Below are 72,089 nucleotides of genomic sequence, written 5' to 3' on the forward strand. Positions count from 1 at the left end.
TAGTGCTTTTTATCAACTGTTTACAACCCTTTTAATTCATCTTGCTTGTTTACTTTCATTGCTATTTAGTTTAGTGACCTTCTACATCAACCCCAATTGTGACACCCCTAAGACACCACTAGTTGCAATAGAAATCTCATCTCAATTCCCGTCCCTAGGGATCCGACCTTTACTTACCTCTTTACTAATTGTAGAGTTGTTCGTGAAGCTATAAATTGTGTTTTGGTCTAGGTGCTCCTAACGACAAGTTACCGAAAAGATATAGTCCCGACCAAAAATGGCGCCGTTGCCGGGGACGGTGTTAACTTGATTTAGATTTTCTTATATTGTTATTAGTTGTGTCTTTCTTTGCCTTGAGGAAGTAAAACTCCTCAAGGTTTGTTCTAATTGTTTTCGAGTTGTTTGATATTTTGCATGTCTAGAAGGTCACAAGGTGATTTGTTATCTTTTGATCGTGAAATTGAAAGAACTTTGACAACCAATAGAAGACTTGCTAGGAGAAATTTGAGAGGTATTGGTGAGGTTGTAGATATTCAACCAACTATTGAGTTCATCAACCCTTTTGCAAGAGAAGGTGAGGAGAACCCAACACAAAATACAACACAAAATCAACCCACAATGCCTAAGTTTTCATCACATTCCGTACCCACCGAGGAGAACCTACCCAATGGTACTCCCACACCACAACATCTAACCGGAAATTTTATTGCCAAATCCGCATTTATCCAATTAGTCGAAAGAAGCCAATTCGGGGGGATGCCTAGTGAAGACCCTCATTCTCATATGGAGACCTTTTGTGACTATTGTGATGCGATTTCTCAAACTGGTGTAACTCAAGACCAAATTCGATGGGTCTTATTTCCTTTTTCTCTAATTGGCACCGCGAAATAATGGTTGAAAGGCCTTGATAAGGCTACTCTCGGAATTGATTCTTGGAGGAAGTTGGCTCTAGCTTTCTACAAAAAGTTATACCCACCGGAAAAGACTAACATGCTAAGAGCTAAAATTACGGGCTTTAAGCAAAGGGATGAAGAATCTTTGTATGAAGCTTGGGAGCGGTTCAAAGGAATTTGTCGCTCATGTCCTCACCATGGACTTAGCGAGTGGTTCTTGGTACAACAATTTTGGAACGGTCTATATGAAGATTCAAGGAACATTCTCAACATGGGATCAAATGGAATGTTCACCGAAGTTGATGACAATCAAACTTGGAACAAAATTGAGGAAATGGCGGTCCATAACTCACAATATAGTAGACCTCGCAAGGCTACTAGAGGAGGAAAGCATGAAGTGGACTCCGTTACTCAATTGGGTGCTCAACGTAGTGCTCACATAGATACCATCAATTTGAAGTTTGAAAAGGCTATGGCTAGAATTGAAGAAGCCTCAAAATCACCAAAGCATCATGTTAATGCCATGACGGCATCTTCATCAATCCCAAGTGGGATATGTGAGAATTGTGGAACTTTGGGACATGACCAAACTGAATGTAGGGGAACAAATGAACAAGTGAATGCTTTCCAAGCATACAAGAGTGGTACCTCTTATTCCAACTATTACAATGAAAACACCAACTTCCATCCAAATCTCTCATACAAAAGCCAAAATGTTCAAAACCGTCAACCATTATACACCCCACCTCCCATGAGAAACCAAAATCAAAGACCCTTTTACAACCAAAACCAAGGTTACAAAAATCAAACTCCTTACAATCAACAAAATGACCAAGGTTTTGATGTTCAAAAAGCGGTCCTTCAAATGCAAAAGAATCAACAAGAGTTTTTCACTCAAATGCAAAAAGATAGTCAAGCAAAGGAAACCACCATCAACAACATCCTAGCTCACACCAAAATGTTGGAAACCCAATTGACTCAACTAGCATCTTCAAGCTCACAAAGACAAAAGGGGCAATTACCACCTCAAAGTAATCCCCCAAGACATGAAACGGTTAGTGCCATTCACTTGAGAAGTGGTACAAGTTATGAAGCACCGAAGAAGCAAGTTGAGGATGAAGTTGTGGAAGCTAGTGACAAGGAAGAAATTGTGCAAAACTCCAAGGATGGAGAACCATCAAAAGAAGAAATTTCAAAGAAAAATGAAGACAAGGTCAAGGAGAAGGAGCCCATTCGGATTAGACTTCCTTTTCCAAGTCGTCAAGCCAAGCCCAACTTTGATGACCAACTTGGAAAATTTATGGAAATTGTGAAGAATTTGGAAGTCTCAATTCATTTCACGGAATTAATCAATCACGTGCCGGCCTATGCGAAATACATGAAAGACATCCTCACAAAGAAGAAGTCGATCCGGAAGCTTGAGACTATCGCCTTCACTAAGGTGAGTAGTGCAATACTTCAAGGGAGTTCACCTCCAAAACTCAAGGATCCGGGAAGCTTCTCAATACCGTGTACCATTGGCGACACCACGATCAACAAAGCCTTATGTGATCTAGGGGCTAGTTTGAGTGTTATGCTATACTCGGTGAGTAAAAGGTTGGGGATGGGAGAGCTTAAATGCACCAATATCACACTCCAAATGGCCGATAGATCGACGAAGACACCATGAGGGATATGGGAAGATGTTCCCGTGAGAATTAGGAAATTTTTCATCCCGATGGACTTTGTCATTGTTGATATGGAAGAAGATTCCAACATTCCAATCATTCTAGGAAGACCTTTCTTACAAACCGCGGGTGCGGTGATTGATGTAAAACATGGAGAGCTCACTCTAGAAGTGGGAGATGAGAGCATAACTTTCAATCTTGACAAGACCATGAGAGCTCCCCGTTTGCATGAACCATGTCTTATGATTGATCATTATAGCCGGAAGGATGATAGGAAGAAGTCGGAACTCCAATGGAAGAAGAAAATTGAAGATGCTCCATTCAAAGAGCAAGTGAATTGTAACAAAGAGAGCTTGAAAAGCTCACCAAAGTCTGTGGACAGCGGGGGGCCCACGGGGGCGCTTGGGAGGAAGAGAACAAGCGTTTGCATTTTTGTTGGAGTCGCCACCAATTTTTATGGGAAATTGGAACCGTTCGAATACCTCGTGTCATGTCAAGACACAAAGTAGAGACATGAACACTAAGCAATCGTTACCCTTAGCATTCTATGTCTAGAATGACTATCGTGGATGCCAATGAACACGGGTGCTCACGGAGATCTGGAGTAAGGGGTGAGGGTACGTATTAGGAAGCTCTTTTGATCGAACACCTAATCCCGCCCGCCTCGATAGCGGCCTCTACTAATGATTAGGGACATCATTCGCACTCGATATATCGTCGGCTATATGCATGCAATGCAACATCCAAGTTTTAATCCTAACATATGAGAATTAGGCTAAGTCGGTTGAACACGTAATTTAGCATACAATTGGATCGAAGTAGGATTTAATGTTCAATTACATGTGAAAACATACAAATGAATCATACAAATGCGATAAATAATACAACGAAAATTACAATAATGAAAATTACAATAACTACTTCCTGCATAGTAGCATTTTGAGAGAAGATTAATGGCATATGTTCTTTGGGTGTTGCGTTGGGATCGCGTAAATTTGTCACCATGTTTCGTAATTCCCAAACTTGCCTATCCACACTCCTTGCCCATGTGATGAAGTCGGAAATGGTAGGGGAGATAGTAGAATAGAACCCTTCATTTTCGATTGTATGGATTTCATCTTCAATTGGAGAAATGAGGTGTGAGCAATCTAAGGTAGATTCGTCACTTGTGATCACTAGAACTCCAAGAGGATTCTGAGTGTTGTTAGGTTTACATCCCGGCGGTATTGGCAATTGACCATCTTCAATCATATCTTGAAGCACATTTTTCAACTTGTAGCATTTTTCTGTGTCGTGCCCCTTGCCCCTATGGTATTCACAGTACGAGTTCTCGTCCCAGAATTTGGATTTCCTTTCGGGTTCGGGAGTAGGTCCAATGGGTTGGAGTTTGCCTTGCTTCATTAACCTTTTTAGAGCGTTGGAGTAAGTGTCCCCAAGATTTGTGAATTTCCTTGGTGGGGTAGTTTTCTTGGATGGCTCGAGAAGGTTAACTTCATCGGCCTTGCTAGTGGAGCCGCATGAACGACTTGTTGAACCTTGATATCCTCGACCTACCGTTTTGGACAAGAGTCTTTTACGGATGTCATCTTCGATCCTTGTCCCTAGTACGGTTAAGTCCTTGAACGTTTTGATATTTTAGTATCTCAAATGATTGGCATAGATGGGTTTGAGATTGTCCACAAACTTCTCCACAAGGGTAGCCTCATCCAGGCGTTCAACTAGTTGGGTACTAGACTTCCTCCACCTACTTAGGAAGTCGGTGAATCCTTCTTTGTCATTTTGGGTAAGAACCTCTAGAGTGCGCATATTAACTTGGATCTCGGCATTATCCGCATATTGCTTGGAAAACTCGATCGCGACATCTTCCCAAGTAGCGACCTTGTTGTGTTCTAAGGAGTAGAACCATTGCTTCGGGATGGTGTCAAGAGATGAAGGAAAGATCCTTAAGAACATCTCGGGTTTGATTCCTTTGATAGACATGTAATCCTTGAAGGCACGGATGTGGTTCAAAGGGTTCTCGTGCCCCTTGAATTTAGGGATATCCGTCATATTGAAGTTGGTTGGTAAATTGGAATTGACGGCTTCATACTTGCGATTGTTCTCCCTATAAATGTCATCCCCTTTAAGGTACATCAATTGCTCCTCTAAGTATTGGAGTCTTTTCTCGGCTACAGTTAGTCCCATGGGAGGATTTTCATCCCTGGATTCATCCGCGGAGTCACCTATTACTTCACTTTCCTGGGGAGGCAACCTTCCCTCTACGGCATAGATCCGTCCCTTGATGATCTCAAGGCGATCATGGACTTGATCTTGGGTATCTTGGATACGGGCTAGCGTGGCTAGGATTCGATCATTACCATCTTGAAGTTGGTGGAGGTTTGTTTCGCTGGATCCAGGCATCTTGAAAACTGGATAAGAGATCGATGACGAATCAAAACACGATCGACCATTCTAACACACTTGCTAAAAGAATAAATGTTTTGACTCGTGAAGTGGGTGTGTGCCACTTGTGTTGAGTGAGTTTTGAAGAAAAGACAAGGTTTTTGAAAATGTGTATCCTAGTCAACTATAGTGTAGTTGTAGGAGTGGACTCAAAGTGAGGTTTTGAAATGGGCTTGTGACCCGGATTTTGGCTCGACAAACGGACAGAGTTTTTTTGCGCTAATCAAAGGCCTCTTTTTTTTCGAAATTTTGAAAGGATTTTGACTTTTTTACAAAAATCGTCATGGTTTTGTTTAGAAATGGTGATCACGTAAGGTACAAACATTCATACAAGCATTATAACGGGATGCTGAGTGCATTTAAAAGGGTTTTGGTTTAAAGGGTGGGTTGCCATACCGAACCATCAAACCCGAAGTCTGTGGAGAGGCTCGTACCAAACAAGAGTAAGGCCGATTCCTAGTCCATTTCCTCAAGTAGTGAAGGCCCTTGATACAAATAAGAGTAAGCATCATGGTATGGATGACGTCAATCGCTATCCATCCTTGGGCCCAAATAAGAATTAGGACCGTTTAGACGGGACAATTGGTCGAATGGGTTGGGTTGGGCCTGGGAAGGCCGAATAAAACGGTCTAGGAAGACCGAGTTATGAAAACCGACAATTGTCTTGTACAAACTATTCCCTAACCTTGTTCAAGTTTCACCCTTTTGGCTACACGTAAGTGTATTATCCCCAGCGGGGTCGCCAAACTGTGGACAGCGGGGGGCCCACGGGGGCGCTTGGGAGGAAGAGAACAAGCGTTTGCATTTTTGTTGGAGTCGCCACCAATTTTTATGGGAAATTGGAACCGTTCGAATACCTCGTGTCATGTCAAGACACAAAGTAGAGACATGAACACTAAGAAATCGTTACCCTTAGCATTCTATGTCTAGAATGACTCTCGTGGATGCCAATGAACACGGGTGCTCACGGAGATCTGGAGTAAGGGGTTAGGGTACGTATTAGGAAGCTCTTTTGATCGAACACCTAATCCCGCCCGCCTCGATAGCGGCCTCTACTAATGATTAGGGACATCATTCGCACTCGATATATCGTCGGCTATATGCATGCAATGCAACATCCAAGTTTTAATCCTAACATATGAGAATTAGGCTAAGTCGGTTGAACACGTAATTTAGCATACAATTGGATCGAAGTAGGATTTAATGTTCAATTACATGTGAAAACATACAAATGAATCATACAAATGCGATAAATAATACAACGAAAATTACAATAATGAAAATTACAATAATTACATTGGGTTTAGCGATTTATGTCGAAAATACCTTTAAAACGGATAATTTGAGAAAACGAATAAAGGAAGAATTAACGAACAAAACAGAAGGTGATAATACGATTAATAGTTAATTAAACGTAAACTAATTAAACTAGGTCAAGCAACAACGGAATTGGGGATGTAATTCAACTGAATAAAGCAAGAGAAAGCTGCGTCTTTTGGAATAAGCGCGGCGATTCTTTCTGTTTCGACCTTTAATTCTAGCCGTGAAGTTTTAATTGCGTGTTGTTAATACTCGTTGGTGAATTTAATGATTGATTAAATTATTTACTCAGATGAAAGTGATTAATAGGTTATTTACATGTGAATGAGGGTCATAAAACAATAAAACATGGATAAGACGGATTAAAGACGGATTATTTACATGATTAATGAGAATTATCAACAAGTTAACAAACTAAATCAATTAATTAGGTTAAATTCAATGGATTAATGACGAATATATGATAGATATGACAAATAACAGATACAAATATGTCAATGATGAATTCCAGAAACCCAATATTGATGAATTGAATCTCTAAAACCCGAATTGAGTTTAATGACGAAAACCCGCAAATATGAGATTATTAGGGATTTAAGTCGGATTTAATGATGGATAAAACATGTTAACGATGATAAATAATATACATGTGAATTATTGTACTATTATAACGAAGGAATTGAAGAACAAGTGAAAACAAACAAATATTTGACGAACTACAGAGGACGAAGGAAGAAGAAAGGAAGCGAGAGGCTCGCTTGACCTCACGAAGAGGCGCAGCAGGAACTGCGCTCCTTCGAAGAGGCGCAGCAGTTGCTGCGTCCTTTCTCGACGGTCTGTCTTCTGAAAATCCGTAAAAAAAGAGTTTTAAAGCATGGTTTTAGAAATCGGTTTTAAGAGATGTTTTCGACATAAACCTTACAATTGATACAAAAAGATAAATACAATAAATAAAGAGAGATTTACACCCTCGGACTTACATGTTTGACGAAACGAGAAGGACTAAGATATCGATTAGCGATGCTCGACGCGGATGTAACGTAAGTGCCCTCGTAAGAAGAAAACGATTAGATTAATTAAGTTGATTGATTGTGGAGTTGGTCAAATTGGTCGGTCATACAAACGAGGCTGGTACTCAAAAGGATCCGAGCTTACGTGGTCGAATGTTCAAGCAAGTAGACGCCAAAAAGTAAGAACAAAGGTCTAGAATGCAAAGGGAGAAGAGAAGGGCGGACACTCGCGTGAGAAATATGAAGAGCGAAGGCTCCTATTTATACTAATCACGTGAAGGAATTAGGGTTTCGGAGACTCTTTGGAAGTGAATCTCGGAAAGATATAAAAAAAGATACGAAAATTACGCAGAAAAGGATCTGGGAAGAGGCGCAGCAGCCACTGCGTCTCTCGGAAGAGGCGCAGCACCTGCTGCGTCTGTTCCCAAGTGGTTTCCTCCTGCGGAAGAAATATTTCCGTGTTTAAGTTATGGTAGGACGGAATAATTCGGTTTTCCTTAATATTTTATGTGAATATTACGGGAAATTGTTTACCAAATGATAAAGATTATGAAATATTTATAAAATATGGAATAGAAATATCCGGAACATTCCAGAACATTCTGACTCGGGATTTAACGGTTATCAGAAAATGAAGACGGTTTTAGGCCCGGACTCCAAATGTACTCTAATTACTGTCAAAACGACCGTATCGGCACGTAGATGACAACTAAGAGGTAGACATTAATGTTTGAGCAATCACTTGACGATAAACTTACGAACTGTCACAAATCATTCCGCGTAGCAAACATGCGGCCCAATCATCACCGGGTGGTTTGCGGGAGGTGCAGAAATGAGGTATCTACAGAGCCCCCACTTTGACTGAGGCTTGGACAAGGCGAAAGTCAAAGTATAGCCATCAGGTCAATCGAAGATTACAACCTGACGACTATGGCGACGCGAGGCGGCTCAAGGGGTCTGAGCCAAGGACCTGTCATCGGGAACATTTTAGAGTCTGTCGACTATCGGGGAGGGTCGTTTAAAGTCCATTAGACTACGTAAGGAGGCTCGCCAGCCATAAGAAGGAACCATACCTGAGGCTTCCTCTCAAGATACTTCCGGAGGTACATGGGAGCTATCGAGCTAATGGGTGAGTAGCAGGACACAGGCGGGAACTGTTGAGAGAAGACTTCTTGGGTAGTCTATTGCGAAATAATTGCGAATAGCAGGACACAGGCGGGAACTGCTGAGAGAAAACTGCTTGGGTAGTCTATTGCGAATAGCAGGACACAGGCGGGAACTGCTGAGAGAAAACAATGTTGATCTCCACGTCTTGAGAGGGAAAGTGTATCCGCTTACTCTCGTTGGGGAATATGATCAGGAATTAATCTCCATGTCTCGAGAGGGAAAGTGTATCCGCTTACTCTCGTTATAATGAAGGCGTGTCAAATTCTGTGAAGGGATAAATGCTCGTTGCGACAAGCAAAGGTCTTGGAAGAAATAAATAATATGCAACCGTCTGCTGCCGGCTTGGAAAATGCGGGCCGGAACGAAAGAAAATCGTCAAACGGGCCAAAAGGATAAAATAGCATCGGGGAAGAGGCGCACCAAGGATGGGCCCACAAGTAACGAACTCATAACGAATTTTTGAAAATTCGTATGGAGGGAACACAAGGAAGAGGCGCAGCAAGAGCTGCGTCTCTTGAAAGAGGCGCAGCGCTTGCTGCGTCTATTCCCCAAAGTGTATTTTCTGCGTAAAAACGCGATAATCAGAGGAGTTGTGTTCATTATTTCGAAACATAAATCCCCTCTTTCTCTCTCAAATCTTCACCATTTCCGCCAAGGTTTGATCCAAAAGCTTGCATTAATCATGGCTAATCGAGGTATGCGTCTCATTCTTGCATTAATCTTCGGTATTGGCTTAATTTTGGATCGAAAAATTAGGGTTTATGACCCAATTTGATCGAAAATTTGGGGCTTTTCCCCCAAATGTATTTGCCTTGTGAAATTGACACTAGAAATGGATAAGTGGTAGTATAAGGAACATAACCATGTATTTGTCTCGAATTTTCGTTGAGTTTTTGAGCCTTTGAGTGAAATTTGAGACGGTTTCACAGCTAAACCGTAAATTGCTTCGAAAATAGCCTTAGGATTGCCCATTTGCGATAAAACTTGATATTTGGAATCCTTGAATGATGGGTAAACTTCCTATCATCTCGGAATTTTGGTTTGTGACAGCTTTTTCAGGACACTTCTCTATGGCATAATCGCCGTTATAACGAAATGCTGCCGAAATTTCGACTTGAACCCGAAATTAGGCTTCAAATTAGGCTTGACTTGACCCAAATTACCACATGAGTGATCGGGTTGGTGTGAATTTGGCCAAAGATGGCGCGAAAGGAGCGGTTTCAGGGCTTCCGAAAAGCTTGAAAATCCCTTAACCAAGGCTTGTCGTCACGTGACGCGGCCTAAATTTGCTTTAATGTTGCAGGTGATGTGGCTTCTACTTCTGGGAGGACTCCCATGGAGATAGACATCGCTACTGTTGAGGAGGCTTTAGAGCAGGCTTTCACCGCCGCGGTAATGGTTGCTGGGGACGAGGTCCATGAGGAGGAGGCTGTTGAGGAGGAGGAGGCCCCGAGACGGGCCAACGTTGGACGACGAGGTCGTCAGCTGAGAGGAGCTCCTACGTGGGCTGAGAACTGGGAGAGTAGGCACTTGCTGTGGGCTGCAGAGGGTCACCTGTCCTATAGGACGGTGAAGAGCTTGGTAAATAGAAATTCACTACTCATCAACTTTCTTCTTTCATTCATTTGTCTATATCTCTTCCAATTTTCGTTCAAAACTAAAGATAGCTTTTATTTCAAATCATAATACAAGACCGGGATCATCAGGTCGTTCTCGGGTTACACGACAGCGATGGAGTGCTACGAGCGGCTGTCGACGGAGGAGCGCGCCATGATCGAGCGTGGAGCGTTCGGTTCTTTAGTGCAGGCCTGGAGGGGTATCGCGAAGAGGAAGCTGCAGGCTAACCTTAGCCTGGTCCGCGCTTTCTTGGACTGATTCTGGGATACGACTTCCACGTTTCACATGCCTTTTGGTGAGGTGGGAGTCACTCTGGAGGACTACTACATGATTTCTGGTCTGCCGTGTGGGTCTGAGGCTGTGGAGTGGCCAGAGACTGCCATGAGGGTGGACTCGGCCGAGGCTAGGATGTTGATGGGCTGGAACTTGTCGCCGAGGGCTTTCACAGTACCGGGTTTGGTGCCCAGCTCCTACGTTCGAGACTACTTTGCGGGAAAGATCTCGCTGGTGACGATTGACGGGAGGGAGACGGCTGCTCCTCCCTGTACAGCTGAGCAGAGGGTCCGTTTGTGGCTCTGGTGGTTTCAGTCTTCGATTTACCTCGGAGACAAGGGAGAGAGGCTGTCGACGAAGCTTCTTCCCTTCCTTTCTGACCTGAGCTCCCTAGGGCGTTGGGATTGGGTCACTGCTGGTTTTGCAGTCCTCATCCGTTTCATGAGGGCCATGGTTCGTCCGGAGTTGATGAAGAAGGGGACTTCTCCTGGCGCTGTCGGACCTGGACTACTGCTGGAGGTATGAACCTTCATTTAGATCAAAATCAATTCCTTTCCTTATCAAATTACGAAATATTGTTATTAACTATCTTGCTTCACAGGCGTGGGTGTACTCCTACTTCCCGGGCCTCGCGCCCAAGAGGACGGAGCCGCAGGAGAAGGCCTATCCCGTGGTGAGGGATTGGGTGATGTGCAGGACGAAGAGCAAGCGTTCTTCTCACGGTGTCTACCGGCGGGACGTGAACGCTCTTCAGCTAGACAGCGTAAGCATCTCATATTCATTTGCTTCTTTATTGCTCTTAAATTTGATCATAAGAATGATTCCTTTGTTTATCTTGTCCCAGTGGGTGCCCAGGCCTTGGGCGGAGTACGCTGACGTGCCTCCTTTCGTGGCTGAGGTCCTTCGACCTAGGAGCTCGAGCCGACTACTGTTGAGGACGTCGATGGGTCCTGTGTGGTACTTGGGCGAGCGTTTGGCTCGTCAGTTTTCTCGGGACGTGTTGACGGTTCCCATCGATCCTCCTAGGACGATGTTCAGGGAGCCTTCTGAGGCAGAGTGGGAGGCGGATTTGGCTGGCGTTAGTGGTGACGTCCTCCTTCTTCCTGGCGAGGACTACTCGGCGTTCCTCTACGGGAGGTTGGCGTACTGGTCGGTAGTGGTGAGCATCTTTTACTCTTCCTCTTTACTTGATTTTTGAGAACTACGATGAAAGATCATCAAGTAATAAGAAATATTTGGTTTTGCATGAGGTTGAGGGGGCGGGCATCCAGCCCCCAGAGTACTCCGAGACCATCGAGTACACTGACGCGACCGGGAGGACGACGATCTCCGAGCTGCGTGACTTTGACGTGGCTGTGACGGATGCTGGCCTGGACGACTGGCAGCATCTGATTCGGAGGGTAACCTCTAATTTTTGCTTAGTATATATTTTTTGTGGTGTAAGAACACTTTGATTGAGCTTGTTCAATTATTGAGAACTTCTTTTTGGAAATGCAGGTCGCGCCGTCTCGGTTCATGGCGTTATGGAGGGTGGCCAGCCGGCTGCGAGCTACTGCCGTCGAGGCACTTATCGGCGGTCGAGGCCGTCAGGTATGAACCTTGTGCCTGTTTCATTCTTGAATTTTGATTTTCCGATTTTTCTTGAAATGATTGACATGAGCCAATTTTGTTGTATACAGGGTGACCGCGAGTTGGAGCGAGAGTTGACCCAGTCTCGGGAGGAGACAACTCGCTTGTTGAGGGAGCTCGAGGTTCGAGACGCCGAGACTGCCGCTCTTGCGGCAAGAGTTGCGGAGCTGGAGGGCGACAAGCAGTAGTTTTGTGCAGTCCTTGTTTGTTTGTTGGCCGTATTTTGCACGGTTGTACATTTTGACCTTCGTTTTGAATATTCTGGACTTTGTTTGGGGCTCGAGCCCCCAGTTTGTTGTACATTTCCCTTCTTGGTTATATATGAGATGGCCTGAGTGCCTTTGCTGCTGGGTTGTGTTGCTTGCACCTGCAGGTTAGCTTTGAACAGGTTTGGTAGATGACGGTTTACGCCGTCATGCCGCCGAAATTTACATAGAAATCACGCAAAACATACATTTGTACATGCATAGGGTCTTAATTAGCGCAAAATGAGTGACTTAAAAAAATGCAAAAAATTGCAAAAATTTTGCCGGAAATGACCGGACGGTAGAGAGGGTTACCCCCCAAAAGAAGAAAAAAAAACAGAAATCTATAAGTTAGAAGTGAGATGATTAAAAAAAAATGTAATAAATGTAAATCGAAATGAGATTTATTTCCTAAAATGAAAATGAAAATTATTTCCTAAAATGAAAATGAAAATTATTTCCTAAAATGAAAATGTGCAAGTGTTGTAAAATTGCGAAAATGTCGATGTCGCCTCGAAATGCGTGCCCGCGGAATTAGGAAACCTGAAACATGGTAATTTTCACGTATTTACCAAAATAATAACCCGTAGGAATAGGAAATTATTCGTCATGGAATTAGGAAAGATCCAACGCGGAAAATTACAGAAGTGAAGCTGAGGAAGAGGCGCAGCATGAGCTGCGTCCCTTTGAAGAGGCGCAGCACCTGTTCCCAAGTTGTTCTATTCTGACGGATTTTTGGAAACAGAAATTAGTATAAATAGAAGCGTCGATAGAGCTTTTATTCACACAATTCTTCCGTCTCTTCTTCGTCTTATTACATAAAATTCTCAAAATAAACTCTTTATCATGAATACTTTGGAGATTCGCTTGAAGGAATGGACCAATTAATTTTCGAACATGGAGAAATATGATATGGGCGCCTATAATCTTGGGTCATTGTTGAGTTTAAAACTCATCAAGGTTGTTAAACCGTTCTTGGATGCTTGTCTTGACTATTGGGAGCCGAATTACCCTGTTTTTGCGTTCCCTGGAGGCGATATTTGCCCGTTTCCTGAAGAAATTGCCGCTATTGGTGGGTGGGATCCTGAACACTTGCCTTCCATTCCTTCTACTTCGCAAGGGTACAAGAGCAAATTTAGAGACTTGCTTGTGTTGACTAGACTTGAGTTTGACCGTCTAGTGACTTCGAAGGGAGTGCGAATGTTGGACTTCATAGATCGTTTCATTAACAGGGCCGACCCCACGGTTTCTTATGTTGCTAGGCGGAGGGCATTTGGTTTTTGCTTGTTGCATGTGTATGTCTTCCAAGGGCATGTTGATGAAGACTTGAGAGGTGATCCCCGTCTTCTGGGCCTTGTTGAGCAAATGGAGCTGCGCAGGAGCCCAGCTTGTTTGTGCTTAGGAGAGATCCTTTTGGGCTTGGATAATAGGAAAGCCAATCGTGACCTACCGTATTTGGGAAGACCCGTCATCCTGCAGGTAAAAGACATTCTTTCTTTTCCTTTTTTTTTTGTTCTTTCTTTTTTTTTTTTGTCGTTTCGTTTTTTTTTTTGTCTTTTGATGTCTAATACCCGCTTTTGGTATGTTTGGCTTATGGAACGGCTCTGATTGATCGAGCCCCCAGTTCATGTTCCTTCCTATCACGCTCGTTCAATTGAAATGAGGACTAGGCTTTACATGGTGGACTTCACCCGAGTCTGCAATTATTGGGAGAATAAACTGAAGAGCGATGATGGTCCCTTGATTAGGTGGATTGTGCCGTGGTGGCATCTCAAATCTGTCACTGGAGTGTCTTCTTTGGATCCTACTCGATCCGTGCGCATTCCTGGCTTGGAGTTTATGGTGTGCATCTTCCCGGAGAGGCTGATGAGACAGGTGGGACTAAAACAGACAATCCCGAAGCTTGACACCGTCCCGCAGCTTGCCGTGGCGCTTACTACAGAGAGCTGAAGGGAGTGGGCCATTAAATGGGCTCAAAGAAATGTGTGGTTCTTGAACTCTTCTGCAAATGCCTTGTGGGTGTCGGATTCTTATCTGCGATGGAGGAAAGCTACTATTCCGGAAGAGCGCGAGAGATTGAGGAAGCGCGAGCCCGTTGACTACAAGGTGCGCGAGGTAGAGAAAGAAAAGGAGAAGCATTTGACTGAGGGAGAGGAAGAAGTCGGGTTTCGAGTCGTTCATCCTTCGAAGAAACCGAAGACCTCTCCTGTCGTAGAGATGGTGATTGGCAAGAATGGAAAGTCTAGGCCTCGAGAAAGACCTTTGGTGATTAGGTCCGAAGTGGCGCAAGAGCGTCCGGCCCGAGGTCGTGACAAGAAATATGACAAGAATGACAAGGGCAAAGGGAAGATGGAGGAATAGCCCGAGTCTTTATTTATTATTTGTTATTATTATTATTATTTATTGTTGTAATAAAAAGGTGGGGTTTTTAGAATCCTAGCCTATTCCATTTTTATTATGTAACGTATTATTACTATTAATAAAAAATGAATGAAATAAAAAAGGTTAAATGGTTATGAAACCGTTGTGATTTTCTATTTATTATTCTTGTCGAATTCCAAATGCGATGCAAATGTCCTTCTATTTACATTTTAAATATAATGGGTTGTATCCTGTGAAGGATTGCCTACGTATTCGTTTAGAAAATGAAATCAAACCCTTGCGCGTAGTTCGAGTAAATGTAAAAGAATAATTGTTCTAAGCAAGAGCTTGTAATGAACTTAGAAAATAAGCATGAGCTTTCTGCTTACTCTGAAGGTGCAAATTTAGTTTATTTGATGATATGAGGATGACAAATTTGTCAAAATGCAAGAGCATAGTGACATTAGCTTATTTCAGCTTGGCCAGGGGCCGTTTATTTAGTGCCACAAGAGCGGCACGTGAGGTTACGCGAGTCGCGTTTTTGGTCCTATTCTAGGCATAGTACCGTTTTAGTTGGTCAAGGTTTGTTGGGTTTGAAAACTCGTTCCCATCTAGGTCTGTGCTTCTAACCGCACCCCCTGGAAGTATGGATTTAACTAGAAATGGTCCGGCCCAATTAGGTTTGAATTTTCCCCGTGGGTCGACAGGTAGAAGAGCTCTAACCGATTTAAGTACTAAGTCTCATTCCTTGATGTTCCTTGGCTTGACCCTTTTGTTGAAGGCTCGTTTGATACGTGCTTGATATGTTTGGACATTATGTAATGTGCGTAGCCTACGTTCATCTAGGAGGATGAGTTCTTCGTATCTATCCCACTTCCAATCGGCTTCTGGGATTTGACTTTCGAGTAAGATACGCAAGGATGGTATCTCTAGCTCGACTGGTTGTACAACTTCAATGCCGTAGGTCAAATAGAAAGGAGTAGCCCCAGTGGGCGTCTTAACAGATGTACAATACCCCCACAAAGCAAAGGGTATCTTGCTTGGCCAATCTCGATAGTTGTCAATCATTTTCTTGAGAATCGTGACAACATTCCTGTTTGCCGCCTCTACTGCGCCGTTAGTCTATGGTCTATAGGGCATAGAGTGGTGATGCCTAATCTTGTATTTGGCTAGCAATTGCTCAGTCTCAGCTTGGAAATGTGATCCATTATCGCTAATGATCTCATGTGGGCAACCGTATCGACAGATGATGTTGTTTTGTATGAACTTTGCTACATTTTTAGCCGTGAGACTAGTGTAGGAAGCCGCTTCTACCCATTTGGTGAAATAATCGATTGCCACTAGGATAAAACAATGACCCCCTGTTCCGGCTGGGGTTATCTTCCCGATTATGTCAATTCCCCAAGCAGAAAATGGCCAAGGAGATGTCATCGTATAGAGCAATGAAGGAGGGACATGCTATACATTCCCGAAGATTTGGCAATTGTGGCAATGTCTTACGTATTTGATGCAATCGGATTCCATTGTGGTCCAATAATACCCCAAACGTGTGATTTTCTTTGCCATCATGGGCCCACTCATGTGAGGACTGCATTCTCCATCGTGGACTTCTTCCATCACCTTTCGTGCCTGTGAATGATCAAGGCAACGCAGGATTACACCAAGAGGTGTTCTTTTGTATAACTCTCCTTGCATGAGGACGTATTGGGAAGCTAGTAGGCGTATGACACGTTGTCCCCTCTTGTCCGTATCCGGTGGATAGTTACCATTGAGCTTAAAATTCAGGATTGTTTGGAACCAGGGTTCCTGCGCGATTTCCTCTTCATCGGTGATTTGCTGGACATAAACCGGCTCTGACCGTCGTTCGATGTACAAAGGCATTTCCACCATGTGATCTGGCATATTAATCAAAGATGCAAGTTTTGCAAGAGCATCTGCAAATTGATTTTCTTCCCGAGGTAGGTGTAGATACGTTACGTGATCAAAGTATTGGGCAACTTGGTCTATTCTGGCTTGATAAGGTGCTAGGCTTTCGCTTCGAATTTTCCAAGATCCCGTAACTTGGTTGATGATCAGGGATGAATCCCCATGTACTCGGAGGTTCTTAATCCCTAAGCTCACTGCCGCTTGTAGTCCAATATGACAAGCTTCGTATTCTGCAGCGTTATTCGTCACCTCGAAGTCGAGTTTGACAGCAATTGGTGTATGCTCACCTTCAGGAGAAATGAGCAACACTCCTATTCCAAATCCTCTTAAGTTTGACGCTCCATCAAAGTAAAGGTCCCAGGAGTCTACGTCAGTTTGGAGTATATCCTCGTCTGGAAATGACCAAGTGTCTATTGTTTGTGCGTCATTGATGGGATTTTCTGCGAAGAATTCGGCAACGGCGCGCCCTTTTATAACTTTCGGAGGCACGTATTTGAGGTCGAATTCTGAGAGCATCAAAGTCCATCTTGCTAGGCGTCCATTGAGGACGGGTTTCTCGAAGAGGTATTTGACTGGATCCATTCTGGAGTATATTTTGACGGAGTAGCTAAGCATGTAATGGCGTAGCTTCTTCGTTGCCCACACAAGAGCGAGGCATGTCTTTTCGAGTTGTGAGTATTTGCACTCGTACTCCAAGAACTTCTTACTAAGGTGGTAGATAGCTCTTTCTTCACTTCCTACAATTTGAGCTAGCATGGCACCCATGGCTGTTTCAGTTACTATGAGATATAAACCAAGAGGTTGATCTCGTTGAGGTGGTATGAGTACTGGTGGTTTAGCCAATATCTCTTTGATTCGGTCAAACGCCTTCTGACAATCATCATCCCACATGATGTGGTCTGTTTTCTTGAGCTTCTTGAAGATAGGCTCACAAATCATGGTGAGTTTCGATATGAATCGACTTATATACTGCACTTTTCCCAGGAATCCTCTGACTTCTTTTTCTGTTTGAGGTTGTGACATTTCGATCAGAGCTTTAATCTTGGAAGGGTCTATTTCTATACCTCGTTGGCTAACGACGTATCCCAGGAGTTTGCCAAATGTTACTCCGAATGTGCATTTCTGAGGATTGAGCCTCATATTGTACTTACGTAGCCTTGCGAAGAATTTGCGAAGGTTCGCAATATGCCCTTCTCTATCCTTGGACTTGACAATCATGTCATCTACGTATACCTCAACTTCTTTGTGCATCATGTCATGTAAGAGTGTAGTTGCGGTGCGTTGATATGTAGCTCTGGCGTTGATCAATCCAAATGGCATGACCGTATAGCAATAGGTTCCCCATTGAGTGACAAAGGCGGTCTTATGCGTGTCTTCTATGGCCATCTTAATTTGGTTATAGCCCGCGTACCCATCCATGAAATATAGTAATGTGTGGTCTGCAGTATTGTCCACCAATATGTCGATGTGTGGTAGAGGGAAGTCACTTGAGGACTTGCTTTGTTTAAGTCCCTAAAATCAACACAAACACGGATTCTCCCATCCTTTTTGGGTATGGGTACTATGTTGGCTACCTAGTCAGAATACTCGGAAACTTTGATGAACCCGGCTTTGAATTGCTTGTCAACTTCTTCCTTAATCTTGAGAGCCCATTATGTCCTCAATCGTCGAAGCTTCTGTTTTACAGGTTTGAAACCTGGCTTAATCGGGATTCTATGTTCGGCGATATCCCTGTCGATCCCTGGCATGTCTTTGTAGGACCAAGCGAAAACATCTTTGAACTCGTTTAGGAGGTCTATGAAATCGGCCCTTTCGGTAGAGCTCAAGGTAGTCCCTATCCTAAGTTCTTGGGGTTCTAGTTCGGTTCCTACATTGATGGGTTCGGTGTCCTCTATTACTGGTCCCCCTTCCCCTTCCTGTAGTATTTCTTTAGCTACTTAGGGAGGTATTTCGATCGAGTCTGGGTCTTGGTCATCCTCGTATATCATCGTAAATGTAATTGCACTCAAGATAACACAAAGAGTAAGCAGAACCTGATTTATTCATATTAAAATTTGAGTAAAGTTGAAACAAAGAAGCCAACTGATCCATGGTCAGTGGCGGCAAAGGTACAGTGGTTGGGACATTTCCCGAACTACTGTGGCTACTTGAGGCTAGGCTAGGAGAAACAAAGGGAGTGGGGATGACGACAGGAGGAGACTCTCTAGTGACTTCTCTAGACTCCGGCTCTGACTCCGACTCCAACTCGAACTCATCGTCTTCTGGTTCTCCTTTGAACATATCTCCTTCTCCAGTGGTGAGCTTGAAGAGTCTTCCTTGATTGTCGGTCCACTTGATTGATTTTCTCCATCCTTTATGCTGACTTGCGTTGGTTTCTGTGATTAACGCGGTGGGGTTGAAACGATCGTCTTGAAGTATCATGGTAATGATCTCATCCTGCGCGGCCCTAACAAATCGATCTTCTCCAAATAATAGGCTAACAGCTTGTTCGTCTAAGCAAGGTGCTTGACGGGTTTTAGCGGTAGGAACCGTTTCTGGAGGGATGAAGTAGCAATCGTGAAAGATCTCGATTCCGGCTAGCTTCTTTTCGAGATAATGCCAAGGCTCGGGAAATCCGTGAAAGAGTTCTAGACTTCTTTCTTCAACAAAGTACCCATTTAGGGTAGGGAGATAGGGTCGCATTTGGACTCCTACATGCTTACGGTTTTGAACTTGAGCAAGCATTTCGAGAACCTCTTCTTTAGTTGGTTTGTACCCTAGTCCATGTGGTATCCTCTTTGAGTTGCCTTCCTTATATGCTGCGAAGGTGTTTCTTCGGGTAGGGTTCAAAGGCATTCCAGGGAAGTATCCCTGGGTTTTGAGCATGCGGTTGACCACCAAGTTGGAGTACGGGTCATAGTATAAGGGTGCCAACTCGCTTTCTATGACACTTATGCTTTGGAAGCCCCCAAGTTCGTATACGGGATCTGCAAGGACTTGATTGTGTTCGACTGCTTTTCGATTATTGCCTTGATGGGTGACGAAGTGATCGTCACCACTTTGCCATTTAGTGGGATTTTCATCTTTTGATGGAGGGTGGATGTTACCGCTTTGGAAGCGTGAATCCAAGGTCTTCCTAAAAGTATGTTGAATGAAGCTTCAATGTCCACTATTTGGAAGTTAACCTTTCGCTCATTTGGCTCTGTGGTTATGGTTAGGTTAACAAGTCCTACCACCTTTCGTCGTGTACCATCATATGCACGCACACCTTGATTGGTAGGGGTCCAATCCGACTCTTTCATGCCTTATTTGTATGCCGTTTTGAGGGGTATGACGTTGACCGCGGAGCCATCATCTACCAAGGTCAATGGCACGTTCTTCTTTAGACAAATGACAGTGATGTAAAGAGCTAAGTTGTGACCTGCGCCAAAAGGTGGCAAATCTTCGTCTGAGAAAGTAATAGGATTACTTAGCTTTGGTGATTCTTGTAAGACCAAGTTTACTACATCTTCGGGTGTCGAATTATGTGCTACATTTAGTTTGGCCAAAGCTTGCAGTAAAGATTGGCGATGTGGGAATGAGCTTGCTATTAATTGCCATACTGAAAGATCAGCCTTTGTCTTCTGTAATTGCTTGAGCAAATGGTCAGTGGAGTCTTCTTCGTTATCATTTGGTGTGACAATGTTGGTTGGACTATTTTGAGTAGTGCTTTGTATGGACGACCCGAACGAGTTAGGTGGTCCACATCTTGGTCTTCACCATTTTGGACTATTTCCTTGACTAGGAAGTTCTCAATGAGGTACTCGTCATCGTCATCGTCGGCCCAAACTCCATTGATTGTAGCTAACTTCCTCATTCTCATGATTTCATCTTCTAGTCGTATGATTTGGTCGACTAGTTTATCAACCACGGCGACTACTTCCTGCATAGTAGCATTTTGAGAGAAGATTAATGGCATATGTTCTTTGGGTGTTGCGTTGGGATCGCGTAAATTTATCACCATGTTTCGTAATTCCCAAACTTGCCTATCCACACTCCTTGCCCATGTGATGAAGTCGGAAATGGTAGGGGAGATAGTAGAATAGAAACCTTCATTTTCGATTGCATGGATTTCATCTTCAATTGGAGAAATGAGGTGTGAGCAATCTAAGGTAGATTCGTCATATGTGATCACTAGAACTCCAAGAGGATTCTGAGTGTTGTTGGGTTTACCTCCCGGCGGTATTGGCAATCGACCATCTTCAATCATATCTTGAAGCACATTTTTCAACTTGTAGCATTTTTCTGTGTCGTGCCCCTTGCCCCTATGGTATTCACAGTACGAGTTCTCGTCTATGAATTTGGATTTCCTTTCGGGTTCGGGAGTAGGTCCAATGGGTTGGAGTTTGCCTTGCTTCATTAACCTTTTTAGAGCGTTGGAGTAAGTGTCCCCAAGATTTGTGAATTTCCTTGGTGGGGTAGTTTTCTTGGATGGCTCGAGAAGGTTACCTTCATCGGCCTTGCTAGTGGAGCCGCATGAACGACTTGTTGAACCTTGATATCCTCGACCTACCGTTTTGGACAAGAGTCCTTTACGGATGTCATCTTCGATCCTTGTCCCTAGTAAGGTTAAGTCCTTGAAAGTTTTGATATTTTGGTATCTCAAATGATTGGCATAGATGGGTTTGAGATAGTCCACAAACTTCTTCGCAAGGGTAGCCTCATCCGGGCGTTCAACTAGTTGGGTACTAGTCTTCCTCCACCTACTTAGGAAGTCGGTGAATCCTTCTTTGTCATTTTGGGTAAGAACCTCTAGAGTGCGCATGTTAACTTGGATCTCGGCATTATCCGCATATTGCTTGGAAAACTCGATCGCGGCATCTTCCCAAGTAGCGACCTTCTTGTGTTCTAAGGAGTAGAACCATTGCTTCGGGATGGTGTCAAGAAATGAAGGAAAGATCCTTAAGAACATCTCGGGTTTGATGCCTTTGATAGACATGTAATCCTTGAAGGCACGGATGTGGTTCAAAGGGTTCTCGTGCCCCTTGAATTTAGGGATATCCGTCATATTGAAGTTGGTTGGTAATTTGGAATTGACGGCTTCATACTTGTGATTGTTCTCCCTATAAATGTCATCCCCTTTAAGGTACATCAATTGCTCCTCTAAGTATTGGAGTCTTTTCTCGGCTACAGTTAGTCCCATGGGAGGATTTTCATCCCTCGGATTCATCCATGAGTCACCTATTACTTCACTTTCATGGGGAGGCAACCTTCCCTCTACGGCATAGATCCGTCCCTCGATGATCTCAAGGCGATCATGGACTTGATCTTGGGTATCTTGGATACGGGCTAGCGCGGCTAGGATTCGATCATTACCATCTAGAAGTTGATGGAGGTTTGTTTCGCTGGATCCAGGCATCTTGAAAACTGGATAAGAGATCGATGACGAATCAAAACACGATCGACCATTCTAACACACTTGCTAAAAGAAGAAATGTTTTGACTCGTGAAGTGGGTGTGTGCCCCTTGTGTTGAGTGAGTTTTGAAGAAAAGACAAGGTTTTTGAAAATGTGTATCCTAGTCAACTATAGTGTAGTTGTAGGAGTGGACTCAAAGTGAGGTTTTGAAATGGGCTTGTGACCCGTATTTTGGCTCGACAAACGGACAGAGTTTTTTTGCGCTAATCAAAGGCCTCTTTTTTTTTCGAAATTTTGAAAGGATTTTGATTTTTTTACAAAAATCGTCATGGTTTTGTTTAGAAATGGTGATCGCGTAAGGTACAAACATTCATACAAGCATTATAACGGGATGCTGAGTGCATTTAAAAGGGTTTTGGTTTAAAGGGTGGGTTGCCATACCGAACCATCAAACCCGAAGTCTGTGGAGAGGCTCGTACCAAACAAGAGTAAGGCCGATTCCTAGTCCATTTCCTCAAGTAGTGAAGGCCCTTGATACAAACAAGAGTAAGCATCATGGTATGGATGACGTCAATTGCTATCCATCCTTGGGCCCAAATAAGAATTAGGACCGTTTAGACGGGACGATTGGTCGAATGGGTTGGGTTGGGCCTAGGAAGGCCGAATAAAACGGTCTAGGAAGACCGAGTTATGAAAACCGACAATTGTCTTGTACAAACTATTCCCTAACCTTGTTCAAGTTTCACCCTTTTGGCTACACGTAAGTGTATTATCCCCAGCGGAGTCGCCAAACTGTGGACAGCGGGGGGCTCACGGGGACGCTTGGGAGGAAGAGAACAAGCGTTTGCATTTTTGGTTGGAGTCGCCACTAATTTTTATGGGAAATTGGAACCGTACGAATACCTCGTGTCATGTCAAGACACAAAGTAGAGACATGAACACTAAGCAATCGTTACCCTTAGCATTCTATGTCTAGAATGACTCTCGTGGATGCCAATGAACACGGGTGCTCACGGAGATCTGGAGTAAGGGATGAGGGTACGTATTAGGAAGCTCTTTTGATCGAACACCTAATCCCGCCCGCCTCGATAGCGGCCTCTACTAATGATTAGGGACATCATTCGCACTCGATATATCATCGGCTATATGCATGCAATGCAACATCCAAGTTTTAATCCTAACATATGAGAATTAGGCTAAGTCGATTGAACACGTAATTTAGCATACAATTGGATCGAAGTAGGATTTAATGTTCAATTACATGTGAAAACATACAAATGAATCATACAAATGCGATAAATAATACAACGAAAATTACAATAATGTAAATTACAATAATTACATTGGGTTTAGCGATTTATGTCGAAAATACCTTTAAAACGGAAAATTTGAGAAAACGAATAAAGGAAGAATTAACGAACAAAACAGAAGGTGATAATATGATTAATAGTTAATTAAACGTAAACTAATTAAACTAGGTCAAGCAACAACGGAATTCAGGGACAGAATTCAACTCCGGAACAGGCGCAGCAGAGCTGCGTCTTTTGGAATAGGCGCAGCAGTTGCTGCGTCTGTTCCTGACCTGAATTCTAGCTGTGAAGCCGGAATTGCGTGTTGTTAATACTCGTTGGTGAATTTAATGATTGATTAAATTATTTACTCAGATGAAAGTGATTAATAGGTTATTTACATGTGAATGAGGGTCATAAAACAATAAAACATGGATAAGACAGATTAAAGACGGATTATTTACATGATTAATGAGAATTATCAACAAGTTAACAAACTAAATCAATTAATTAGGTTAAATACAACGGATTAATGACGAATATATGATAGATATGACAAATAACAGATACAAATATGTCAATGATGAATTCCAGAAACCCAATATTGATGAATTGAATCTCTAAAACCCGAATTGAGTTTAATGACGACAACCCGCAAATATGAGATTATTAGGGATTTAAGTCGGATTTAATGATGGATAAAACATGTTAACGATGATAAATAATATACATGTGAATTATTGTACTATTATAACGAAGGAATTGAAGAACAAGTGAAAACAAACAAATATTTGACGAACTACAGAGGACGAAGGAAGAAGAAAGGAAGCAGGAACTGCGGCAGCCTCACGAAGAGGCGCAGTAGGAACTGCGCTCCTTCGAAGAGGCGCAGCAGTTGCTGCGTCCTTTCTCGACGGTCTGTCTTCTGAAAATCCGTAAAAAAAGAGTTTTAAAGCATGGTTTTAGAAATCGGTTTTAAGAGATGTTTTCGACATAAACCTTACAATTGATACAAAAAGATAAATAAAACACATAAAGAGAGATTTACACTCTCAGACTTACATGTTTGACGAAACGAGAAGGACTAAGATATCGATTAGCGATGCTCGACGCGGATGTAACGAAAGTGCCCTCGTAAGAGGAAAACGATTAGATTAATTAAGTTGATTGATTGTGGAGTTAGTCAAATTGGTCGGTCATGCAAACGAGGCTGGTACTCAGAAGGATCCGAGCTTACGTGGTCGAATGTTCAAGCACGTAGACGCCAAAAAGTAAGAACAAAGGTCTAGAATGCAAAGGGAGAAGAGAAGGGCGGACACTCGTGTGAGAAATATGAGGAGCGAAGGCTCCTATTTATACTAATCACGTGAAGGAATTAGGGTTTCAGAGACTCTTTGGACGTAAATCTCGTAAAGATATAAAAAAAGATACGAAAATTATGCAGAAAAGGACCTGGGAAGAGGCGCAGCAGCCACTGCGTCTCTTGGAAGAAGAGCGCAAAGACCGCCGCGTCTGTTCCCAAGTGGTTTCCTCCTGCGGAAGAAAGATTTCCGTGTTTAAGTTATGGTAGGACGGAATAATTCGGTTTTCCTTAATATTTTATGTGAATATTACGGGAAATTGTTTACCAAAGGATAAAGATTATGAAATATTTATAAAATATGGAATAGAAATATCCGGAACATTTTAGAACATTCTGACTCGGGATTTAACGGTTATCAGAAAATGAAGACGGTTTTAGGCCCGGACTCCAAATGTACTCTAATTACTGTCAAAACGACCGTATCAGCACGTAGATGACAACTAAGAGGTAGACATTAATGTTTGAGCAATCACTTGACGATAAACTTACAAACTGTCACAAATCGTTCCGCGTAGCAAACATGCGGCCCAATCATCACCGGGTGGTTTGCGGGAGGTGCAGAAATGAGGTATCTACAAACTCAAGCAATGAAGAAGACGGCCTCATTGGCCAAGATAAGAAATTGGGAGAGTTGTCTCTATCAACTGAAGAGATCTTTTGTGATCAAGTGGATGAAGTTTGTGGTCTTTGGGACGACGAGTTTGAAGGGATTTTTAATCCCTATATTGGCAATGCTATCGATCAAGACCGACAACAAGGGCAAAGAACTAGTAAAGATCTTTATCATGATAATGTACAAGCTTTTGATTATTTCTTCAAGGTGTTGAGCAACATCAACAACACCTTGGACATGCCCCCATGACATCTCACTAAGGATGAGAGTTTGGTGGAGTCCTCCCTAAACCACCATTTGTAAATATTTCTAACTCCCTAACTCGCATTTTTCTTGAATTGCATTTTTGTCATTTTTTGGATTTTTGTGCCTTGATCAAGATAATTATCATTTTTGAGAGAAGTGAGGGAGGGACTAATGATTTCAATTGATGTGTAGTGCTTTAGCTTAGTGTGGGGATAGCAATTGCCTAGGTTATTCATGCCTTAGTAGTGCCCCCACAATGAAGAACATGGGATTTTGAAGAATGGAAAAATGACAAGGGATATGCAAGTACACGGATGGAACTGAATCCGAGTAAAAGGGGCAGAATCCGAGCGGTTTCAAGAGAATCCGCCCGTCTTCAGGCAATCCGGGAAACTTGGTCAGAATCCGCCCGTCCTTCATGAGCTGAATTTTTGAAATTTTGGGACTGTTAGCAAATTCGGGCGTCCTGCAATAGAATCCGCCCGTCTTCAGAAAGACGCCTGTCCTGGAAGGAAAGACGCCCGTCTTTTTGGCTGAGAAAAACAAGAAAAATCCCTGGAAAGGAATCTGCCCGTCTTCAGTGAAAGCCGCCCGTCCCGCAGTTGCAAATCCGAGCGTCTTTGCTGAAAGACGCCCGTCTTTAGGCGAGATTCCTGAAGCCCAGAACAGACAGAATCCGGGCATCTCGAAGGAAAGCCGCTCGTCTTCCCCCTGCATTTCAAATTTTTCGGGCGTTTATAAACCCCCTCCCACATTCATTTCTTCATTCCTTCATTCAAAACACTACCCATAAACCCCAAAACTCAAAACCCTCATCCTCTCCATCACAAAAACAAGATTTCCTCAACCACATTCACCAAAATCAAATCAAAACCTCCTTTTAACAAAAATTAATCACTCCTCTTTCAACAAAAATCAAACCAAGCACCAAAATCTTCAACCTTTGAGTCGATTTTTGAATATATAAAGGCAAAGCCTTTCATCTTAAAATCGATTTGGGTACACTTGGAAATTGAAGATTTCACTCTTTTCTTGGTTCAAGCATCAATGGCAAGGACAAAAGGAGCAACAAAGGCACCAAAGGCAAAGGCACTCTCAACAAGACAAAAGAGTCTTCAAGCAAAGAAAGCCTCATTGGCTATGGTGGTAGCTAGCTCAAACTTGGAAGTGCAACAACAACAACCTCCCTTGGAAGCAACAACATCTACTACTCCGGAAATTGCTCAACTTTCGAACTATCCGGAGGTAATTTTCATTTCCAAATCCCATAGGGAAACTTTTGGCAAGTATGCTAGAAAATCCTTTCTATCCACCAAGTTTATTTGTCAAGATGCCTTAGATAAGTTGGGTGTCCTTGAGCAAACTAGAGCCTTCTTTGAAGCCATGGGGTTGGGCAAATTGTTTACAACAAAAGAATTGACATACCCCTCCCTTACCTTAGAATTCTTGAGTTCTTTGAAAGTTACAAAGGTTGAGACTATGGAAAGCATCGAGTTCCGCCTAGCTAATGTAAGTAGGCGCATCTCCTTTGAGGAAATGAGTAAAGCTTTGGGTCTTAGTGATTCACCGAGTTATTTCAAGGATGTTGGCAAATATGACCCCGCTCCTCTTTGGGAGGCGATTTCCGGAAGGAAATTTGAGAACTATCATGCTAGTCGCGCTCTATTAGTCCACCATCCGGGCATTAGAGTGTGGCACAAGGTCATAGGGAATACCATCATTGCGAGAAAAGACACCAACCACTTTACCAAACTCGATTTTGTTCTTCTTGAGTCGGCCTTAAACATTGGAAGGGAATTCACCAAGCCTTTCAACTCTCTAAGGCTTTTGGTGGATAGATGGCTAAATGTTGATTGTGGGAAGCAAGGCACTACCGTTATTATGAATGGAGGTATAGTCACTCTTTTGGCTAAGTACTTTGATCCGAACTTCAACAAGGATAGCAAGTATGTGGCGAAAAAGGGTGGTCATCTCATTGATTTGGATACTATGATAAACAAATACAAGTGGGTCTCTCATAACCCTCTTGACACCAAGTATGGGTGGCTCACTAATGAGGCGAGATCTTTTACTTTGCCTTCGAAGATTTGTCGTTTAAGTGTCCATCGGACCAACTATCTCCATCCCCTCTCAAAAGAGGCCGAATATATTATCCGAAAACAAAGGGATGAAGTTGAAATGCCCTCCTCTTCCATTGTCACACCACCCTATCCTTTCAAGTACCAAGAGTTCAAACCCGAAGGTGTTGAAGCAAGCAAACATTATATGACTCTTCTTATGCAAGAGATGCACAAGCAAGCCTTCAAGGACCGGGAATATGCTTACTTAGCCCAATATCCACCCCTCCTTCACTTAGCTAGGCAAGGACTACTTGATCCTTCATGTCCTTTGCCTAGTTGGGCGGATATGGAAGTCTTCTTTCCGAGTGCATCTAGGGGTGAGATTCCGGGTGACAATGAGGTTGTCGGTGATGAAGATGTTGATGATAACATTGATGAAGAGGCTAGTGAAGAAGAAGAAGAGGATGATGAACAAAGTGAACAACAAAGTGAAGAGGGAAGTGGTGATGAGTCCACTTCTATTGAGGAAGATGATGATAGTGATGATATGATGGAAGATTAGCAAGCTTTGGAGGCTCCTACCCTCTTGAGGTTTGTTATACTTCTTTCTTTGTTTTATTTATTTATCTTGATCATAGTTGGAGTAGTCCTAGCACCATAGAGGACTAACACCTCGGCCCCATTGAGGTGTTCTTATTTCATTGTTCCCACTTTTGAAAATCAAAAATAACAAATTTAGTTTCATGCATTGCATCGTGTGTGCATGAACTACACCCAACCTTAGGACATTAGCAATAATGTCTAACTCAGTTTGGGGAAGTACATGCATACACAACGGGAGGTAATCTAAATTATCCTCTCCGTCATAAACAAAAAACCATGCATCATGTAGTGTAGATTAGTGTAGCTTGCATTTAGTGTAGAATTCATGCATCATGCTTACATGATTTCCCATCATTTTGGCCATTGAGGACAATGCCCATATTAGTGTGGGGATGGGGAATTCTAACTTAACTTTTATTCAAAAATCCAAAAAAATCGAAAATCGAAAAAACCATAAAAAATTGAAAAATTGAAAAACCAAAAACAAGTTCATTTCCTTTGTAGTGTAGTCATGTATATATTGTATTTGTTCTATCCTTGTTCACATTGATCGACTACGCCACATCCGAGATATAAGGATATTGAAGACCGCATGGTATGATCTTTCCAATCTCCTTTTTCCTCTTTATGTTAATGACTATGTGGCTTTATTTTGATTGATGCGGTACAACAATGCGAACTTAGGACTTGCCTTTAGTGTATATGTCATATTAGTTGGTAGAATCATTTGTATTAGGATGTTCATATGTTAGTTGCATCATAGCATGTAGTTGCATGTTAGAAAATTTTGTGAAACCGTCTATTTGGGAAGCTTGACAAGTGTATATAGGCCCTAGTAGATGCTTTTTCTTCTTAAGACTTTGCTTGTTAGAATACTTGTAAAACACCCTAGGATGTGTCATGCTAGTATCCTTTGACCCATGGATTAAGGCCTAGTTAAGAGTACCTTGTGGTGTGATAACTCCTTGGCTACCGTTTATTCCAAGGTGACCCTTGAAACCATACATCCATCCATCCATCATCCATGTTCTACCACATTTTTGTCAACAAAAGGGAATGGGCACAAAAAGAAATCAATTTGAGTTCAATGAAATGAAAAGTAAAAGAAAGTTTGCAAAAAAATGCATCAAATGAAAAGAGGAGCAAAAATAGACTCCTAAAGTTTCAAATATAAGCCACCCTCACTACATATGGGGTGACTTTGAAAATTATCAAAAAGAAATGCAAAAGTTGAAAAGTTGTCAAGTGTTGAAATGCCAAAAATCAAAAAGAAATGGCAAGAAAGTGTTCTCAAATGTTATATGCCACAAGAAATTGGGGGGAAAAACAAAAATGAAAGCAAACTCCCAAAGTGAAACTCAAATTCTATCGATCCCTTTATCCATCATATCCATTTTTGTGCATGGTAGAGAGGGGACGACCCTTCTTCTTGTCTAGGCAAGAGGGGGAATTCCGCGATCCTCCAGTGTTTCTAACACCATAGGGAGTCTACTATTGACAAAAGCATTTAACGATTGAGGACAAAGGTACCCTAGCTTGACACAATTTGGAGGTGATTTATTGGTATCCTTCTAGGCTTAGTAGTTTGAAGAAATTGCATCTATGAAGGAGTGTGTACCCTTGAATTACTTCCCTTTTAGATAATTTCCGCCACTTAGATGAGGAAAGTGACTATTCTTTTGTAGATGCATCCATTATTTGATTTTGTGTGCTTAATGTTTGGATGTGTCGCCATTTTGGAAAGACCCACCTTGCCTTGCAAGAAGGCATCCTACCTCATGGTTGTCTTGTTGTGAGTTGAAAGGGCGGAGTGAGACCCGCTAATTGTCTCATATCGGCTATGTTATTAGGTTAGTTTAAATAATGGTCCTAGTCTTTGTCACCTCTTTACTCGGGATGAGCAAATGTTCGGTTTGGGGATATTTGATGTGACCATAATTAGAGCATATTTAGTCCCCGAATTAGCCTTTTTCCCATGCTTTTTAGTGCATATTTGGGTCATTTATTGTCTTTAGTTCTTTGGTTTGCATATTCTTTGAGGTTTTGTGTCCTTGGTAGAAAAGGAGTGCAAACCTTGCATTTTCATGGCAAAATGAGGCTAAATTGATTGAATTCAATGACCAAGCATCAAGGAGAGACAAGATTAGAAGGCCTTTGTACATACTATAGTAGATGGGCAATGATTAGAAAAGATCCTTGCATCCCCGAGGAAATCCCCAAGGATTTTATGAAGAAAGGGGAAGAAAAGAAGAAGAAATGAGACTGTCCAGCAATCCGTGCGGATTATCTTGAAGACGCCCGTCCTCCACCACCACAATCCGAGCGTCTTCACCAGAAGACGCCCGGGCAGCAACACCAGAAGACACCCGGCTTCTCCCAAAGACGCCCGGGCAGAGACCGCAGAAACCGCCCATCCCGTGCCTAAGACGCACGGATTCCCAGGCAGACAAATTCGTTTCTTCAAGCTTCAAAGAAAGATGCCCATCCTTCCAAAAATACCGGCGTTTCCTTAAGTAGGGACTTAATCGTCATTTAAGCCCTTAGTTAACCCTAATTCCTACACCTAATCCCCACTATAAATACCTCATTAGTCTAATTAGAAGAGCATGTTCTTCTTAGAAATCTTTAGTGTAGTTAATATCAATCAAATCTCTCTTTAATTTTGTAATCAACAATTAATCAAGTTTTAATACAAGTTTTATTTCCTTAATCTCTCTCTTGTTCATTCTTTATTTTGGGTAATTGAAGATTATTTGGGTTATTATTGGGAGATTGACAACCTCTCAATCAAGCATCAAGTACTTCTTTTATTTTTTGCTTTATTATTGGAATCATTAGTAGGTATAATTCTCTTAATCCCTCTTTAATTATTGTTAATTACTTTCATTTATTCATCATGTTTCACTTTGTTAGTATGATTGACAACCTTGCTAGCATGATCAACATGATAATGAGTGAGTAGTCACCTAGCTAGGGTTAATGGGTAATTAGGGGAAACCAACATGGGGAATGATTCATGCTTAAATTAATATGCTTTCATGGTTTATTTGCATGCTTGTTATGATCTCAACTCATGCACATGTTATGTTTGATGAAATGCGAGCCTATGAATCCTTGCATTTTTTACCCATCACCTATCTTTTCAATGAGACTTTTAAGATATAAACCAACTCGAGTCTCATTAGACCATGCATGTTGTTGAGTAGGAAAGACTAAGTCGACTTGTAGGTGTTGTACAATCTAATCGATTCGGCTCCGGGACCCAAACTTTCCTAGGATTGTAAGATATAAACCAACTCAATCCATCACAACAATAATTGCTTGCTTATAATTTGAGAACATGTTTGTATGATCAATTCCCATGATTCCCCTATGACCCCATAACACCCTAGTGCTTTTTATCAATTGTTTACAACCCTTTTAATTCATCTTGCTTGTTTACTTTCATTGCTATTTAGTTTAGTGACCTTCTACATCAACCCCAATTGTGACACCCCTAAGACACGACTAGTTGCAATAGAAATCTCATCTCAATTCCCGTCCCTTGGGATCCGACCTTTACTTACCTCTTTACTAATTGTAGAGTTGTTCGTGAAGCTATAAATTGTGTTTTGGTCTAGGTGCTCCTAACGACAAGTTACCGAAAAGATATAGTCCCGACCAAAAATGGCGTCGTTGCCGGGGACGGTGTTAACTTGATTTAGATTTTCTTATATTGTTATTAGTTGTGTCTTTCTTTCCCTTGAGGAAGTAAAACTCCTCAAGGTTTGTTCTAATTGTTTTCGAGTTGTTTGATATTTTGCATGTCTAGAAGGTCACAAGGTGATTTGTTACCTTTTGATTGTGAAATTGAAAGAACTTTGACAACCAATAGAAGACTTGCTAGGAGAAATTTGAGAGGTATTGGTGAGGTTGTAGATATTCAACCAACTATTAAGTTCATCAACCCTTTTGCAAGAGAAGGTGAGGAGAACCCAACACAAAATACAACACAAAATCAACCCACAATGCCTAAGTTTTCATCACATTCCGTACCCACCGAGGAGAACCTACCCAATGGTACTCCCACACCACAACATCTAACCGGAAATTTTATTGCCAAATCCGAATTTATCCAATTAGTCGAAAGAAGCTAATTCGGGGGGATGCCTAGTGAAGACCCTCATTCTCATATGGAGACCTTTTGTGACTATTGTGATGCGATTTCTCAAACCGGTGTAACTCAAGACCAAATTCGATGGGTCTTATTTCCTTTTTCTCTAATTGGCACCGCGAAACAATGGTTGAAAGGCCTTGATAAGGCTACTCTCCGAATTGATTCTTGGAAGAAGTTGGCTCTAGCTTTCTACAAAAAGTTCTACCCACCGGAAAAGACTAACATGCTAAGAGCTCAGATTACGGGCTTTAAGCAAAGGGATGAAGAATCTTTGTATGATGCTTGGGAGCGGTTCAAAGGGATTTGTCGCTCATGTCCTCACCATGGACTTAGCGAGTGGTTCTTGGTACAACAATTTTGGAACGGTCTATATGAAGATTCAAGGAACATTCTCAACATGGGATCAAATGGAATGTTCACCGAAGTTGATGACAATCAAACTTGGAACAAAATTGAGGAAATGGCGATCCATAACTCACAATATAGTAGACCTCGCAAGGCTACTAGAGGAGGAAAGCATGAAGTGGACTCCGTTACTCAATTGGGTGCTCAACTTAGTGCTCACATAGATACCATCAATTTGAAGTTTGAAAAGGCTATGGCTAGACTTGAAGAAGCCTCAAAATCACCAAAGCATCATGTTAATGCCATGACGGCATCTTCATCAATCCCAAGTGGGATATGTGAGAATTTTGGAACTTTGGGACATGACCAAAGTGAATGTAGGCTTCTTTTGATGGTTCTCCATCCTTGGAGTTTTGCACAATTTCTTCCTTGTCACTAGCTTCCACAACTTCATCCTCAACTTGCTTCTTCGGTGCTTCATACCTTGTACCACTTCTCAAGTGAATGGCACTAACCTTTTCATGTCTTGGGGGATTACTTTGAGGTGGTAATTGTCCCTTTTGTCTTTGTGAGCTTGAAGATGCTAGTTGAGTCAATTGGGTTTCCAACATTTTGGTGTGACCTAGGATGTTGTTGATGGTGGTTTCCTTTGCTTGACTATCTTTTTGCATTTGAGTGAAAAACTCTTGTTGATTCTTTTGCATTTGAAGGACCGCTTTTTGAACATCAAAACCTTGGTCATTTTGTTGATTAAATGGAGTTTGATTTTGGTAACCTTGGTTTTGGTTGTAAAAGGGTCTTTGATTTTGGTTTCTCATGGGAGGTGGGGTGTATGTTGGTTGAGGGTTTTGAACATTTTGGCTTTTGTATGAGAGATTTGGATGGAATTTGGTGTTTTTATTGTAATATTTGGAATAAGGGGTACCACTCTTGTATGCTTGGAAAGCATTCACTTGTTCATTTGTTCCTCAGCTCTAAGAAGGTACGGCCTCTAATAGTGATGAGGCCAGGCATCCCCGTGACCCGTAGTAACTCACAAACCGACTCGTAAATGCCGAGTCTATCTAGTGCCGTTTTCTCTAGAAAACGGGAAGGTACATGCACACACTTAAGCAGGTTATAAAATTTCGTACGGTGTAAAGCGTTGACGAATAATACCTGCGGATAATCTGGGTGAGAGTCGAGGGAGGTGTCCCCTCGAACCGTAACAGTGCCAGAAGTAGAAGCAGAAGCAGCAGCTGTAGAAGTGCTAGGAGCGGAAGTAGAGGTGACTGGAGCTGGCGTAGCTCGAGACTGTCTACGACCCCGGCCTCTGGAACTCAAGGCAGAAGCTCGTGAAGCGACGGTGTGAGGAACCACTACGCTCAAGGCCGGCTGATCGTCGGGGCGAGTCCGCCACAGGTGCAAAAGTAGAGGTTGGTGTACACGTAGTGGCTGCAGTGGTCACCACTGAAGAGGGACTAGCAGCAGTGCTAGCAGTGGTGGTGACCGTAGAAGAAGTGGCAGCCTGAAGTGAGCTAGCTGCTGAGCTAGCTGGAGTAAAAACGCCCCCGCGGTGAAACTAGGAACACAGGGGTGCTTAGTGGTGACTAAAGTGGAGACAGTGGCAAAGCGAGGGCCACCGACTCACTCAAGGACGGGTGGAGGTGGTGCTTGGTAGAAGGTAAAGTACTAGACTCCATCCCGTAATCAAAGCAAGGGGTATGATAAGAAAACAATCGCTAACCGTGGCTAAAACAAAGATGTAAAACCAGATGTGGCAAAGATGTGAATCCCCTACAAGTCGAAAAATTCGACTTTACAGCATAGAACTCCCAACAATCCTCAAACAAGTTTGAATTACAGCATATAATGGCGATAGGGGACGGGAAAAGCAGTTAACAACAGCAGCACTTAAGTAATACTGAGGCTAATTAAAGCATTGCACAAAGATACAAATGCCCGACAAATCGAAAAATTCGACTGGGGTAGCCCTAATCGCGAGATTTTTGCACAAAATTCGAATGGAAGCATGTTAGGCATCGACAGGGTGTGATAACAGTCTAAAACAGCAGCAGTTAAGCGACAAAGAAGCTAATTTAGACAGATTACAGCAGTAATAACCAAGTGACAGTTGAAAATTCGACAGTCCTGCACCCATATCGCAAAAGTTTTATGTAGAATTCGAATTAAGCATGTAAAACAGCGAGGAAGAGGAATTATGATCATCAAGCAAGCTAATTAAGGGCATACAAACACAATCAAGTCGAAAAAAAATTCGACTAAACAGGGATTTTCGAAACCCTAGAAACCATTTACCTCATAACAATTCGAAAAAACGAAATTAAAATACAAAGAAGGTAAAAGAATCGCTTACTTGATGAGAATGATCCTACAAATGCAATTAATCTTCAAATAAACAAGCAACAATAGCGATTTTTCAGTCGAAAAACCCGCAAACCCTAACCCTTCTAAAAAACCGTGAAAATCAACACAAATTAAGGGGAAATTAAGGGGCTTTTGAAGATTAATTAGCAAGCAAAGGATTGTAGGTGGCGGATTTGGAGATTGGGCAAGAAAAAAGGGGATTTGGGGATGAGTTTAATCGCAATTAGGGGTAGAGTAGACGGAAATTTAGGGACAAAGTGAAATAGAAACAAAATAAAAGAGTTTAAGGTTGAAAACTCCCTGCGTCCTATTCATTTTCACTCGATCTAGTGGTTTTAAACTACTCGATCGAGGACTTTTGATGATCCAGATGCTCGATCAAATGGAATTTACTCGATCGACCAGTCCCACTTTATGCTTTGCTCCACTACTACAAAAACAGGCAACCACAACGGCCCTTTAACAACGCTTATTCACGAAAATCATCAAAACACGTTGTAGAATTTATTCCGCGAATTTTACCAAACTTAATGACAACGGTTATGCGTTGTTAACCGTTGTTATTTCTTTTAACAACGGGTCATACTTAAACAACCATTGTTAATAAAAAAACTAATAACAACGGTTAAAATTTAACCGTTGTTAATGGTTTGGCGCCAAATTAGTGAAAAGTAATCACAACGGTTATATTAGAACCCGTTTTTAATACGTTTTAACAACGGTTGTAGTCTCAATAACCGTTGTTATTAATATTATGAAAATCTTAAGAACAACATATTGCTTTATTCTGCTATACGCTACAAACACAAACACAAGCTAATACTGCTACTATATCATCCTCCATTCCTCCCTGATCGTCTCTCTGTCTTCATCTCCGTCACTGTTGTCACGTCTTCTCCCCCTCATCGCGCGTGTTTATCAATCAGGTATATATATGTTTCTTAGCAACGCTTATTTCGTTTATTTGTTTGCCTATTATTGTATTTTCTGAATTAGTTGCCTATTATTACGAATGTAGAATAATGACTCGAACTTGGATGATTGATGCAAATATGAGTGACCGCACCTACAAGGATGGTTTAGCTGAATTTTATGAATTCGTTTAGAACAATTTGAAAGGTTCTTCTAGTATTGCATGTCCTTGTGAAAGATGCGGTAATATTAGCTATATGGCTTTTCCGGACGTTAAAATACACCTAGAAAAGTGGAGATTTAGTCGATCCTATACACTTTGGATTTTTCATGGGGAATCATTAGAGGAAGAGAATAACTCTGAAGAAGATGATGTTGAGGTACACGAAAGGCTAACTGATGATCCTGAGTTTGCCGAGTTTTTTGAGTTGGAAGAGTTGGAAGTAGAGAAGTTGAATGTTGGGTCTATAGATAATGAAGAGAATGATGATGATTCCATTGCTTTTGAAGATGTAGGTGATGACACTAGTAATTGGGATGACCTTATTAACAACATGTATGAGAAGTTGTGTGAGTCTGAAGCACCTCTTTATCCTGGTTGTAAGTTCACAAAAATGCTTACTGTGGTGAAGTTGTATAATATCAAGGGGGCAAATGGGGTGAGTGACACGTGTTTCACTAGTTTTTTAGCCTTGATAAAGGAGTTGCTTCTAGATGGTAATGTTCTACCTGTTAAGACATATGAGGCGAAAAAACTAATAAGAGGAGTGGGTATGAAATATGAGAAAATACATGCATGTCCAAATGATTGCATATTGTATCGGAAATTATATCAAAACTTAACCAATTGCCCTAAATGTTTGGAGTGGCGTTATAAGGATAAGGAAGGGATCCCGGCTAAGGTGTTGTGGTATTTTCCATTGATACCAAGAGTCATAAGGATTTATGCGAATCCCGATGATGCAAAAATGTTAACTTGGCATGAAACAGGAAGAATAAATGATGGAAAGCTAAGACACCCGGCAGATGGTAAGCAATGGAAATCGTTCGACGCTAAGTATCCCGAGTTCGGCAATGAACCTAGAAACTTACGTCTAGCGCCGTCCATCGATGGAATGAACCCACACGGAAACATGAGTAGCCAACATAGTACTTGGCCAGTAGTGTTGGCTATTTATAACTTACCTCCATATGTGTGCATGAAAAGAAAGTATTTGATGTTGTCGTTGTTAATTTTCGGCCCTAAACAACCGGGAAATGATATAGATGTATATTTGGAACCTCTTCTAGATGATTTGCGATTGTTGTGGGATAGTGGGATAGAAGTATTTGATGCATATAAGAACGAAACTTTCAATTTGAGAGCGATGTTATTGTGTACAATAACCGACTATCCGGCTTATGGCGACCTTTTCGGGGCACACAGTTCATGGGAAAGAGGCTTGTCCATTGTGTGGGAGGATATCGAGTCTGAATACTTGAAGTCTTCTCGTAAGTATGTGTATATGGGAAATAGGAGGTTCTTGTATCATGACCATTGTTATCGCAAGATGCTGAAAGCATTCAATGGAAGACAAGAACTTCGTCAACCTCCTAGAATTTTGAGTGGGCATGAAGTTTATCGGAAAGTAAAGCATATTGAGATAGATTATGGGAAGAAGAGCGGCTCTAAATTGTCTACTCGTGGGTATAAGAAAAGATCCATATTTTTGATAAACTTCCATATTGGCCGGACGGAGGTCAGGCATTGCCTCGATTTCATGCACATTGAGAAAAATGTCCGTGATAATATTATCAATACCCTTCTGAATGTTCCTGGTAAAACAAAGGATAACGCCGCAGCTAGGGAAGATATGAAAATGATGGGTATTAGGCTAGAGTTGGCACCACGGAAGAGAGGTAATCGTACATTTTTACCGCCAGCAGCTTTTACCCTTTCACGGAATGAGAGAAAAGAGTTCTGTGCATGCTTGAATGGAATTAAAGTGCCACATGGTTATTCGTCGAACATCAAAAGCCTAGTGTCGATGCAAGACCTAAAACTCACCGGGTTAAAGTCACATGATTGTCACACTTTGATGCAACAATTACTACCTGTGGCTATTCGTTCCATTTTACCTGAAAAGGTAAGATATGCTATAACTAGATTCTGTCTCTTCTTCCAGTCCATATGCGAGAAAGTCATCGATCCCGATGACGCGGATTCATTGCGGGACCTCGTTGTAACCTCTCTTTGTCAGTTGGAAATGTATTTTCCACCCTCTTTCTTCACTATCATGATTCATCCGACCATTCACTTGGTTAGGGAGATTTTGTACCTTGGGCCCGTGTACTTGAGATACCAGTATCCTTTCGAAAGATTGATGAAAGTCTACAAGGACTATACATCTAATCGGTATCGTCAGGAAGGTTGTATTGCTGAACGCGCTATTTTAGACGAAGCTCTTTCATATTGTTACGCTCATCTCTCCCCGAAGGAGTTGATTGGCGTTCCTAAGAATCGTCATAGTGAGTGGATGACCGGAAAAGGTATTAGGGGCCGGGTTGAAAAAATTGTGACACGTGAAATGTTGCATTTAGCACACATGTATGTGCTAAACAACGAAGATGAGGTGCAACCTTATATTCAACAACACAAAGATGAGCTCAAATACGATCACCAAAACAAGACCGAGAAGTGGATTGCGAACGAGCATACGAAGACGTTTCCGGAGTGGTTTAGGAATATTGTCTTACGAGTGTACTTGATCAAACTGGTGATGACATCTCTCCTAGGTTACTACGTCTTGGTTTAGGTCCAAATGCCAGGGTCACCTTTTACAACAGTTTTGCCATTAATGGATATACTTTTTACACCCGCGAGCAAGATGAGGTGAGCACAATGCAAAATAGTGGTGTGAGTTATGAATTTGAGGCAATGCACTTTGCTACTTCAAAAGATAAAAAGCCTATTTGGGGAAAATGCCTTTATTATGGTGTTATTCAAGAAATATTGGTACTAGATTACATTGATTTCACAATGCCTTTGTTTCGATGTAATTGGGTTGATAACAACATCCATTGTGTCCGAAAGGATAAGATGGGATTTACGTTGGTCAATCTGGGTAAGGTTGGCAATAATAAGGATGATCCTTTCATAATGGCATCCCAAGCTAAACAAGTGTTCTATGTCACCGATCCTATGGATAAGAAGTGGTCCGTTGTATCTTGTCTATAAGGAAAAGAAGGAGTAGTCCATCCGATAATGATGATGATGATCGGGATGTCGTTTTTGAGGGAATGGATCAGTCTACCACCGTATCTTATTTCGACGATGTTGACACTGATCATGAGGACACCGAAAGCATCTATATGCGTGATGACCATGGTGAAGGTATTTGGGTTAACGAAGAAACTATGACATCCAAGAAACGCCCCCGATCCCGAGATAGTTCATCGGACATGTACAAGTATGCATGCATCTTTGGTGTAAGTTGTCTTATTTTCTTGATCTTATTATTAGATGTGGATCTTTGGTGTTGAAATTGTTTGAATAATGTTGCAAAGTATGTATTGTTACAGTTTGGGTTGTAATGGAATTAAAGATAATTTAAAAAAAAAAAAAGAGGTTCAACAATAACAACGGTTATATTTAAATTACCCGTTGTTAATACTTTCAACAACGGGTGTAGTACTTCTACCCGTTGTCAATTATATTTTTTGACATATTTCATTTTGGCGCAAATTTGGTGAACATATATTACAACGGGTATAGTTTACCCGTTGTAATAAAATTTTGACAACGGTTAACGTTTATTGACCCGTTGTTATAACATACAACAACGGTTTTGTTTTGAGCACCCGTTGTCAATAGGTTGTCTTAATAAAAAACTAATATAGAAACCCATCCAGCATGCCATACACAAAAACACACACAACATTATTACTCCAACCGTTGGTATCCTGTGTTAATTCTTCTCTCTTCCTCGCTTTTTACATTCTCGTCGCCATCGCCGCCTGATTTCGAAGCCCGATTCCGTTGCCTTCCGCTCGTTCTCTTTATCATCATCATCAACAGGTATGTTCACTTTAATTTTGTGTTTCGTCATTAGGGTTTTAAGATGATCATCTTGTTTCTTTTTTCGTGCATCTGTTTGTTTTTCGTTTTCTTTGTTATCTTTATCATCCCGCATCATCTACTTTACTCCTCTTATCAGGGTTTAGGATTTTAGAAGCTCAATCTGTTGTTTTAAATTTTCATTCCTATTAGGGTTTAGGGTTTTAGATAATACTGTGCATGTACGTTGTTAAGTTGTTCATTTCCTATATCATTCATATTTGGGTTTTAGGATTATCATGGGTGAAAAACGTAAAAGAAGTCAAAAGAATAATGAGCCTGGTGATAATAAGCCTGGTGAGAGGGGTGCTACGAAGTGCAAGAGAGTCCTTGCAGCTATAGCCGCTAAACAGCTGTTCGAAATAACATGGAGTGAGAAGGGTTTCCCTCTTTCGGTCCAAATGCGGGTCTTTTCTCCGTTGATTGGTGCTTGCACAAGACAGTTTGTGCCTATCCATTTAGATGATGTTAGAACTTTGAATCCAAAATTGGCGGAGTTATACTTGGCTCGTATAAAGGAAGGCTTTATTATACCCGATATAAGCCATGATGAGTATTTAATGCATAAGGCAAATGGAGGTCCACAGCGGTGGAAGTGTGCTGTTGCTAGGGATTGGTTGTATGTGGACAAGGCAACGGGGAGATGCGTAAGAGCCCACCGGAAAACAAGTGTCCCACCATCAGCAGCGGGAAGAATGGGATCTTTTCAAAAAGATGAGAACTACCGAGAAGTTTCAGGTTAAATATCCTCGCCTTTTAACGATTTACCTATCATTTTTTTAATTAATGAGTCCTTTATATAATCTTTTTATTATCTCATCAACTTGCGCTTTTATATAATTATTTGAAGTCCGTTAGCACAAGAAATCGTGCTAACATTTCATGCAAGAAGGGGAAATTCTATGGTTCTCGAGGCGGTTTCTGAGAAAGATAGAAGAGGACCTCGTAAGTAGCATGCATTATTGCCCTGTGAGACTTTATTTTTTTAATCACACTTGGACTTGCATTGATACACATTTACGTGTATAAATGTTACCATGTTAATGTGTAGGTGGCAAAGGGAGTGAAAGAGGTGGATCGGCATGTAACTTATAAACATGGGCACACGCCTAAAGGATCCCTGGCTGTCGCATGACAAATACGATGTGGAAGTTTTGGCCAACATAGTAAGCATTATTTTATTAAGACGAGTTCATTACTAACTTTATTATTTTAGTCACAAATATAATTTGAAGTTTATTTAATATATTATAGGATAACGTATTGAAAGAGGTAGAAGAAGGGAAATTCACTCCCAGTGGTCGTAATGACGTTCTTGCTAGAGCGATCGGCCGACCCGAACATCCAGGTCGTTTGAGGGGCGTCCCGTTACAGGTTGGAGTAACGAAATATTATGGGAAAACTGCCCAGATAAAGAAGAAAAGGAAGACTAAGTCCGAGAAGGCTGACAATGTAACATTTATTCTATTATTTTCATTTAAGTTCAATTCACATGTTATTGTTGGGATAAAAATTGCTGACACATTACATTCTTGGCAAGCGACTTGATTAATGGCATCCGTACTACTAAAGCTGAATGCTGGAGGTAAGCTTTCCGAAGAAGAAGTGAAGATGATGGAGGATGTCATTTCTAAAGGGGGTAATAATAAGGTACAACAGATTGGTGAAGAGGCCGCTACTACCTTGGCAATACATGAGAAGGAAGTATCGGTCAACGAGATTCGAAGGATCGGTACCTAATAATGCTTCAAGTTGTAACAACTAAAGCCGATCGTGTACCTAATATACTTCCTTATTTTTCTTTTTTTTTTTTTGGGTAAGATCAGGGGGTGTGTTCACCGCCAACTTCCGACATGGTGCCATTGAATTGGTTAATTTTATTAGGTAAATAATGGGTCTGAAAAGGAGATGCAACTTGATGAGAAGCGGTGATGGAAAACAAAGATACATCCCCTTCAAGTCGGTTCCCTGTTTTCAATAAGGTATGCATGAAGTGTTTAATTAGTTAAATTTATATGAATGCTGAAGTTTGTGCAAAAATCGGCCCGAGACAGAAAGCGTTTTTGCAAAATCTTTGAATCTTCAAGCGTTTTTGCAAAGATATAATAATAATGTATGTATGTGTATATTCCTCAGGCCGTAAACAAGAGGCCGTTATTCTTCGACCCTAATAGAATCGAAAAGCCACATGTGCGTGTTGGCCGGGGTCTCGTAGAAAACAAACTGCAGCAGCAATGAAATCGTAGTTCATGGCGAAAAACTTTTGCCGAATCATAGAATAGTAGAGATAACTACATCAATCCAGGCCATGAAAAACTTCCACCGCTGTCCCGGTTCAGTGACGACATTACCATTCCGGGAGATGCGCTTGGAAGTTTCATCCAATGGCTCGATACTCACATCTTCTTGGCGAAGATATCTCCGCCTGAGAAGCGGAAAGCAGTTGGGGTTAGAAGAAACACCTTTATATATATATATATATGTGTTACATTTTTAATTGTTGAATGTTTTTATATGTTATTTTTTTTTGTAGGGAACAAAAAAGGCGGCTTTGGCGGATAAGCCTAAGTCCACAGACATGCCAACGACCTCGACTTCGCAACAACTTGATGAGGTATGTATTTAATTAAGTACGCTTTTATTTTTATTACTCCAACTAGGATATGATATTACCTTTGGATTTGTTATTATTTTAATTATCTATACTACATGTGTAGGCTGGTGGTAGTAGCACCACATCAAAGACTCATTCTTTCCCTACAGTGAAAGTTAGGAGTATAAACTCCACAATATATAAAGGGAAGGATTACATGCAAAAAGTAAGAACGGAGACGATGATGAGACTGTATGAGGAGGCTGGCCATCGCATAGCCTCCGAGCAATCGATAATTATTCCGCTCGAGGAGGATATTCTAGGGTTGAGCGCCAAGTCGCTATATCATGGGATCTCGCTAGCCGTATGGGCTGGACTAGACCAGATTGATATATCACACATATTTGTTTGGATGAAGTAAGTTTCTTAATAAATAATTTCATAGTCTAATATTCCGACTACTAGATAGTGTTTTAAATACCGGAATTAATACCGTAATAATGTAGGATATTGCAATTGAGAGTGATCCCCGAGAAGAAAATTCCATCTGATCACTACGGATTCCTGTGCCCCTATGTTTTATCTTTATTTATTTTGGATTTCTCGTTCGATCAACGGGTAGATTATATTGCTCAAAGAATTGACGACAAACAAGAAGCGATTTTTGGCGTTTATAATGAAAAAGGGTAATAAACAAATTAATATTACGTTTCCCCCTACAATTGCATTTTCATAACTAATACTCCCTCCAAGTGATATGTATCTTCCCCTTTCTCTAATATATGTGAGGAGTATTTTATTGAAAGGGGAAGATTGATAAAACTTGGAGGGAGTATATGTACTTGTTAATAATGATGATGTCTCTTGATGTAGGACTCATTGGGTGCTAGCAACCATCATGCCGACAAAGAAAAAGTTTTCGGTTGGACTCTTTACATCAAGAAACAAGCGAGACTTTTAAGCGCTTGATTAATATGTAAGTTTATAATACTGATTTATTTATAATAACATTAAGTTTCAATTTTTATTTATAGAAAAAAGCTCATTTTTGCCCCTACCAAAATGAGTTTCTGCCTCCTTTTTTTTTTTTTTTTAAAAAAAGGGCCTTTGAGAAGAAAAGAGCAAACGAGCAGGATCAACCCACGAAAGATTCTGATGTTGGCCCTGATTTTATTACGATAACAGGGGTACGTGCTCAAATACAATAATATTAAGTGCAAAATCTGTGTTTAATACTAATACAATACCTAAAGTTCAAGATTCTGATGTAAGCCTTCTCTCGTCTGTTTGTTTTTATGTAATAATAGCCTCGCCAGCCAGATAGCATACAATGTGGATACTACGCTTGTCGGTTCATGTTGGAGATTATTAGGCGAAGATATATCATTATTCCTCCAAAGGTTAGTAATTTAATAATGTGTTTATTACTTTTTTAAATTAGAGCTAATGTTGTCTTGCTTGTCGCTATATATGCCATGATGTTGCTATGTTGTCTTGCTTTCGCTATATATACCATAATGTCTTCTCTTTGTTTTTTCCCAGTATGCAATCAACCCGTCGTAACAGTTGAGCAAAGACTCAAATATAGATATAGACGAGGTAAGAGACATGTGGGGCAACTACGTCTTAGAATATATTAGAAATGCATGATACTCGGAGTTTAGATCAACTTATTAGTAAATTTTTGTTGAAGTTAGGGAATGATTAGTTCATGTAAATTCAACTCCTTGTAAGTATATATATATATGATCAATTTTGTTGTGGTTGAATTGAATGTATTGAGTTCTGATGAACCCAGCTGTGATTTATGCTGGTGCTGCTGATATATGCAGGTTTTTGAATGGCATGAAACAAATTAAATTTTTCAAAACATTAGGAGTTCGTAATAAAAACGGTTACTAAAAAAACCGTTGTGAATACCTTTAACAACGGGTTAATAAAAATAACACCGTTGTGAATGACATTCACAAATACCCGCGCATAATATTCAACAATGGGTTTTAATCAAGAACCGTTGTTAAAAGTATTCACAATTTTGGAGGTAAAATTACAACAACGGGTATTAAACAAAGAACCGTTGTTACTAATAATTTCAACAACGGGTATGTAACATAAACCCGTTGTGAAAAGACTTCATAATTTTGGAGGGAAAGTTACAACAACGGTTATACATAGGACAACCGTTGTTATATTATTCCCTCCAAAATTTTGAGACACTTTCCACAACGGAGAACACCCAACAACAACGGCTTTTAACCGTGGTGAATACTTTTAACAACGGTTTCACTAAATAAGCAAACCGTTGTAAATACCTTCTACAACGGCCGCTTTAACAACGTCCGCTTTTTTATTTTACAACGGTTTTTACCCGTTGTTATAGGCTGTATCTGTAGTAGTGCTCGATCGACTAAAAAAAGCACTCGGTCGACCAAATTTTCACTCGATCGAATACAAAAAGTACTCGATCGAGGACTTTTCTCGCGTAAGCTCTTTAATTTCGTCATTTCTTCTTCTGGAATGCGTAAAACTTCCCCAAACCTGCATAAAAACACGTGCAAAAATTTCCCAAAATACCAAATACGCATAAGAACAGTCTATAGTCTTACGTCTATGCTAAAAACTGTCTAAAACTAATTGTCCTAATTAAAACGCAATAAAACAAATTCAAAAGAAATTCAAAAATTATCTATTACAAAGTGTTACACAGGGCATTTCCCCGCTTAATTCCCAACAAATTTCAGTAGCCCCTCGGAGGGCTCCTGACTGGAGGACGTCACCTCAGCAACATTGATTGTCCTCTTCAACTTCCATGAGCATTAATTATCACTTGAAACGGTAGGAGGGGAGTAGTTCACATCCACGTAAGCGCGAACTTTCCTCGTCCTTGCTCCTTTATCACCGGCTTTAGCGTCGTCATCTTCAATTTGATTGATAATAATTACACCGTGTCCTTTGACAGCTCCTTCATTGCTTTCATCTGTAAGTGCAGCAAGGAAAACAGACGAACTTTCCTCCTTTTTGCTCTCATCTCGAGGCGGAGGGTTAACAATAGCAGCACAATTCTCCAAATTTTCATCTGGAGTGTCAATAATAGGATCAATAGAAGAGAGAGCATTGCAAGGATGGGCTTGCATGGGAGCTCTCCGGAACTTAGACTGATAAAAAATCAGCTCCTCGTCCCCTACCTGAAAGGTCAAAGTCTTACCCTCGACGTCTATAACTGCACGGGCAGTAGACAAAAATGAAGGAAATGTAGATCTATATACACAAACATACTCATATATGTTATAAATTAATTTGTCATAAAATTAAATACGGATTTTATGCATGCAAACAAATGATAAAAATAGAGGAGAAATCATGTTCTTACATTGGTGATTTCGGTTTTATGGGCACAAAAGAAATCTCCTTTTCTTTTGTTCTTGTGCTTTCCTAAGATGGAAGAACCAAGATCCAAGTGTAGGATCTCTCCTTAGGATTAATACCCAAAGCTTACCCTTAATTTAATTAATATTACATGAACTAGTATAATATTAATGTAGTAGAAAAATGACCCAAAATATTATAAACACTTAAATATTTCGGTATATTGGAGGAAGAAAAAGAGAGCTTTTTATCTCTCTAGAATTCTAATTTTTGGATGATGAAAAGAATGAATTATCACTAACACATTTTAGTGTAATTTTAGGTAAAAATGAGATGAAAAACCATAATGGTTTTCTCATCAAAAACCGGGTGAAAGGGGGCTTTTTAGGGAGCCAATGCATGCACACATTTGTCTTCACAATGAATATTAGGGTTGCATGGCTAGGAATGTAGGTAATCATTGTGTTCTTATAATAATTAAACAAACACAATATTAGCTTCCACCACCCCTTAATTTCGGTACACTTGATAATATGGGATCCATATTATTTTTGTCAATTTGTCAATATGTAGCATATCACATGTCACATAAATTTATTATGTATTTTTAACAAATTAAAAATCAACGTATTAATAAAAATACGTCACATACAAAATCAACTCAGTAATATCATAATTACTTGTACCAAAATATTTTACCATTTATAAATCACAACAGATTGTATTTATAATAATTCATTCAAATTTAATTGTTATCTTAAACAATTATTTCATCCGAGTAATGATACGATTCAATTACCCAGACCGTATCTTATTTAATCACATTTCGATATGATACGTAAATTTTACTTCCAAAATCGTCCGTCAATTTTCATGTAATTTAATTAACTCGTAACATTATACGATTAATTAAATAATCAATCAAGAGTGTCGCCCTATAGGTATGACCTAGGGGGTCAACTGATCACCACCGTCGCACGACAGTAATGTCAAACTCTAGTCAGCCAATCATTACCGATATATGTTGACAGTTGAAGAATAAAATTACTTCCCAATTGTATTCTTTATAATGAGATTTAAACACGTGATCATTATGATCAGCAGTCGTGATCGCATTATTGTCGGAGGACACATATGCCAACAATCTCCCACTTGTCCTCGACAAGTGTGCGTCACCAATTCTCTTGTCCTATTACTATCTCCCACTCAATGCAAGGTGTCTTTCAGGTCGTACTTGCAAGTGATCATATCGAGAGTGGTTTCCTCGATCTGGAGAATAACTGATTGACCGGATTCATCTATCATAGATACATTCCGAGCGTGGCCACGCATTTCCAGTTCATTACTCCTCGAGTGGCCCTGAGATATTGTTATAACCCTGACTAGGGGTGGACAATTCCTATCGCACTCATTCCCTTCGACTAGCCACATCCAACATAACCCAAAATATGCCCATTTGACCCCATTTACGAAGGTCGTAGTAACATAAATCAAAGTTAATCAAATCGTGCCATCTTAGGCGAATAGTCTTTAGTCAAAAGAATCGACTCATTTGAATACTATAGTAGCTCTCGCCACGACCAGGCTATATAAATTGCCATAACTCTATAAGCGGTCATAAGGCCCGACAAAATGTTCCTAATAATCCGCCTATGTGATCGACTAGTCATCTCACATGACTCTATGGCACTTGAACTTGCCATCAATCGCATCACACTCTAGTCACTTTGAGACGTCACCTCATACAAGTAACTATGGGCAAATACAATGTTAATCCATGTTCACTTTAACGGGGTTCAATTGTCTCAACAACCCGTTTGGATATAACAATGTACAAGGTGAGTTAATAATAACTCAAACGACAAATGTCGACATCACACTTGGGTAGTCAATATCATATTACAACCTTGTGATGTATATCGTAAGTGTAAACACTTATTGATTGCAATAGAAGTTTAACATGCTATGTGTCCATGTGTTCAAACCTCTTACACTTGCAATTTCCTTTACATTCATGTTCTCTCTCATAGCATGAATCTTACCAAGTACACATCAAGGTTCCTGACCTTGGTTTCGGTTCTTTAACTTGAAAGAACTTTCTTATCGACTATCACATAACGAACGAATTTGTGATGAATGATATAACTTGTACTGATCAAGTATTCCATCCACACACAATGCACTAGGTATATGTTTTGTAGAGTCTTGCAACAATTTGCCAAGACGATTGGTCTAGCACTTCTCACAAGTCCTAGCATAGTTAGGAAAGATTAGTATTGAGTAACTTCTTATTCAATTAAGTACCTTTCCAAAACTTCTTATTTCTCCTTCTAGCTTGAAAGGTTAAGGATTCTCATAAATCCTCACATGTGCTCGGATTTTCATTAATATGCGCAACCTCTTGACACATATAAGAGAATTCTGACAAACACCGAAATCGCTCATCGGATTCTACTCGAGAATTCATGACGTTTCTATTATGGCTTACCAATGATCATCATGCTCTGATGCATATGATTCATAATTGGAGATGTGCATGATTATTCTAATGGCGGAAACATTAGTTACTAATAATCATAAGATCAACCGTTCTTAGGTTCAATGAACTACCATGACTGCTAATGGTAATCCCATTTTCATTCATATGAATAACCTATGTGTATGTTGATACAATGAGTATATCTTAATACAAATCCAATATCTCTCAATGTAATTGGATTCATCACAGTCTATGTTCATCCAGATTTGAAAACTCAAATACTTCTTTGTGAAGAAGATATTAGCTCGTCATTCCTTAATGAGTAATGAGTTTTATACATTCAAGGATGATAGCTCCCACTAAATTCCATGTCTTCACATGATAATTTCTAAACTCCCACTCAATTCTATACATTTCGAAATTGACTTCTCAATCGAAATTTATCAAGAATTGAAATGTAAATTGCATTGCCAAGTTATTAGGATGAAACCATATATGTTCCCATCATATCCTTTCAAAATACCTATTTTGAAGTGCTCTCATCTTAACCTTACGGAAAGAGATTTTAAATCTCCAACACACTCATGTCATAATGATGTGTAGTAATGTCATTATTCAAATATAAACAATATCTAGAATACGTCCTTCGCAAATACCCTTTTGGAAGGAGGTTTAACCATTTCATAGTGAGGTTAAGCAATGACATTTGCGTGGTTAAAACTTTGGCCATTGAAGATATCGGTATATCAATCTTTGCAAATCGATCATAACTAGTATGTTACTATGATTCATTTAGGCTCTTAAGTAAATCTCAAGGTTGAAACTATTGGTCAATTGTTTCATAAACTTAGTCAAAAACTTGTTAAGACTTTACATTAGTCATTTTTCTTCCAAAACTTTCTTTTGGTCTCCTCGTGTAGGTATCTTGAGAATATACTCTTATGATTACTTCACTTGGTCTCTTTAGTCATATAGAACTAACTTGAGACCATAGATCTCATCTATTCGGCATACTATGTAAATAGATATACCTTCATTCAAATCATTCTCTCTCTTGCGTAGATCTTCATTTACACAAGTACACAAATTTATCTTGCCTTGTGTGTTGTGTCCTCATTTTTCTCCCACTCTATCTTTAGAATAAATACACTATAGATTCAAAGATAGCATATGAGACACAAATTAATGATGTTGAAGTATAAGGAGAACTATCTCATAGATAGACTAATAGTTATTGATTTCATATGTGTACTTGGTGATTGACATTCCTTTAAGAGAGTTCATAGACTCAAAATAGCTTTATGAATGATCATACACAAGCCTTAAGCATGTGGACATATAATGAAACCCGTCATTATATTTGTCTATTAGATCACTTTAAGCGAAAGATCTTATGTTTCTAAGGGTAAGCATTTAAAGATGAATTTTAGAACATAAAAGCATAAATGATAAAACGGGTGACTTGGGTTGCAAACCAAGTCACCATCATCCAAAATACAAACCATTATCCAAAATACTTTTCCATGTCGAACACGGAAACTTAAAGTTCTAAAATCCAAAACATAATTTAAAATAAGACAATGAAAAGCAAAGTTCCATAAAAGCTATCCATAGCTTCTCCATGGTTTCTTATGCTTTCTTTTCCTTTCCCTTGTCTTTGCTTGGTGGAGGCCCTATTTACAATAAAAAGGGAGATACATTATCACAACTTTGCATCATAATACCATAGTTGAATTAGAAACATAAAACAAGGATAGTCATTTACCTACTGGAGTAATCTTTCCAGCCTTGATATCACCAAGATATTTGGAACAATTTCTTTTCCAATGTCCCATGCCATTACAATAATGGCATTTATCAAGAGGACCCTTCTTGACTTTTGAGGTGCTAGCTTCACAAGTCTTAGCTTTGGTGAATGTGGGAGCTTGCTTCTTGCCCTTTCTCCCATTCTTCTTGAACTTCCCCTTACTCTTAGTGCTTATGTTAAGCACATCCTTGGGTGGGTTCACATTTAACCCCATGTCCCTCTCGGCTTGCACAAGTAACTTGTGCAACTCCTCAAGAGACACATCCTTGTCATGCATGTTAAAATTCACCCGGAATTGAACATATGCCTTGACTTTGGACAAGGAGTGTAGAATCCTATCTACAATGAGTTCTTTCGGTATTTCAACCTTTTGAATTTTCAAGGTCTCGACAAGCTCCAATAGTTTGAGCACATGAGGGCTAACCTTTTGGCCCTCTTTGAAGTCGAGATCAAAGAATGCCGCGGCCGCCTCATATTGGACGATCCGCGGAGTTTGTGAAAACATGGTCACAAGTTTGGAGTAAATCTCATTAGCATTGCCCATTTTAAAGGCTCTTCTTTGGAGGTCCGCCTCCATCGCAAATATCAAGACATTTTTCATTGCGGCGGACTCCTTTTGGTAAGCCTCATATGCTTCCCTAGTGGCCGCGGTGGACCTAGTGGAGGGTTCGGGTGGAGAGGCCTCGGTAAGGTAACGAAGCTTGTCGTCACCTTCGGCGGCTAATTTGAGTTGGGCATCCCAATCGGAGAAATTTGACCCATTCTTTTCAAGTTTACATCGATCCATAAAGGATCGGAGCCATGATGAACTAGCGAGAGGTGTGGCGTTTGGAGTTGGTGTTGGTGTTGCCATTTGTTATGAAAAAGAAGTGGTCTACAAAACAAAATATAAGGAGTAAAACAAATGTCGTTTTAATAATAATACTCGTAAAAATGTATGATTTAAACAAGTTTTATGCATTTTTCTAGTGACCTCTACCCAACTAGATAAATGATTCCAAGACCCAAATTCATATTAACTTGGGCACGGTGTGGCCAATGAAACCCTTATCAATATAACTCGGTGGATTAACGTTTAATCGATTCTACTTTTAGAACTCTTGGTCGATAATATTACATTTAACATATATCTTTAGCCCAAAACACATTCAACAAGGGGACGGTGTGGCCGATAAAACCCTTATCGAAAAACTTTTGTTGAGTTCAATCCAAATTTCGAATAAATGTGTCCATGATCCAAACCCATATTTAACTTGGGCACGGTGTGGCCGATGAAACCCTTATCAATATGAATTCGGTGGATAGACATTTATCACCCACTTCCCCTACGTAACAAGGTTTGTACCCCGGTGTGGCCGAGTGCACTCCCTCACGAAATAGGTTTTCATGGTTTCTACTCTTTGGTAAGGCTATGTCTCAATTAATTGTTTTAGCGAGTGGTCATGTCAATTTATTATCTATCACGTTTTAAGTGAACTAAAGCGGTGAACTACGATAATTCTAATTGACACGGTCGATAAACTCGATAAAAATTGATGATGCATGTTTTAGTTATGGCGATTTAGCGATGCATGTGACATAAAATAAAATGCAAGCATAAAAATAAACAAATCCTAGTATGGCCTTTCCTAAAATAGAAAAACTATTTAACTATTATAAATTCGGAAACCAACTCAATTGGTCCCTTGAACTTCGGTTGTGGCACGCATCTCGAGGTAACACTGTCTTTATGTATCGCCATTCTTGAAGATATCTATCTTTGGGAACTCCGGAATGAATAAAATTATATAATAAATTACATAATTTCCTATTATAAATTTGTAACTAAAATAAAATAAATCTATTAAATTACAAAACGGTGATACGAGATCACAATAAAATTACAACCGAATCGATATTCCCATACATTTCGGGAAATACCAATTAAAATCTAAGGCCATACTAAGTAAAATTACATAATTCAAAATTACATAAATTAAAATTATGACAATCATAAAGAAAAATTCAGCATTATAATATGTATGAACATGCTCAATTTTATGCTAAATCGCCTTTAATTAGCCAATATCGTATATTACTCGGTTTTTACGGATTTGCGTGATTTCAACATTTTTATAATCACAAAAATACATAAACTCATATTTATGCATAAGTTAATTACCCTAACCTCTTAGGACTCAAAATTTAGTCTTCACTAATAATTTGACCATAATTAACCCATATTTTATAAAATTGTTCATAAATGGACCAAAAATTACAAAAATAAGCTATAAACTTCAAATAAATCACAAACTTTCAAATAAATTCAAAATTTGAAATTTAAACTCATGAACATTCTGGAAAAATACCATGACACTCATAATGTTCAAAATCTTAGGTTAAAAATTTCGAACTTTTTCCGGAAAAACAATGTTGCGGTTTATCGATTTTTAATAAAATAATCATAAAAACATGGAAAAATTATATTCATTAACTTTTCAATTTTAGATCTGAAAAAGATAATAAAAGGCAACATTAGACGTTTTTCCTAAGTCATAGATTATGTTTTATTAATTTTTCACTAACAATGTCACTATTTATGCTATTTTTCTTCAAAAATCCATAAATCATGCAAAAAGACTTCTTTATAGCCAATTATTTTACACACATCTTATAAAATTGCATGTGACAACATATTAATTTTCTATGACCATATTCGAAATTTAACTCATATTAACCTATTTTTAACTTAAATCCGAATTTAATAATGAAAAATCCATTTTTCGAGCATAACAAGTCTAAAAATTATGAAAATTTACAGGTTATCTCAAAATAATATATGTGACAACATATCCAAAAATCAACTGAAAATTCGAAGTATGGCTAATTTTAGACCGAAAATGACATTTTTACTCATAAAATCATATTTAAATGCTATTAATGTATAATATGAACAATAAAAATCCGTAAAATTAACAAAAATATCCTAAAACATTTTAGTACTAGAAATATTAACATGCATAGATTAATTTCGTGATATCTCATAATAACACAAATTTTACAAGTTTTATATGTTATTCTTATAACTCGGAAAAACTTTTAACCGATTTGCATGCAAACAACCGTGGCTCTTGATACCGATTGAAGGAAATGTAGATCTATATACACAAACATACTCATATATGTTATAAATTAATTTGTCATAAAATTAAATACGGATTTTATGCATGCAAACAAATAATAAAAATAGAGGAGAAATCATGTTCTTACATTGGTGATTTCGGTTTTATGGGCACAAAACAAATCTCCTTTTCTTTTGTTCTTGTGCTTTCCTAAGATGGAAGAACCAAGATCCAAGTGTAGGATCTCTCCATAGGATTAATACCCAAAGCTTACCCTTAATTTAATTAATATTACATGAACTAGTATAATATTAATGTAGTAGAAAAATGACCCAAAATATTATAAACACTTAAATATTTCGGTATATTGGAGGAAGAAAAAGAGAGCTTTTTATCTCTCTAGAATTCTAATTTTTGGATGATGAAAAGAATGAATTATCACTAACACATTTTAGTGTAATTTTAGGTAAAAATGAGATGAAAAACCATAATGGTTTTCTCATCAAAAACCGGGTGGAAGGGGGCTTTTTAGGGAGCCAATGCATGCACACATTTGTCTTCACAATGAATATTAGGGTTGCATGGCTAGGAATGTAGGTAATCATTGTGTTCTTATAATAATTAAACAAACACAATATTAGCTTCCACCACCCCTTAATTTCGGTACACTTGATAATATGGGATCCATATTATTTTTGTCAATTTGTCAATATGTAGCATGTCACATGTCACATAAATTTATTATGTATTTTTAACAAATTAAAAATCAACGTATTAATAAAAATACGTCACATAAAAAATCGACTCAGTAATATCATAATTACTTGTACCAAAATATTTTACCATTTATAAATCACAACAGATTGTATTTAAAATAATTCATTCAAATTTAATTGTTATCTTAAACAATTATTTCATCCGAGTAATGATACGATTCAATTACTCAGACCGTATCTTATTTAATCACATTTCGATATGATACGTAAATTTTACTTCCAAAATCGTCTCAGTCAATTTTCAAGTAATTTAATTAACTCGTAACATTATACGATTAATTAAATAATCAATTAAGAGTGTCGCCCTATAGGTATGACCTAGGGGGTCAACTGATCACCACCGTCGCACGACAAGTAATGTAAACTCTAGTCAGCCAATCATTACCGATATATGTTGACCAGTTGACAGTAACAAAATTACTTCCCAATTGTATTCTTTATAATGAGATTTAAACACGTGATCATTATGATCAACAGTCGTGATCGCATTATTGTCGGAGGACACATATTCCAACAAAAAATGGTCTCCCTAAAATGATAGGGGTGTGTGCATCTTCGGGGATGTCTAAGACAACAAAATCAACGGGAATAAAAAACTTCCCTATCTGAACAGGTACGTCTTCTACTACACCTAGTGGCCGTGATAAACTACGGTCGGCCATCAGGATAGTCATGTTGGTGCAACTCAGCTTTCTCAAACCAAATCTCTTAGCCAGAGATAACGGTAAGACACTCACGCTAGCGCCTAAATCGCATAGCGCGTTATCAATCAAATGCATACCGATATGACACAGAATTGAAAAACTACCCAGGTCTGATTGCTTAGGGGGTAACTTGTTTTGAAATACGGCTGACCCCACCTCAGTCAAAGCTACTGTCTCACTATCATTGATAGTCCTCTTACGCGATAAAATTTCTTTCATAAACTTTAAATAAGAGGGTACCTTTGTCAGCAATTCAGTGAACGGCACAGTGACTTCCAAGCTCTTTAGAAGTTCGACAAATTTGCCGAATTATTGATTAGCTTTAGTATTCTGCAACCGCCTCGAGAAGGGAACCGTGATAGGTATCTCAAGTCCCTTGTTTCTCGCTTCCAATGTATCTTCCGGTGCAAGTTCTGTATCCTTTGGATGCTTCTTACCTCTCGAACGAGGTCTTTCCGGTGATTCCTCGCTTAAACGAGCACTAGCAGGCTCTCGAATAAGCTTCCCGTCATCAATACTACTCGATCGACCAATTTCTTCATTCGATCGAGCAGTTTCTCCTTCAGAATCAGTCGATCGAGTAAAATTCCCACTCGATCGAGCAACTCCCTTTTCTGCTTCACTCGATCGAGTAGCAAAACCACTCGATCGACCGGTTTCTTCATCATTTCTACTCGATCGACCACCTGTAATTAGTCGATCGAGCACTTTCTTAGCTGTCAGCTCGTTATTTTCGCCTGAACACTGTTCATCATCAGTTTTAGCCATCTTCGGGTCTGATTTCAACACTTCTGGTCCCTCATAAGAAAGACCGCTTCTCAATTCTATCAGATTTACCGTCCCATGTGGATTCTTCTCATTTTGAGTCTTCAAATGACCCTGCTTTCTCGAGGATTGATTCGCGGCTAGTTGGGCAACTTGAGTTTCAAGTGCCTTAATGGACGCGTCCTTCTGTTGATCACTTGAGTTTCTTTGTTGATCACTCAGCTGAAACTGCTTTGTAAGGTCTTGCAACATAGACTTAAGCTCACCAATTTAACTCACCCCACCGGAAGATGATGCACCTTGATTAGAAGGAGTGAAAGAAGGAGGCTCCTGAAAGCCTTGTTGATTCTTGTGTGGAGGAATATACGGCTGCTGCTGGTTCGGAGGAGGAGTAGGATTGAGCACATTTTGGCTCGTCCACGTCAAATTGGGATGGACATTCGGCTCATAATAAGTGTTTGTCTGCCTATAATGTTGAAAGCAGCACAAGACTCAAAAGGACTAGGACAATTCTCTGAAACATGTCCCTCAGCTCCACATCTTCTACAGACGAAAGGACCGTCTGAAACAGCATTTACCTGATACATCCCTCCTTTTGAAGCTCCTCCCAACTCATATTTATCAAATCTTGCAGTGAGAGCTTCAAGTGCAGCTACAGAAGGAGATTCAGCACTCCTCCTTTGATTCCCTTTGGAATTCCCATACTCAGCTTTATGGGTGGCTAAGTCATCAATGATCTTCCACCCCTTAGTCTCTCCCATATTCTCAGCAAATCGACCACTAGCGGCAGCATCCAAGATAGCCCTCTGATCGTCATACAACCCGTTATAGAACTGATTGCATAGACTCCACTTTTCTAAACCATGGTGCGGAATGGTTCGCACCAACTTCTTGAAACGGACCCATGCCTCATGAAAGTTCTCATCAGGGCCCTGTTTAAAGCTCGTGATCTGAGCTCTAATGGCATTGGTCTTCGAGGCAGAGAAGTACTTCTTGTAAAATGCTAAAGCCAGCGAATTCCAGTCAGTTATCCCGTGAGCAGCTCGGTCTAGATCTCTATACCACTCCCTTGCAGCATCGCGGAGTGAGAAAATAAACATGGTTTCTTTTATCTGATCCGGGGTCACGCCTGTTGGTGGGGGTATGGAACAGCAATAATCGATGAAAGTCTCCATATGCTTGGCTGCATCTTCATTTGCAGCTCCCCCGAATTGGTTTCTCTCAACCAAATTGATATAGGACGGCTTCGGCTCGAATTTTCTTGCCTCCCCCGGTAATACAAATCCCTTATAGAGATTCGCAGCTGTCGGCTCAGAGTGACTGGCAATGGTTGCTTCTTCAGCCATGTCTAGAGATGTGACAGTCTCAACTGATGAAGTAGAAACTGGAGAGCAAGGTGGATCCTCCTCGAACAGCTCGTTCTCGTAAAAGCTAGAATGAGAACCACACTCTTCCTCTGACTGTTGGTCTTGAAATAATCTCCTCTTTACGCGCAAGGTTCTCTCAATCTCAGGATTGAATGGGAGTAATTCACCACCATGTGACCTGTGCATAAGAAGAAACTACAAATAGAATATAAGAATAGTTTAAGGAACGGATGCCCCTTAAACTAAAAGAAAGACTAAAAAAAACAACTAATAATTTGAACAATTGTCTCCCCGGCAACGGCGCCAAAATTTGACACGGCTATCGCAACCCTATCAAAGATAAAACCAAACGGTCCCAACTAAAATGTAGTAGAGGCAGTCGAGTATCGAATCCACAAGGAGGTAATGTAATTATCAGCTATCTAGTTCTAGTCCTAAGGTAACAATTGGGGGGTTTTGTTTGAATTGGTTCCTAAACTACGAGGTTAAAGGAAGAGAAATAAAGTAAAGAGCAGTAAAAGCAAGGAAATAAGATTAAACTATCAAGAGAGAAGGAATATGTCGGGAATTCGGTTCACTACGGTAGTCTAATGACTCAGCTGTAAATGATTCAGACGAATTATATGCGAGACGGATGTTGAAAGGTCCTTTCGGTCCACTTTCTATCCTAAAATACCACTAACTTAACTTTCATCCTCATTAGGGTAGTTTATTGTTCATAGCAGGCCTATTTAGTCCAATCTTTCGATCTAGGATTAATTTTAGCCAGATTAAAGGGTGACATAGAAGCGTGCACTCAACTAAATCGAATAAGTACAATTAAATTGCTATGGTGACAGGGTCTCACAATTAATTCATCTAATTAATTTACTACATCGTCACATTTCTACCGCAGATCCCCTAATCCCAACATGAAAGGGGTTTAGCTACTCAAGTCGCTAATTAAACTAACAGCAATTAAATTCCCAGCAGTAAACATTATGAAATAAACAATAAATTGCATAAAAGAAAATTAGGGCAGAAGGATAAACGAAGTAAACAAGCAATTAAAAGCAAACAAATGATCAATTATTATTAAGAAGGAAAAAGGAATTACAATCCAAGCGAATCCGGCATAAAGAACACAAAATCCGAGTGAAAATAATCCCAAAACAAGGTTACAGTGAAGAGGAATAATGTACGTAGCAAAGTTTAACAGTAGAGAGTTTGATAAAATAAAAAATGATCCTAATTAACCTAGTAAAGCGTGCTTAGATAGCAAAGGAAATAAGTTTAGCGAAATAAACACTCACGCGGGCTGATTAAAGCCCATAACCATTAAAACCACTCGATCGACCAAATCTTCAGCCAAAACTACTCGATCGACCAGAAAGTCACTCGATCGAGTAGATGGTCTTTCTGCAAGCTAAGGGTCGAGTACAAAAGTGCTCGATCGACCATCTTGGGATGTAGAAACCACTCGATCGAGTGGAAAAACTGCTCGATCGAGTGCTTCATCTTCATTTCAGCTCAAGTCCGCCACCGAATGCCTCGTAATGCGTGCCACGACGCTTCCAAATGCAGTATCTCACTCTGGAACAATCTCGTCTCCTCTAAATGCATGCAAAAAGGACGAAAAAGGGTACGATTCCACTACTTTCGCGTTCATTTCTACAAAACGGACAAAACGAAACAAAGTAGCCAATTCGGGGCAAAATACCATAAAAATAGTATAAAAATGCATAGAAATACGTGCTGAAATAGGCTAAAAAGACTATACATTAGGCACGTATCATTGAGCTCTCCTAAAATTGGATGAACAAAGGATTCAAGTTTAGAATCCCTCCCAAGGAATAATACCCAAGATAACCTCTTAAAAAAAATTAATATTATTGATACTAGAACAATATTAATTTAACTAAAAATTTACCCAAAATTATTGTTTTGTTCTCTTGAAATTTCGGTCAAGAGGGAAGAAAAATGGAGTAATTTATCTCTCTAAAACTCTATATTTTTAGATGATGTTAGAATGAATAATACACTAACTTTTGATGTAGTGTATAAGGTGAATAATAGAGAAAACCCTTTGGTCTTTTCTACAAGGAAAACCGGGTAGGGGGAGGGTAAAGGGGCCAATGCATGACTAAGGTGTTCTTCACAAGAGTAACTAGGTATGCATGGCTAGTATTTAGGTAAATGATTATGCTTTCCACTTAAAATTAATTAACACAATATTTAGCCTAAATCACCCTCCATTTCGGTCAACATAAGATAAAATGGATTCCATTTTATCTTTGTCAATTTATCAATTTGTCACATGTCACAAGTCATGTAAAATTGTTATGCATTTTTAACATATTAAAAATCAACGTATTAATAAAAATACGTCATGTACAAAATCGACATAGTAATTCATAATTACTTGTACCAAAATGATTTACCAATTATAAATCACAACATCTTGTATTTATAATAAATTATTCATTCAAATTCAATTGTTTCCATAAACAATAATTTCATCTAAGTAATAAAACAATTCGATCACTTAGACCGTATCTTATTTAATCAAATTATAATGAGATACGTAAATATTACTTCCAAAATCGTCCGTCAATTTTAAGTAATTTAATTAACCCGTATCGTCATACGATCAATTAAATAATCAATTAAGAGTGTTACCCTTTAGGTATGACCTAAGGGGATCAACTGATCACCACCGTCGCACGACAGTAATGTCAAACTCTAGTCAGCCAATCATTACCGATATGTGTGGACTAGTTGACAGTAAAATATTACTTCCCAATTGTATTCTTAAAATGAGACTTAAACATGTGATCATCATGATCGACAGTTGTGATCTCATTATTGTCGGAGGACACATATTCCAACAATCTCCCACTTTTCCTCGACAAGTGTGCGTCACCAATTCTCTTGTCCTATTATTATCTCCCACTCAATGCAAGGTGTCTTTCAGGTCGTACTTGCAATTGATCATATCGAGAGTGGTTTCCTCGATCTGGAGAATAACTGTTTGACCGGATTTATCTACCATAGATATCTTCCGAGCGTGGCCACACATTTCCAGTTCATTACTCCTCGAGTGGCCCTGAGATATTGTTATAACCCCGACAAGGGGTGGACAATTCCTATTGCACTTATTCCCTTCGACTAGCCACAGCCATCATAACCCAAAATATGCCCATTTGACCCCATTTACGAAGGTCGTAGTAACACAAATCAAAGTTAATCTGAAACTGTGCCATCTTAGGCGAACATTCTTTAGTCAAAAGAATCGACTCATTAGAATACTATAGTAGCTCTTGCCACGACCAGGCTATATAAATTTGCCAGAACTCTATAAGCGGTCATTAGCCCGGCAAAGTGTTCCTAACAGTCTGCCTATGTGATCGACTAGTCATCACACATGACTTCATGGCACTTGAACTTGCCATCAATCGCATCACACTCTAGTCACTTCGAGACATCATCTCATCTAAGTAACTATGGGCGAATACAATGCTAATTCGTGTTCACTTTAACGGGGTTCAATTGTCTCTACAACCCGTTTGGATGTAACAAGGTATAAGGTGAGTTAATAATAACTCAAACGACGAATGTCGACATCACCTTCGGGTAGTCAATGCCATATTACAACCTTGTGATGTATATCGTAAGTGTGCAAACACTAGTCGTTTTCAATAGAAGTTTAGCATACCATGTGTCCATGTGTTCAAACATCTTTTATTGCAATTTCCTTTATATTCATGTTATCTTTCATAGCATGAACTTTACCAAGTACACATATAGGTTCCCAACCTAGGTTTGGGTTCTTTATCTTGAAAGAACTTTCTGGTTGTTTATCACATAACCAACGAATTTTTGGTGGATGATATAACTTACACTGGTCAAGTGTTCTACCAACTCACAATGCACTAGGTATACGTTTTGTAGAGTCTTGCAACAATTGTCAAGATGATTAGCCTAACACTTCTCATAAGTCCTAGCATATTAGAAAATATTAGTTTTGAGTAACTTCTTACTTTAACTAAGTATCTTTCCAAACTTCTTATTTCTCCTTTTAGCTTGAATAGCTTAGGATTTTTGAAAATCCTTACGTGTGATCAAACTTCAATATGTGCAACCTCTTGTCACATAACAGAGTGTTCTGTCCAACACTGGAATCGCTCATTGGTTCTTCTTGAGAATTCATGAAGATTCTTCTATGGCTTGCCAATGATTTATCATGCTCTTATGCATATGATTCATTATTGGACATGTGCATGATTATTCTAATGGCGGAAACATTAGTAACTTATAATCATGTAATCAACCATTCTTAGGTTCAATGAATGACCATGACTGCTAATGACAATTCCATTTTCATTGACATGAATAACCTATGTTTCTCGTTGATTCGATGTGTATATCTCAATACTTATCCAACATCTCATGATGTGTTTGGATTCATCATAGTCCATTTTCATCCAGAATTGAAAACTCAAATACTTCTTTGTGAAAAATAGTATTAGCTCGTCAGTCTTAATGAGTAATGAGTTATAAATTTTTACAAGATGATTGCTCCCACTAAATTCCATGTCTTCACATGATAATTTCCAACTCCCACTTAATTCCACATGTTTCGTAATTGACTACTCAATCGAAACATTTCAAGAATTGAAATATATTTTGCTTTGCCAAGTTATTAAGATAAAACCATATATGTTCCCAGGATATCCTTTCAAAATACCTATTTTGAAATGGTTTCAGTCTTAAACATATGGAAAGAGATTTTTAATCTCTAACTCATTCATTTTATAATGATGCGTAGCAATGTCATTACTTAAATATGAATTTTATTTAATATACGTCATTCTCAAAATACCCTTTTCCGGAAGGAGGTTTAACCATTTCATTTTCATAATGAGGTTAAGTAATGGCACTAGTATGGTTAACAATTAACTTAGCTTTCGTGGATATCGGCATATCATTCTTTGCAACTTTTAGTCATAAATCTCATTTATTTTCGAGGATGCAACTTTGTTTCATTTAGGCTTTTAAGTAAATATCAATATTGAAACTATTGGTAAAAAGTCGTTCATAAACTAGCCAAATCTCTTGATAAGACTTTACATTAGTCATTCTTCTTCCAAAACTTTCTTTTGGTCTCCTCGTGTAGTTATCTTGAGAACATATTCTTTTGATTACTTCACTTGGTCTCTTTTGTCAAGTAGATTTCATCTATTCGAGACCATAGATTTCATCTATTCGTGTACACTATGTATATAGGTATACAAATCATTCTTTCTTGCGTAGATCTCATTTACCCAAGTATACAAATTTGCTTTGTGTCTACATTTTTATCCCACTCTATCTTTAGAATAAATACACTAGAGATTCAAAGATAGCTTAAGAGACACAAATAATGTTTTTTTTTTTGAAGTATAAGGAGGACTATCCCATAGGCTGACTAATTGTTTTAGATTTGATAAGTGTACTTGCTGATTGACATTCCTTTAAGAGAGTTCATCAACTCAACATCACTTTATAATTGATCATACACAAGCCTTAAGCTTGTGGACATATAATGAATCCCATCATTATAGTTGTCTATTAGATCACTTTAAGTGGATAATCATATGTTTCTATGTGCAAGCATATAAAGACGAATTTTTAAAACAAAGGAAAAAATACGATAAAACGGGTGACTTGGGTTGCAAACCAAGCCACCATAATCCAAAATACAACAATTGTTTAGAAAGGATCAAACATTTCCATGTCGAACACGGAAATCAAAATAGTTCTAAAAATCCGAAACATAAATCAAAATAAGACAACAAAAAGCCAAGCTTCATGGAAGCTACTCCTAGCTTCTTGATGCTTTCTCAAGCTTGCTTTACCTTTCCCTTGTCCTTGCTTGGTGGAGGCCCTATTTACAATAAAAAGGGGATACAATATCACAACTTTGTATCACAATACCATAGTTGAATTAGAAACATAAAAGAAAGGATAGTCATTTACCTACTGCAGTGATCTTTCCAGCTTTGATGTCACCAAGATACTTGGAACAATTCCTTTTCCAATGTCCAACACCATTACAATAATGGCATTTGTCAAGAGGACCCTTCTTAATCTTGGAAGTGCTAGCTTCAAAAGTCTTAGCCTTGGAGAAAGTGGGAGCTTGTTTCTTACCCTTCTTCCCATTCTTTTTGAACTTCCCCTTGCTCTTGGTGCTTATGTTAAGCACATCCATAGGTGGGTTAACATTTAACCCCATGTCTCTTTCGGCTTGCACAAGTAACTTGTGCAACTCTTCAAGAGACACGTCCTTGTCTTGCATGTTAAAATTCACCCGGAATTGAACATATGCCTTGACTTTGGATAAGGAGTGTAGAATCCTATCTACAATGAGTTCTTTGGGGATTTTAACCTTTTGAATCTTCAAAGTCTCGACTAGCTCCATTAATTTGAGCACGTGAGGGCTAACCGTTTGGCCCTCTTTAAAGTCGAGATCAAATAATGCCGCGGCCGCCTCATATTGGACGATCCTCGGAGTTTGTGAAAACATTGTCACAAGCTTGGAATAGATTTCATTAGCGGTGCCCATTTTAAAGGCTCTCCTTTGGAGATCCGCCTCCATCGTAAAAATTAACACATTTTTTATTACGGCGGACTCCTTGTTGTAAGCCTCATATGCTTCCCTAGTGGCAGCACTCGACCTAGCATTAGGTTCGGGTGGAGAGGCCTCGGTGAGGTAACGAAGCTTGTCGTCACCTTGGGCGGCTAATTTGAGTTGGGCATCCCAATCGGAGAAATTTGACCCATTCTTTTCAAGTTTACAACGATCCAAGAAGGATCGGAGCCATGAAGCATTAGTGAGAGGTGTGGCGTTGGTGTTTGGAGCGGCCATTGTTATGAGAAATAAAAGTGGTCTACAAAACGAAAAATAGAAGGAATAAAACATATGTCGTTTTCATAATAATAATAACACTCGTAAAAATTTAATTTAAACAAGTTTTATGGCATTTATCTAGTGACCTCTACCCAACTTGATAAATGATTCCAAGAGCCAAATTCATATTAACTTGGGCACGGTGTGGCCGATACATCCCTTATCAATATAACTCGGTGGATTAACTCTTTGATCGATTCTACTTTTAGAACTCTTGGTCGATAAAATTACATTAACATTTATCTTTAGCCCAAAACACATCCGACAAGGGCACGGTGTAGCCGATTCATCCCTTATCAATACTTTTGTTGAGTTCAACCCAAATTTCGAATAAATGTGTCCATGATCCAAATCCACATTAACTTGGGCACGGTGTATCCGATTCATCCCTTATCAACATGAATTCGGTGGATAGACATTTATCACCCACTTCCCCTACGTAACAAGGTTTGTACCCCGGTGTGGCCGAGTGCACTCCCTCACGAAATAGGTTTTCATGGTTTCTACTTTTTGTTAAGGCTAAGTCTCAATTGTTTATTTTTAGCGAGAGGTCATGTCAATTTATTATCTATCATGTTTTAAGTGAACTAAAGCGGTGAACTACGATAATTGTAATTGACACGGTCGATAAATTCGATAAAATGATAATGCATGTTTTAGTTATGGCGATTTAGCGATGCATGCAACCTATAAATATAATGCAAAGCATAAATTAAATCCTAGTATGGCCTTCCTAAAAATAGTAAATCTAATAAACTATTACAAATTCAGAAACCAACTCCATTGGTCCCTTGAACTTCGGTTTTGGCACGCATCTCGAGGTAACACCGTCTTTAATGGATCGCCTTCTTTAGTGGCACCATCTTCAAGGAACTCCGGAATAAATAAATTACATAATTTCCTATTATACATTTGTAACTAAAATAAAAATAAATCTATTAGATTACAAAACGGTGATACGAGATCACAATAAATTACAACCGAATCGATATTCCCATATTCCCATACATTTCGGGCAATACCAATTAAAAACTAAGGCCATACTAAGCAAAATTACATTATTCAAAAATTACATAAAATAAAATTATGACGATCATAAATAAAATGCAGCATTATAATATGTATGAACATGCCCAATTTTATGCTAAATCGCCTTTAAGGAGCCAATATCGTATATTAATCGGTTTTTACGGATTTGCGTGATTCAACATTTTTAAAATCACAATAATTACATAAAATCATATTTATGTACTAGTTAATTACCCTAACCATCTTAGGACTCAAAATTAGTCTCCACTAACATATTTGACAATAATTAACTTATATTTCTTAAAATTGTTCATAAAAGGACTTAAAATTACAAAATAATGCCATAAACTTCAAATAAATCATAAAAATTTCAAATAAATTTGAAATTTGAAATTTAAACTCATGAACATTCTGGAAAAATACCATGACACTCATAATAATCAAAAACTTAGGTTAAAAATTTCGAAATTTATCGAGAAAAACAATGTTGCGGTTTATCGGATTTAACAATTATAACCATAAAAATGTGAGAAAAAAAAATTTAATCAACTTTTCAATTTTAGATCTGAAATAGGTGATAAAATGCAACATGTGACGTTTTTCCCTTAGTCATGAAGTATGTTTTAGCAATTTTTACTAATTAAAGTCACTATTTATGTTATTTTTCATCAAAAATTCATAAATCATGCATAAAGACTTCATTATAGCCAATTATTTTACACACATCTTGTAAAATTTCATGTGACAACATACTAAATTTATATGACCAGATTCGAAATATAAATCATATTAACCTATTTTTCAATTTAAATTCGATTTTTATCATGAAAAATCCATATTTCGAGCATAAGAACTCATCAAATTATGAAAAATTACAGGTCATCATAATATAATATATGTGAAAACATATCCAAAAACCACTTGAAAAATCGAAGTTTAGCTAATTTTAGTCCAAAATGACATTTTTATCATAAAATCACATTTTAATGCCATTATAATATAAAATGAACAATAAAAATCCATAAATTAACCAAAATATCCTAAATACATTTTAGGACCAGAAACTTTAACATGCATAATTGATTTCGAGATATATCATAATAAACACAAATTTATAAGTTTTATATGTTAATCGTATAACTCGGAAAAACTATAACCGATTTGCATGCAAACAACCTAAGGCTCTTGATACCGCTTGTTAGAATTCTATATCTCATTATACTCAACATATTCATATATGTTTTAATTAATTTAGTCACAAAATTAAATTTGATCTTATGCATGCAAACATGAATAAAGATAAAGAAGAAATCGTCATTCTTACAATAGAAATTTCGGATTATTGGGCACAAATGAGTTCTCCTACTCATTTGTTCTTGAGCTCTCCTAAAATTGGATGAACAAAGGATTCAAGTTTAGAATCCCTCCAAAGGAATAATACCCAAGATAACCTCTTAAAAAAATTAATATTATTGATACTAGAACAATATTAATTTAACTAAAAATTGACCCAAAATTATTTTTTTGTTCTCTTGAAATTTCGGTCAAGAGGGAAGAAAAATGGAGTAATTTATCTCTCTAAAACTCTATATTTTTAGATGATGTTAGAATGAATAATACACTAACTTTTGATGTAGTGTATAAGGTGAATAATAGAGAAAACCCTTTGGTCTTTTCTACAAGGAAAACCGGGTAGGGGGAGGGTAAAGGGGCCAATGCATGACCAAGGTGTTCTTCACAAGAGTAACTAGGTATGCATGGCTAGTATTTAGGTAAATGATTATACTTTCTACTTAAAATTCATTAACACAATATTTAGCCTAAATCACCCTCCATTTCGGTCAACATAAGATAAAATGGATTCCATTTTATCTTTGTCAATTTATCAATTTATCAATTTGTCACATGTCACAAGTCATGTAAAATTGTTATGCATTTTTAACATATTAAAAATCAACGTATTAATAAAAATACGTCATGTACAAAATCGACATTGTAATTCATAATTACTTGTACCAAAATGATTTACCAATTATAAATCACAACATCTTGTATTTATAATAAATTATTCATTCAAATTCAATTGTTTCCGGAAACAATAATTTCATCTAAGTAATAAAACAATTCGATCACTTAGACCGTATCTTATTTAATCAAATTATAATGAGATACGTAAATATTACTTCCAAAATCGTCCGTCAATTTTAAGTAATTTAATTAACCCGTATCGTCATACGATCAATTAAATAATCAATTAAGAGTGTTACCCTTTTGGTATGACCTAAGGGGATCAATTGATCACCACCGTCGCACGACAGTAATGTCAAACTCTAGTCAGCCAATCATTACCGATATGTGTGGACCAGTTGACAGTAAAATATTACTTCCCAATTGTATTCTTAAAATGAGACTTAAACATGTGATCATCATAATCGACAGTTGTGATCGCATTATTGTCGGAGGACACATATTCCAACAGAATAACGATTTCTTCCCTTTTTCTAATTATGTTTGCATGCATAAGATCAAAATTTATTTTATGACTAAATATATTATCACATATATGAATATGTCAAAATATGAGATTAATATTTTTCTAACAAGCGGTATCATGAGCCTTAGGTTGTTTGCATGCAAATCGGTTATTGTTTTTCCGAGTTATACGATTAACAAATAAAACTTATAAATTTGTGTTTATTATGATATATCACGAAATTTATTATGCATGTTAAAGTTTCTGGTCCTAAAATGTTTTTAGGATATTTTGTTTTATTTATGGATTTTAGTGTTCATTTTTATTAATAATGGCATTAAAAATGTGATTTTTATGATTAAATGTCATTTTTAGACTAAAAATAGCTAAACTTCGTTTTTTTCAGTGATTTTTGGATATGTTTTCATATATATTATATACTGATGGCCTGTAAATGTTCATAATAATATGAGTTGTTATGCTCGAAATATGGATTTTCCAAGATAAAATCGTATTTAAATGAGAAAATAGGTTAATATGAGTTATATTTCGAATCTCATCATAGAAATTTAGTATGTTGTCACATGCAATTTTAAAAGATGTGTGTAAAATATTTGGCTATAATGAAGTCTAAATGCATGATTTATGAATTTTTGATGAAAAATCACATAAATAGTGACTTTAATTAGTAAAAATTGCTAATACATACTTCATGACTAAGGAAAAACATCACATGTTGCATTTTATCTTACATTTCAGATCTAAAAGTGAAAAGTTAATAAAAATAATTTTTCTCATATTTTTATGGTTATAATTGATAAATCGGATAAACCGCAATATTGTTTTTCTCGATAAATTTCGAAATTTTTAACCTAAGTTTTGAACATTATGAGTGTCATGGTATTTTTACAGAATTTTCTTGAGTTTAAATTTCAAATTTTGAATTTATTTGAAATTTTTGTGATATATTTGAAGTTTATGACATAATATTGTAATTTTGAGTCCATTTATGAACAATTTTAAGAAATATAAGTTAATTATTGTCAATATGTTAGTGGATACTAATTTTGAGTCCTAAGTTGGTTAGGGTAATTAACTTGTACATAAATATGAATTTATGTAATTATTGTGATTATAAAAGGTTAAATCACGCAAATCCGTAAAAACCGATTAATATACGATATTGGCTCCTTAAAGGCGATTTAGCATAAAAATTGGGCATGTTCATACATATTATAATGATGCATTTTATTTATGATTGTCATAATTTTATTTTTATGTAATTTTGAATTATGTAATTTTACTTAGTATGGCCTTAGTTTTAATTGGTATTACCCGAAATGTATGAAAATATCGTTTCGGTTGTAATTTATTGTGATCTCGTATCACCGTTTTGTAATTTAATAGATTTATTTTATTTACAAATATATAATAGGAAATTAAGTAATTCATTTATAATTTTATTTATTACTTTGTAATTTCCCGGAGTTTTCATGAAGACGGCGTTACCTCGAGATGCGTGCCAAGACCGAAGTTCAAGGGACCAAAGGAGTTGGTTTCCGAATTTGTAATAGTTTATTAGATTTACTATTTTAGGAAGGCCATACTAGGATTTTATTTTTATGCTTTGCATTTTATTTATATGTTGCATGCATTGCTAAATCGTCATAATTAAAACATGCATTATCACTTTAATCGAGTTTATCGACCGTGTCAATTACAATTATCGTAGTTCACCGCTTTAGTTCACTTAAAACGTGATAGATAATAAATTGACATGACCTCTCGCTAAAACAAACAATTGAGACTTAGCCTTACCAAAAAGTAGAAACCATGAAAACCTATTTCGTGAGGGAGTGCACTCGGCCACACCGGAGTACAAACCTTGTTACGTAGGGGAAGTGGGTGATAAATGTCTATCCACCGAATTCATGTTGATGAGGGATTCATCGGCCACACCGTGCCCAAATTAATGTGGGTTTGGATCATGGACACATTTATTCGAAATTTGGATTGAGCTCAACGGAAGTATTCGTAACCGTAGTTGCATGTGTTCCGGGCTTAAGATAAATGTTAATGTAATTTTATCGACCAAGAGTTCTAAAATTAGAATCGATTAAAGAGTTAATTCACCGAGTTATATTGATAAGGGATTCATCGGCCACACCGTGCCCAAGTTAATATGAATTTGGGTCTTGGAATAATTTATAATATTTGGGTAGAGGTCACTATATAAATGCTCATATCTTGTTAATTTATTTACAAGTATGATATTAAAAACGACAAATGTTTTATTCCTTCAATTTTTTGTTTTGTAGACCACTTTAATTTCTCATAACAAATGGCCGCACCAAACACCAACGCCACACCTCTCACTAATGCTTCATGACTCCGATCCTTCATGGATCGTTGTAAACTTGAAAAGAATGGGTCAAATTTCTCCGATTGGGATGCCCAACTCAAATTAGCTACCCAAGGTGACGACAAGCTTCGTTACCTCACCGAGGCCTCTCCACCCGAACCTAATGCTAGGTCGAGTGCCGCCACTAGGGAAGCATATGAGGCTTACCACAAAGAGTCCGCCGCAATGAAAAATGTATTGATGTTTGCGATGGAGGCGGATCTCCAAAGGAGAGCCTTTAAAATGGGCACCGCTAATGAAATATATTCCAAGCTTGTGACAATGTTTTCACAAACTCCGAGGATCGCCCAATATGAGGCGGCCTCGGCATTATTTGATCTCGATTTCAAGGAGGGCCAAAAGGTTAGCCCTCACGTGCTCAAATTGTTGGAGCTAGTCGAGACTTTGAAGATTCAAAAAGTTGAAATCCCCAAAGAACTCATTGTAGATAGGATTCTACACTCCTTATCCAAAGTCAAGGCATATGTTCAATTCCGGGTGAATTTTAATATGCAAGACAAGGACGTGTCTCTTGAAGAGTTTCACAAGTTACTTGTGCAAGCCGAAAGAGACATGGGGTTAAATGTTAACCCACCTAAGGATATGCTTAACATAAGCACCAAGAGTAAGGGGAAGTTCAAGAAGAATGGGAAAAAGGGTAAGAGGAAAGCTCCCATGTCCACCAAGGCTAAGACTTTTGAAGCTAGCACTTTCAAGACCAAGAAGGGTCCTCTTGACAAATGCCATTATTGTAATGGTGTTGGACATTGGAAGAGGAATTGTTCCAAGTATCTTGGTGACAACAAAGCTGGAAAAATCACTCTAGTCGGTAAATGACTATCCTTTCTTTTATGTTTCTAATTCAACTATGGTATTTTAATACAAAGTTGTGATAATGTATCCCCTTTTTATTGTAAATAGGGCCTCCTCCAAGCAAAGACAAGGGAAAGGAAAACCAAGCTTGAGAAATAATCAAGGAGCTAGGAGTAGCTTCCAATGAAGCTTTGCTTTTTATTATTGTCTTATTTAAGTTATGTTTCGGATTTTTTGAATTATTTTGATTTCCGTGTTCGACATGGAAATGGTTGATCCTTTCTACACAATTGTTGTATTTTGGATTTTGGTGGCTTGGTTTGCAACCCAAGCCACCCCTTTTATCGTATCTCCTTGTTCTAAAAATTCGTCTTTATATGCTTGCACATAGAAACATATGATCATCCACTTAAAGTGATCTAATAGACAACTATAATGATGGGATTCATTATATGTCCACAAGCTTAAGGCTTGTGTATAATCAATTATAAAATGATGTTGAGTTGATGAACTCTCCTAAAGGCATGTCAATCACCAAGTACACTCATCAAATATGAAACTATTAGTCAATCCATGAGATACTCCTCCTTGTACTTCAAAATCATTATTTGTGTCTCATAAGCTATCTTTGAATATCTAGTGTATTTATTGTAAAGATAGAGTGGGAGAAAAATAAAGACACAAAGAATACAAGATAATTTGTATACTTGAGTAAATGAGATTTACGAAATAAAGAATGATTTGTATACCTAAATAAAAGTATACACGAATAGATGAGATCTATGGTCTCGAATAGATGAGATTTACATGACAAAAGAGACCATGTGAAGTAATCAAAGAAATATGTTCCTAAGATAACTACACGAGGAGACCAAAAGAAAGTTTTGGAAGAAAATGACTAAAGAAAAGACTTAACAAGAGATTTGGCTAGTTTATGAACAACATTTGACCAAGAGTTTCAACGTTGATATTTACTTAAGAGCCTAAATGAAACAAAGTTGCATCCTTGAAAATAAATGAGATTTATAACTAAAAGTTGCAAAGAAAGATATGCCGATATCTAAAAGAGCTAAGTTAATTGTTAACCACGCTAGTGTCATTACTTAACCTCATTATGAAAATGAAATGGTTAAACCTCCTTCCGGAAAAGGGTATTTTGAGAAGGACGTGTATTAAATGAAATTCACATTTAAATAATGACATTGCTACGCATCATTATAAAATGAATGAGTTAGAGATCAAAATCTCTTTCCATAAGTTTAAGACTGAAACCTTTTCAAAATAGGTATTTTGAAAGGATATGCTGGGAACATATATGGTTTTAATCTTAATAACTTGGCAAAGCAAAATATATTTCAATTCTTGAAATGTTTCGATTGAGTTGTCAATTGCGAAACGTGTGGAATTAAGTGGGAGTTTGAAATTATCATGTGAAGATATGGAATTTAGTGGGAGCAATCATCTTGTAAAAGTTATAACTCATTACTCATTGAGAATGACGAGTTAGCACTA

The 72,089-nt window shown here is 38.8% G+C and overlaps 2 non-coding genes across 2 annotated transcripts; both read right to left on the reverse strand.

Annotated features, from left to right (window-relative positions):
- Positions 1-990: 990 nt before the first annotated feature.
- Positions 991-1,097, reverse strand: LOC141589175 (small nucleolar RNA R71). The gene has a single exon (XR_012520124.1). It is a non-coding gene; the product is annotated as a small nucleolar RNA R71 (small nucleolar RNA).
- Positions 1,098-32,478: 31,381 nt separating this feature from the next.
- On the reverse strand, positions 32,479-32,585 carry LOC141589253 (small nucleolar RNA R71). The gene has a single exon (XR_012520201.1). It is a non-coding gene; the product is annotated as a small nucleolar RNA R71 (small nucleolar RNA).
- Between the last annotated feature and the right edge of the window lie 39,504 nt (positions 32,586-72,089).

Source organism: Silene latifolia, chromosome 6 (assembly GCF_048544455.1).
Source record: "Silene latifolia isolate original U9 population chromosome 6, ASM4854445v1, whole genome shotgun sequence".
NCBI classification, from domain to species: domain Eukaryota; kingdom Viridiplantae; phylum Streptophyta; class Magnoliopsida; order Caryophyllales; family Caryophyllaceae; genus Silene; species Silene latifolia.